Source organism: Poecilia mexicana, unplaced genomic scaffold, assembly GCF_051168715.1.
Source record: "Poecilia mexicana isolate PSO_F unplaced genomic scaffold, ASM5116871v1 scaffold_21, whole genome shotgun sequence".
Classification (NCBI taxonomy): domain Eukaryota; kingdom Metazoa; phylum Chordata; class Actinopteri; order Cyprinodontiformes; family Poeciliidae; genus Poecilia; species Poecilia mexicana.
This window is the reverse complement of record NW_028263390.1, coordinates 12,245,633-12,306,786: the sequence shown is the minus strand read 5'-3', so window position 1 is coordinate 12,306,786 and position 61,154 is coordinate 12,245,633. Positions and strand designations below refer to the sequence as shown.

At 38.7% G+C, this 61,154-nt stretch overlaps 4 protein-coding genes across 6 annotated transcripts in view; 2 read left to right on the top strand and 2 right to left on the bottom strand.

The window, feature by feature from the left end:
• The first annotated feature begins 12,483 nt into the window (after positions 1 to 12,483).
• ylpm1 (YLP motif containing 1) lies at positions 12,484 to 35,756 on the top strand. Of its 3 annotated transcripts, XM_088002009.1 has the most exons (23): positions 12,484 to 13,659; positions 14,987 to 15,211; positions 15,627 to 15,665; positions 16,411 to 16,599; positions 16,700 to 17,066; positions 17,148 to 17,259; positions 17,428 to 20,244; positions 20,738 to 20,864; positions 21,010 to 21,157; positions 21,261 to 21,350; positions 21,446 to 21,623; positions 21,848 to 22,008; positions 22,247 to 22,404; positions 22,486 to 22,548; positions 22,818 to 22,937; positions 23,055 to 23,231; positions 23,460 to 23,543; positions 23,648 to 23,731; positions 23,831 to 23,905; positions 30,474 to 30,525; positions 32,139 to 32,266; positions 32,379 to 32,559; positions 33,258 to 35,756. In XM_088002009.1, exons 1-22 carry the CDS (start codon positions 13,099 to 13,101, stop codon positions 32,523 to 32,525), a joined length of 6,102 nt encoding a protein of 2,033 aa, XP_087858135.1. In that variant the 5' UTR covers positions 12,484 to 13,098; the 3' UTR covers positions 32,526 to 32,559; positions 33,258 to 35,756. The 3 variants fall into 3 exon arrangements, with proteins under 3 accessions (XP_087858135.1, XP_014845697.2, XP_087858134.1); XM_014990211.2 differs by having other exon boundaries at positions 16,700 to 17,259; XM_088002008.1 differs by lacking the exon at positions 15,627 to 15,665 and having other exon boundaries at positions 12,485 to 13,659; positions 16,700 to 17,259.
• A 3,950-nt stretch (positions 35,757 to 39,706) lies between these two features.
• On the bottom strand, positions 39,707 to 45,522 carry LOC106920006 (prospero homeobox protein 1-like). The gene is made up of 4 exons (XM_088002011.1): positions 44,022 to 45,522; positions 43,751 to 43,852; positions 43,236 to 43,430; positions 39,707 to 39,874 (listed from the first exon to the last, which is right to left on the bottom strand). The coding sequence occupies exons 1-4, from the start codon at positions 45,282 to 45,284 to the stop codon at positions 39,707 to 39,709; spliced, it is 1,728 nt and encodes a 575-aa protein (XP_087858137.1). The 5' UTR covers positions 45,285 to 45,522.
• A 5-nt stretch (positions 45,523 to 45,527) lies between these two features.
• Positions 45,528 to 54,540, top strand: LOC106920007 (dihydrolipoyllysine-residue succinyltransferase component of 2-oxoglutarate dehydrogenase complex, mitochondrial-like). The gene is made up of 15 exons (XM_014990754.2): positions 45,528 to 46,778; positions 48,809 to 48,842; positions 48,952 to 48,994; positions 49,212 to 49,276; positions 49,380 to 49,454; positions 49,551 to 49,606; positions 49,697 to 49,805; positions 50,693 to 50,788; positions 50,899 to 50,966; positions 51,093 to 51,190; positions 51,268 to 51,398; positions 51,893 to 51,966; positions 52,085 to 52,168; positions 52,253 to 52,420; positions 52,782 to 54,540. The coding sequence occupies exons 1-15, from the start codon at positions 46,716 to 46,718 to the stop codon at positions 52,914 to 52,916; spliced, it is 1,299 nt and encodes a 432-aa protein (XP_014846240.2). The 5' UTR covers positions 45,528 to 46,715; the 3' UTR covers positions 52,917 to 54,540.
• Positions 54,541 to 58,171: 3,631 nt separating this feature from the next.
• LOC106920009 (jun dimerization protein 2-like) overlaps positions 58,172 to 61,154 on the bottom strand; it is a 10,721-nt gene continuing 7,738 nt past the window's right edge. Inside the window, exons 3-5 of the mRNA XM_014990755.2 lie at positions 60,012 to 60,229; positions 59,803 to 59,907; positions 58,172 to 59,181 (exon numbers count right to left, since the gene is read on the bottom strand). Coding sequence (XP_014846241.1) covers positions 58,990 to 59,181; positions 59,803 to 59,907; positions 60,012 to 60,206 — 492 coding nt within the window. The 5' untranslated portion in view covers positions 60,207 to 60,229 and the 3' untranslated portion in view covers positions 58,172 to 58,989. The remainder of the gene's footprint in view (positions 59,182 to 59,802; positions 59,908 to 60,011; positions 60,230 to 61,154) is intronic.

Sequence of the window (61,154 nt, the reverse complement as noted above, 5' to 3'; positions counted from 1 at the left end):
GCAAATCTTTAGACTCATCTGTTAAAAGAATGATATTCCAGAAGTCATGGTCTTTGTCTACGCTGTCTCTATTAGTCTTCCGTCTGGCTTCAATGTTTTTCTTACAGAGCAATGATTTCTTTTTTGCACATCTCCCACTGAATGAAAATTGTCCTTTCATATCAATTGTAGCAAAAAACTAATTTAGGTCTGTGATATGTTAGCTTTTATGTGCTTTTTTTTTTTTTTACATTTTGTGCTATGGTGTTCATTTTGACACTCTGAGTTCTTACCATAGCTTTTCACTTCAACACTCAGAACCACACCAACTGAATTTCTGAGATTTAAGTATTTCAAACTTTCCCAGAAATGCTGATTGATGTCACCATGTGCTCAATTGTTGCGCAATCTGGGAGGATCCTAATTTATTCTTTTCCATAAGTTATAAATTGTAATGTGTCCGAACATGTTAGAAGTGAACATGATCTGTCGCAGGTGAGTGTTTTCTGCTGCGTACACAGGTCTTTTAAATCCTGTTGGGACCATAACAATTAAGTGAAAAGAGTGTAGTTTTACAATAAACATTTTAAATAAACCGCAGCAGGTGTAATAAATTACAGTAAGACGCGCACCTCTGTGAAAGCAGCTTTCGTATGAGGAAAATGGCTCTTAATAATGCAGTCAGTGGATTTTAAAGAAAGTACCCACCAGTGTGAACAAATTTGTTGTTTTCACACTTTGTTGTCATCTCAAACAATCTGAAAGGTGACCAATTATTTTCACATGTATGAACAGGCATCTGTGTTCGCCTGCGCGGTTGGCAAGATGGTGCCTCAGGGTGCAACGGCATCCTCCTGCCCCAGACCGACGGTTGGGTGGCTGTCTACTCCGTGTCCCGATTGACCTTCCGTTGGCTACAACGCTGGCTGAATGCACATCTGACACACTCCCGTCCTTTGTGGTGCAATCCTGTGGAAGTCATTTCATTTACTGGCCTTTCAACTCCAGCCAATATAAGGGGTGAGCAGGGGGGGCTGGGTGCAGCAAGTCTGTGTTTAATCAGCCTGCCACAAAGCATTCCCCTAAACAAAATCAGTCACGATGTCTGGATTGAAAAAAAGAAAAAAAAACACTCAACAGAAAATTGACATAAACAAAAACTTTGCCAATTTTTTTTTTTTTTTATCTTTTAGAGACAATCGTGGTAGAATGGGACTCCATATTGATAATGCCAATTGTGATGATTGCTGCCATAGCAAATAAAATTAAAGAATAAAGTGCTCCACTAAAACTGCCGATGTCGTTTTATGTGCATTGCCTTAATTGCCTTAAATAAGACTTTTTTGTTTTTTTTAAATATGACAGGTCAGGACTCCTTTTTCAAGCCAAACTATTTCTGAGCAATCTCCAATGGAAGATTCCGTCTTTGCGATGTCACAGGATCTTGAAACTGAACTAAAATCATTAGTTGTCAAAGTGCAGTAGATAGCATGATTTCATCCTCCCTACCCTTCAAAAAAAAATAAAAAGATAAACATCTGGCACAAAAAGCCCAAAACTACTAAATCAAAGCACTTGATAAAAAAGTCTCTTTAACTTGTGTAACGATGATTTTGCTCTTTTCTTCTGTCACACAGGAGAGGAATTAGGGCATGGCCCACTGTCCTCCTACTGACTTTCCATCTCATAAAACCCTGTTTCATTCTCTTTAAAATGCAGCTTACTGTCAGGCCCGTTGGCAAGCTCTGGTCTGTTAATCACCCATTCCTGATCCCACACACAGTAAATCTATTATCGCACTCCTAAATGCAACCTTGTGCCGGGCCAGCCGGCTTCAGACACTCTTTCCGTATACTCACATTTCATCCTTTGGCTCACACGAGGATTATTCATCGGCCGAAGTGTGAGTCCCCCGAGAATAGGCCTTAAAGTGTCAGTCATGGTTATTCGGAGTGGTGTTGTCTTAGACGATATAACCAGGTGAAAGTGACTGAAGGAGATAGGAAACCATCAATATGCTCACTGTGTAAATTGAAGAAGGTCATGATTTATGGCTCCTGGCTGCAGGGTGCATTCATGCTGAATCTACTCTTTTTATTTATTTATTTATTTTCTCCTGCTCTAGTCCGGCTCAAGGACAGGTAAGCGTTCCCTTTTTCCACAGCTCATCCCTAACACCACCGCTGCGCAGCCTGTGGCACTTGCTGATGAACGTCCCTGCGAACAGCTGCTGCTTTTTCTTAAAGGAGTTGAGCACCATCTATAGGCGGCAATAATAACTGAGGGGGAAGCATAGATGATCAGATAGCAGTGTGTTCAACCATTTTTTTATATATATATTTTTCCTCACCTCATCAGTCATTCTCTTTTGTCACTGGGGTCTCAGACATTGAGGGGGCAGCTGTGGGTATCTAAGACCCTTGAACAGCTGCAAACCCCCCAAAGGCATCGCATCTGTTCAAATCACACAGCCTGTATCTCTGCTACAGCAAGTTACAGTACTTAACAGGGTTCTGAATGGTCTATTGACTGTTGAGCAGATGGTGAGTTATGGTACGATGTTACAGGCAGGACTGAAAAGAACGGACTTTCCTCCTTACAGGGTTTGTATGCAGACTGTAATCGCATACAGTTATATGGAATATGAATTCACTTTTTTCTCACGTTGAACATGTGCAGAAAAAGAAAATTGTGGGGGAAAATGTTTGAATTTGCATTTCATATTTTTATTTTTTTTTCTTCATTATGTCTTACTTCCATTCCATCATTTTGGCCTTCTTTTCTTCCTTGTGATTTAATTCCTTCTTAATTTCTTCCATTCTTTGTGTCTTCATTCTGTCTGTCTTCATTTTTGTCTTTCCTCACAGCCTTTCCTCCCTTTTTGCCTTATTTTTTTCCTACTTTTCTGTCTTTCATTCTTTTGTTTTATGTGTTATTCCTTACTTTCTGACTTTACTTCGTTGTCATTCCTTCCTGTCATTACTTTATTTCATCTTTCTTTCCTTGTGTCCTTCCATTCTTACTTTGCTTTGGTTCAGGTTCTTCTTTTTTTTTTTTGCTTTGTTTTCAGATTCCATTTTCATTTATTTATCTGCTTATTCATTTCATTATAATAATTGTGAAACTTGTGCGTTGCCTCGTTATTTAAAACTATCCTAGAAGATTGAGATTTCAAAAGTTAAAATCTGCAACTTTTACATGCAAAATATGTAAATGGGTTGAAAATGGGACATTTTAATAAGGCCACAAGAGGAGAAATCAGCACTTAGCCATGAATTCATTTCAGAAGGCCAATAAGCACAACAAAGTCTTCCCTTAAACTTAAAATATATTATTTATTTGTATGATTTATTGCATCTGGGCACCTCCGATAGTCTTCCTCTGCCTTCGGAGCGAGCACACGCCGCAAAAGGAGCGCTCATTAGCATTTGACCTCCACATTATGCTTTGTTTACCTGCCTCTACTCACCTCCATATCTCCACAGACAAAATCAGGGCTTTTTCACTGAAGCATCTCGACTGTGACACAGTTTTGTTATTGCGCGCCAAAGCTAAACACCACATTTGCATTGCAAGATTTTTTTTTTTTTTTTTACTTTAGTGAACAGAAGCAAGCCAAGGCCATAGGAGCTCAGTCATGTAGCGGGACTTATCTCCTTCTGGATACTGTCATCTGCACTCTGCAGTCCCTTCAGCTACTCAAAAAAAATCCCCTGGGATGATAAAGAGAAAAATGAACAAAAGTTATTCATCTTATTATGCAAAAGGAAGAAATTGTGGGTTTACTAATTGCACACTTGAGCAAACTGAAATGAAAGCACTTCCACATACTCGGACGTGATACAAAATAATTATATTGTAAATAATTTGTTGTGCTGGTTGTGAAGCAGAAGCAAGCTAGGGGGAAATCATTTCAACTGCAATTATGTGCTCTACGAAAAAATATTTTCACATTTTATGGGTGAGCAGATTATGCATACGGCGTGAGCAAATACAATCAACAAGTAAGGGCAAATATCCACGGAAAATATATCCTAAAACATGACACACACACACACACACACACACGCACACACACACAAACACTCCGTTAGCAGATTGGCGGGCGTGGCAGGTAGCTGTGGTTAATTGCACAGCGAGAAACTGTTCTCTAATTTATTTCTCGCCTGTACAAGAGTGATCATGAAGCTGCTTTCATTTCACAGAACACAATTTTCATATTTAATGAGCATGACTCCAATACAATTACAGTAATTAGTCAAATCTCACTCACGGCCAATGGAGCTCGCCACCATTATTAGTGGATCTTATTAATGATGTTGCACATGCGGTGCTCGTAGGGTAATTGAGGGCATGTGTGGGTATATGGGAGCGGGAATACTGGAGATTGGAAAACAGTGGTGGTCTGTTTTCTCTCTTTGCTTATGCTAAGTGGAGGTTGATTTAATGTTAATATCGTTAAACCTGAAAAAAGGCTGCTGGGTTTTCCAAAATATGAATTATTTTGATTTTCTTCACAATACACATTTAATGCAGGAACTGTAAAAGACATGATTCTAGTTTGTTTGGGCCTAAAATGAATTTGGTTTAGATCTTTGGTTTTTGTGTGTGACTACATTTTTTTTTTCTGTTGCCAGAATGCTTACATACACTTACAGTGCCTTGAAGAAATATCTGTATAACAGTGAAGTTTTACTATTCACACAATATCAAACTTCAGTGAATTTTATTAGAATTTTCTTTTGAAACATACTGACACAAAATAATAACTTAATGTGAAGTGGGATGAAAAGGATATGTGCTTTTGAAATTTCTTCACAGACAAAAATAGAAAATTGTGGCACGTATGTGTAAAGTTTAAAGCAATCCCAAACACTGAACATCTCACAGAGCTCTGTTCCTCCCATCGTCTGAAGCATAGACTAAAAAATTCAAATTCAAGAAAGTACAGCAGATTTCAGTTTTAATTGGTTTTGTATTGATTTGTATTGATTCAAGTGTTGCACCTCTCTGCTTCTTTGCATCTGAACAACAAAGATGGTATCAGACTCTCTTTTCCGATTAAGTCTCTCACCCCAGGACCGCTGGAGATGGGTCCAATTCTTTTTTGCTAGTCTCTAAAATGGGAATCGTAAGAGAGCATACCATTCGAACGACACCAATTGGACAATTGGTCCTTATTATGGTCTTGCACAGATCTTCAGGTACTGGCTTCTTGAAGTTGCTGTTGAGACGTCTTGTTTATGGAAGAAAGTACTGTTGTGAAAATTTACCATTGAGAAAGGTGCACTATGGATTGTGCGAAGAAAAAAAAAACAATGTTAATACTCTTTTCCACTAGTCTTTACATAAACAAGTGAAGTAATCTCAGAAGTTTGTCTCAATGGCCCCTTACCCAATTAAGGGCAGTGTCACCGCTAAGTCTAATGAGTGTGACGCTGCAACAGTAAAACCTCCATTAGCGCCACATAATTAGCGTAACACGGAGGAATTAGAGAGCCTCAATGGCAGCGCTTTGGTGTTTTTATAATTAAACAGTGGAAAAGACAACAATTAAGCCCAATCTTAAAGCCCCCCTCAATCTCATTTAAGCCAGAAAGGACATGTTTTGTTTTCCGAAAGCTCTAGAGATGCTGCTGCTGCTGCTGCTTCCGTGGGAAGTTTGAATTACAGCTCAAAGACAAGAGAGTGAGGGGAGGTTATGGGAACAATGTATGAAACACAGAGCAACAGGAAGAGTTGTGTGTAGCTCATGTGGTATAACTCTTACTCGTTTATTCAAGTAAGACGTATTAAAAATTCCTGGATTTGATTTGCTAATTTTGCGTCAATTGCTTTTACTTTTTTTTTTCTTTCATTTGACACCTATTTAAGTATTTATTTAAGAAACACTGCTAGATGGTTTACTGGTTCGGCTGAAGTACTTACACAGTATGTGGAGATTGAAATAGCTACAGCAACAGGCTACTAAAACAAAACATGGAAGTTTGACTTGTTAGATGTGAAATGTAACATAAAATAAATATATGAATCCTAAGAAAAATAATAATGACTTCTTCAAAGTTCAAGGAAGAAGAGTGTTTTTTTTTGTTTTAAATCTCAAATATGAGCTTTCATGCAGATGTAAAACTGATGAATCTGAGGGAAATGCTGAGTAAGAAAAACATGACTCTAAGCTGCTTCCTCTTCCTCTGGGTTTAGTTTCTCTGCCCTTTCTCTCCAATTTGCAAAACCTCAATCCCTGTCCCCCGCATTGATGCCAAACCTGCGTGACCTGGGTCAAGATCAATAACGCAGTTTAAAAAGGATGGACTGTGTAAATAGAGACGATGGATCCTGCAGATGAGGATGGCTTGACCACAGCCAGCCTCCAGCTGCAGCTGCAGCAACAGCATTTGATCAAGTCTAAAATCAAGTGGCTACTCAGGAGGACATAAATATGGGGCAACAAAACTGTGACAAATACTCAACATTTTCTTTGCAGTGTTAACGAAGGTGGCGTCTTTGGGCCTCCATATTTGGAGGCAAAAACTGTTCAATAATTGCACAAATACACCATATAAAAAAGAATTGTATATTTCTGTTGATAATGTTAAAATTACCATTTAATCTAAATAATTATTTCACTGTATTTTTAGTTTGAAACTTCTTTAATATAGTGATGTTTTTGTAAACATTTGTAAACACTGTTAAAAGACACACAAAACTCTTTATGGAAAGCCAAAAGGGGGGCAAAGTCACAGATTCAGATCAGATTTATTTAAAATCTGTTTAAAATATTTTTAATTCACCCATTTAACAAAAGCAAAAGTTTTTTTGTTGTTTTTTTTTTTTTTACTTTTATTGCTAAGGGCATCTGCCTGCATGTAAAATAAAGAAATAACAGAAGTTCAGAAAGGATCCTTGAGGAACTCCAGATCTAATTTAAGCTACAGCCAAATAATATTTATTTTGTCTCTTATCTCTTGTGTAAAAAAGACTTAAAACATTGTAAAACATGTCCTTTCATCATATTACTCAAGAATACAATGGTTTACAGTTCAGAATGAGCTATATTTAGTTTCCCAACTCTTCCCTTGACGGTTATTCAAATTGTTACAGGTCTATATTATTTTGAACCAGATTTAGATTTGGTTAGAGCTTTCATTCCAATTTGAAACTGGAATGTTTTAAATCCTCAGGTAGAAAACATAAATTAAAAATAACCTTAGACAATAAACACAATTATCAAGATGCACTACTTAAAAAAATGTAATGGACTTCATCTGAGGGATGAAGTTGTTTCAATACATCTGTGAATTAAAAAAGAGACCCACGCTTCACGAAAGGACTGGGGAGATTTTACTGATGACAGAAAAACTGAAAAACTTACCAGGTTTCATCTTGGAACAGAAGCATCCAAAAGGTTTAAGAAGGAATAAGGGACGTAAGGCATCTGATAGGATACAGTATGTAAGATATCTTGACCCTTTTTTAAAGTGTAACATTTGTAAATATTCATGGAGTTTGTTCTTTTCCCACTAAATTAAGTATTTCCCCAACTGAATCGCAACAATTTAAATAATTAATCAGTCATCTTGAAGTTTTTTTTCTATACCGAACATTTTTTAACATATACAGCAAGAATCCCCAAGATAGACTATTCACAGTAGAATCTATGGTGTTGCCTTTTTATGAGTGTGTTTCACTTGCAACAATTCCCAGAAGGAATAAACTCAGCTACATAAAAATGCTGACCCAATACATCGACTGAATAGGTGAAGTCTTGGTGTAATTCATTCCTGCAGCATCAATATGAGCAAGATTTATATGTTTTTTTAAATGTGGAAACCCACCGTTTTTAGCACTTTCCTATAGGGCGTGTTACCAGATAGCATCTTGTCGTCTAGGTAAATTTATAGAGAAAACAAAAGCATTATTCACCCACATTTACACAGCGTGCATATCAAATATAACACTTTGTGAATGCAGAACGTGCTAGTCATAATTCTACTTATCTTACTTGTGTGACAGAGGACATTTGAGAGCATAAACCAACCTATTACCACACCTGTAAGCTATAGGGAGCAAACCAATCTACTGGACCCCGAGCCAAGCAGCTGCTCATATTAATCTTACAGCCCACTTCCTTTTATGACACAAAGCAAATAGTCATAAACGCTCTTATCGGCCTTTCTAATAGTGGGGACGTTCCAATCAGATTCACGGTGGCATAAACTATAGCATTTCATCTTTATCGTATCAAACAATCACTCCTTTTTCATGGGGATCGTTAATAATAAACAGACAGCTTGTTGCATAATGAAATTCAAAGCTCTATCGTTAAGAAGGATCTCACATTCCGTTTACCTGTATTTACATATATTTATGTGGGCCTTTGTTGTTTTGTTGCAGTAACAGGCATGATGAATGTGTGGTTGAGGTTCTGCTGGGACATGCTACTCTACACAGAGCTGATCTGTGATCAGGACTTCTTCACTGGAAACTTTGGTGAGTCTCAGTATTGCAACGCAATCAACAGTCCTTTTAATGTCTTTGTCTTCTGCAGTGTTCACTAACTGTCATCACTGCTGTTTTTGTTATGCACTGCAATATACAAAGTGCAAGATTATATTTTCTTGAGATTATGGTCATATTTTTCCAGCAAAAGACTTGTCTTTCATATAAAGCAAATAAAAAATTTTGGCAGTGTATTCTTCATAATCAAGTTTTCCGACTTCTAATTTGTATACTCTGCATAATTTGAAGAATTTTGATTAATCAATTAATAGTCCGTCCTCAAGGTCTTTTTTATAAACCTATCATTAATAAAGGAAGACATTCAATTAGCAGCGAAATCTTGATTGCTGATTTTGTCACAACAGACTCCTTTTTTTTTATTCATTTTTAAAAAATGTGAGTATGGCATGAGACGAAGAATTAACTAATTTCATTAATCTAATTGTCATCGCTCTCAACCGTCCCACTAACAAGTCCAAATTAATATGATTAATCAATTTGACGACATACAAACCCATTCAATTACAGTTTTCAAAGGCAAGTGGGTGTGTTGGGGTGATAGGGAGGCGCAGCAAATGAAGGGAGGATGGCTTCTGAGCAGCTTTCTCTGTGAGGAGACCGGCCCACAATGTGGAAATCAAGAGAGGGCAATTAGTCATTTTGAATGGTAAACAAACGTTGATGAAATGTGGAGGGCGAAAGCTGCACCATTACTCTGACTTGTTTGGGAAATAAAATGTTGTATTGCAATTATGAAGAAAAAAATAATGGAATATCAACATTTTTAGCCATAGAAAACCAAATGTCAGTTGTTGTTTTTTTGCAACGGAAATAATCAGGTGTAATTCAAGAAATTAAATAAGTGCTCCGCTTGATTAACAGTCTCAAAATCCAATATCCCTGCATTGTATTTAAAACAGTAAAATAAGTTTATTAGCACTTCTGAATAAGTGTTCAATGCATTAAAAATTGAATGCAACCTACTTTTGTAACCATTTTGGATCAGTGTTTGAAAGCATTGACCCAAAGTAAAGAAACACATTATCAGTAGTTTATTTTATTAAATAGCTTTTCCCTCTGGTCCATTGATCTGGTATTTTTTATGTCAATTCAGAATCAGTCTTTTGTGTTAACTCAAACAACTGGCCTTCTTAAATTTACATTTCTAGATGGTTTATTCAGAGAGAAAAATGGTAGCAATGTGGTGTTATGATGGCAATAACGCCATTAAAATAACAGCAATAAGAAAATAAGCTTTCTGTCACTACAGTTCAAAGAAACCAAAATTGTTAATTGTGTGTTGTTGTTTTTTTACTTTATGCCTTCTAATAGCAGAGAAAACTAATCTCCAACCTCATCCACATTTTCGCACTTTAATTGTTGAGTCATGCTACTTATTGTGTGGCTCAAAGTAAAATTTGACACGGGAGTTTAAAAAAATGCACTATAAAAAAAGATTCATTTGAAACCTTTGATTTACTCGTCTATTCTGGTTGGATGCACTGCTTTGACATTGTGGTATCAAGTCAGAGTCAGAGTCCAGGAGCTAATGTATACTCAGCCAGCTGTTATTAAGCACTGACTTGAGTGGAATTTTTTTTCTCTTTACGTTCTCACCAGCTTTAGTGATGTAAACAAGCCTCCTAACACTGATTCACATTTGAGCCACAATGGATGCCTGTTGACTGCCTTTATCTGATTTGTATATTCCACATCGAAAGTGAAGAGAGTGCTGGCGCAGCAGTTTGGGTGATGTCCTTTTATGCACCCTGCCTTATCAGCCCTGCATCGCCCCTCTGCTAACCCATTTCTGATTGAGCACAGTGATTGCATTAGCTTTTATACAAGGAATAGTTCAGAGGAACCATCTCTAATTTAAGAATTGAGGTATTACATAGGAGACAATTAGACCGTGGTTCGATTGCCACGCTGAGGCTTAGATGCTGACAGCCAAGAGAGGGCTTTGAAATGTCATACCAATTAATCTATCCAGCCATCAAACAATTTTCTGGAAACAAAGTCGAGGGGGGTGCGATCAATCCGCATCACTTTTCTCCTCACCGGGTTATGGGAAAATTGATTTGCCAAACAAAGCATTTTAGAAGCAGTGCATGGACTTGTTGGGGGATCTATTAGCCTCCATTGAGCATTTTGTTTAACATAGGATTTTCATCACAGAGGAAACGCCGTGTCCTCAATATTGTGAGCCGCAACTTTACGATTGCTGATTTCTTTGCTCTTGCTCAGAAACCTTTAGAAAGTGCTGATTGTGATCAAAAGGACCCAACTTCCATTGCATTTAAAGTACAATAATCAGCCTGACTTTTGTTTTATAATTGTTGCTACAACAGATTACAGGAGAGTAAATGAAAACTGTCGAAGCAAGGAAGCATGAATCCCTGGTCTAAGTATTTTTGTGTACTGTGAACTTATCCTGCCATCCTATACAGTGTAGCTGCCTTAAGCTGTATCATGAATCCCTTGAGCAGTGTATTGTTCTAACTGTATCACATTGTGCCCGTCATGCTGTTTTAGAGAGGAGAAAGCTTCCTCTATGGGATTTCTCCTTCCCCCTTCCCCTGATAATCTATCTCTCCCTAAAGGCTAGGCCTCCCTGACCTTGTCTTATTCACTGAGGGCGCCTTAAGTGAAAGAACTGAGGCCTGAATGGACCATTTCTCCTCTTTTAACACCCCTTGAATGTCATTGGTGAAATATGAAGTCATTAGGCAATATTAAAACACTGCTGACAAACTAATTAACGGGAGACATTAAACAGGACCGGCTTGATTAATCCGCTTTAACGGTTCTTTTAAAGTGGTTCTGGTCAAAATTAAAACAGATTTACTGGTGATGTTAAGGAAAATTATTTTATGTGTATCAGGCCTCAAGGGCAACCAAAAGTCAGTGGTCTTTTACCTCCCACCACTCTGACTCTTTTGATAAACAAAGCGACTTTGTAGGCTCTTTTAAGCCGATCTTTAGGTATTTGACTAAACTTTACCCCAGACAATATGGCAATTTGAAATTGGTATTCCTTATTGCCTTTTTTTCATGTACTTTAACTGTAGTTTTTGTTTTGTTTTGTTTTGTTTTTTTTATTGGGTCAAGAGGAATTAGTACACCACAGTGCACAACAATTTTTACATTTGCATTGACTACCCCAGTTGTATGTTTTAGGTTATTCATATGTGATTAAGTTCTACAGTTTTGCTGAGCAATTGCATGTTATTTCACATCAGTACGGATCCCAAACTTTTAAGCTTCAACCCACACGACAACCATAAATTACGACCCTTAATGTTACCGGCTGAGCTACCCAAAACATTGGTAATTAGGCGGTCAAAGAAATTTGTATTGACAACACACAACCTTTAAAACAGCACTGTTTGTATATTATTTCTTGCACCAATTATGAGAATGAAATACTTTTAGCAAGTATTTAAAAATTGAGGGAAATCATCTCAGTTACCAGCAATTAGATATTTGGGTTTAAATTACTTGGATAACACACATATATATTTTTTAATAGGTTGGTGACTTAGTGTTTAATTCGTCGGCAGTAATTATGATTATCCTGTGTCATACTGGTGTGAACGTTATCAAAATAGAGTTTTGAATATCCATGGAAATGTCTCCATCTAGTGGGAGAATTGTATAATGCATTTAGTCTAGTGACAGCAGGTAGGACACCTACAGTTTATGTAATCGTTTGACTTGTTGATACACCTTTTTCTTGTTCTGTTACTTTTTATCTGCTGGGACTGTTCAGCCATTTGTAGGTAAACTGAATATGCAGTTAACATTGCATATTATCACTGGAAGTAATTTACACTGTTCTAACATACATTATCTAATACTAGTATTGGTTACCATCCTTTATGTTGTGAAAATATACCTTTCTAAATAACATTAGTTACTAAATAACATCACTGCAAAATACTCATATTTCGTCTTTTTTAAAATTCTTTAATAGAATGGTTATATAATGTTCAAAAATAAATCAAATGTTATAATCAGTCAGTACCCGTAGCCTCTTTAAGAAGGTGTTATTGATATTTTATAATAATCCATGATACTAGTTTTTTGTGATGTTCCCTTTTGCACCTCATGCACGCATGCTTCACGAAACAGCCATGATCCACCGTAAAAAAGAACAAATCAAACAAAGCTTTTCATTGTTTTACGTGACGGTATAAGTAAGATAAAGGCCAATATACACGAGTAAGAGCTTTTATATAAAAGGTTAGCAAGGGATGACAATTTTAAAAAATATATTTTCTAAGTCCTATTATAGGAAACGACACGTAATGAGTGACGTATTTCCGGTTTCAGCTGCGTGCTCCTGTAATAGTCGGCCATTCAACGACACAAAGCGTCTAAACGAATCAAATATTTTTTGTGTGAAATTTCTAAACTGTTTAACTGGTCTTGCAAGCGATAACAATTCATTTTGTTTTTGTAACCTAATTAACTGTATCGCTGGTCATAAAATGAATTGACAATGTAGCTATTTTCAACTGAAGAGCGGAGGTCGACGCTAACTGCTAGCTTTGTTAGCCACTCCAGGGCCTTCAGTGCATGTAATCACGTTGGCCTTCTGTGGCTTTGTTTTATAAAATGTTTCCTTCTTGGGGGAATTACGGGGCTCCTCCGCCGCAAAGCTTCGGAGGACCTGGCCCTCGAAAGCCTCCAATCGGAACAGGTCAGGCTCCTGGTGGTTTCGGCGGCTACGAGGCCTCCTCTAGCGGCTCGTTGTTCTCCAGCCTTCAGGAGCAGCACCGACAGCAGATGCAGCAGCTCCAAATGTTGCACCAGAAACAGCTACAATCCGTGTTACACCACGGTAACAGCGGCACTGGGTTTGGAGGTGGACTGTCGGGTGGGTTTAACGCGGCCCCGCCGTGGCATTCAGAAGGACCGGGCCAGGTAGAGGGCGCTGAAAGTAGTCAGCAGTACATTATGCAGGAAAAGACTCCGGTTCAGACACCGAGGGGACCCCTACCACCTAATCAGGGCCAGCAGCCGCAACCTCCACCGCAGCCGCAACCAGCGGAGTCCAAGCCGATTCCTCCACCTCCGATTCCTCAGCCACCCAAGTCGCAGGAAAACATTGGCGCTCCAGTGGCCAGCAACACAAACCCGTCCAGCACGAATGATAACAAATCCGTACCTTTACAGGTAATGACTTAAAATTGGTGATATTGTTTTGGTTTGAAACAAGACTGCATTATTTTCAAATTTGACAAATAAGTTAAAATCCTGAAAGTTAGCTTTAAATTATTTTACATTTTTGATCCAAAACAGAGGCAAATGAAGCTTGGGTATCAGATGACAAGATTTAAGTCTATAGTTGCTTCAAAATATGTGGTTCCTGTTGGCGTCAGACAACAAAAAAAGTTATAATGGGTAATGCTCTAACCAACACTGGGGATGTTATCTGCAGAACTGAAAGAGATATACTAAGAAACTAGCAACTCTGCTCAAGTGGGGTCTATTTCAACAACTCTCTCAAGTTCATACTTGTTCCTCTGAAGTTAAAATTGCCTGTTTTCTCAATATTTTTAACAACACTGTTTTGTTGAATATATGAGCAATTGCACAAAAATCAGCTTGGTAAATATTTCAGTGTTGCTCCAAAGAAAAGTAAGTGACAAAGATAATTAAAAAAAAATGTTTAATGTGCCTATATTTGCAATTATAAGGCTTGATGTGTACAGAAATAAGTCATCAAAGATAATTAACCCTTTTATAAATAAAAAGGTAAGTAAAGAATTCTATTGAAGAGTTGGCTAAAGTTTTCTAAAACTCATAACCAAGTTAAATTTAAATGGCAATGGTTTTAAGAGTCTTAATTACATAGCATAATAGCATATTACATTGCTAAAGCAGAAGCCTGTTTTGGTAGTGGTTTGTTTAATGAATGCTTCGTCTTGTCTTTTATTTGTTTCTTACCAGTTAAAGTAAAAAAAAAAAGAGAAACTACAACGTTGGTGCAGTCTTTTCTGTCTGCTTACATGTTTGAAATCTAAAGTAATCAATAAAATTTAAATTTTATTTAAGATAATTTTGGTAAACAAATTGCTAAAAATGTGGCTGTTGGTTGTCCTTATTTTTATTTCTTACTTTTATTGGTTGTTTTTGAAAATCAGGAATGTGTTTCAATCATAGCAAAGTAAATATGGTTGACCTGTAGCTACTGTCAGTGTTGTTGTACACATGCTCCCTGGTGGATAGGCTTAACAGTGAAGCATCTTGTAATAAATACAATTATTTTTGTTCAAGTTAAATTCAAGGGTTTAGAGTGTGAAAGCAAAAGCAGCTTTACCCATAATTGATTTCATTATTTATTGTGTTGAAAATGTCCAAAAGCAACTGCCAAAAAATGTGAGACATACTTTCTTATAAGTAAGACATCTAAATTCTGTAAGCAATAACACATCTATAAGAATGAAGAAACGGCATAATCCTCACCTACTTTATTTTGTGATGCTGTTGTTTCTATCAGGATCAACAGAATGTGTGGTACAAACAGCATCTTCAGAATTTACAGAAACTGAGGCAGGAGAAAGCCCAGCAAAATCAGACGGCAGGCAATGCCTTTCTAACGCCGCAACCACCCAGTCAGGCAATGCCTCCTCCCCCTCCCTCAGAACCACCAAAAGGCACACCCCCGCCACCGCCACCAAGAGAAGAACCACCTGTGCCACCCCCACCTCCTGTAGAAGTAGCGGTAAGTTTTCCTACACTTGTATTGTTATTCATAAATTATCTCTATCGGGTTTACAAAATGATTTTTTGTTAAGTTCTTGTTTGAGAAGTTGTGTAAGGCCCTTTTAGTGATGCAGTTAATACTGATCATTTGTTCTACAGTTTTTCTTGTTTCTCTTTTAGTGTAATGTAGTATAATGTCATGTAAATGCAATGAAATTCTCCAATGTACTATTTAAGTTTAATTGATTTTACCTCTGCACCAATTCAGAGGACCCTTATTCATGCATTTATTATTAAACAGCTAATATGCTGATGAGTAATTTTGAAATAGTTTTTCCCACATTTGCCTTTAAGAACATATTAAGATATGTTTTTTCAGGAGAATGTAAATGCCTCACAGTCTAAATTTATATATTGTTTGCATAATTTTACAGAGTGCAAATGTAGGAAACTCACCTAATTTTACAGACACAGTAAGTCTTACTGCCCATTTTCCCCATCATTTTTATGCCATGCATATTTTGCCTCAGTTCTCATAATGCTTGCCATATTCTGAGTAGGGTTGGGTTGCAAAATTTTCACATAAATTGACATTACCAGAGACATGTTTTTTTTACACAATTTTTCTAAGTTGAACCCCTATCTGTTGAGGTGAAAATTTACCAGTGCTTCTTTGACCAGTTTGAAAGATGGGAAGCATTTTTGTGTTAGCAATGACTAGGCATTATAAAATCTTTATATAGGATATTTTAAGCTTTTCAAGTGTGCAGTGTTGCCTTGCTCCAAAATATGACATGCCCAAGTATCTTTAATGGTGACTTTGATGCCACTAATGTCAAATATCTAAACACAGTGTAAAATACAAGACACTGATGTGCACATTTAGGTTTTGCAACCAACTGCACTGTAAACATACCCAGCCCTACTTTTTAACACAATCCAAACCTTTTCATTTGTCTTCCAACTTATGTTTGTGATATTGTAGGTCTCCACCCATAAGCAATGTATTTTCCAGTCTAGTTGTTTATAAGCTTTAACAATGTTTAAGTTGTGTTTTGTTAGCTGCTTTTAGTGGGTGATCTCAATGGTGCTTTGACTTAACTTTGAAATATTTATTTTCATTGGAAATTGCACTCTGTGGTTCTACAAATATATCAAACATGTGTTAGATATAAAACAATATGCTTACCCCTAATCTTTGCTTGATTTTGTTTGAAGCCTGATGCTCCAAAAGACCCAGAGGAAGCTGCTCGTCTTCAGCAATTGCAGGCTGCAGCAGCACAATGGCAGCAGGTGCAACAGCAGAGAGTTAGCTTGCAATACCAAGCTCTCATGCAGCAACATGAAAAACTTCAGCAGATTCTTGAACAGTATCAACGACTGATTCAGCAACCTCCAAACCTGCAGGTTGGTAAAAGCCCAACAGAACGTCAGCTTACATTTTCTGCTGTTGTTTCTTTGTTTATTTGTAAATAGTGCTTAAAATCAATTTTTGTTTCTATTGCAGACGATGTCTGCGGAACTGCAGCTGAGGCACTATGAAATGCAACACCAGCAGTTCATACCTTTATTCCAAAACTGGAATAGTTCTTTTGCTTTGTGGCATGAACAGTTTCAATCTTATCCTCACAAAGACCAGTTGCAGGACTATGAGCTCCAATGGAAGCAGTGGCAAGAGCAGATGAATGCTACCAATGCTCATCTTCAAGAGAGGGTGGCCACTATTACTGCTATGGTGCCATTTGCCTCAGGCCAGTATGGTGCTATGATGGGACAGCTTGGCCAATACCCTGGACAAGATATGCCATTGCAGCAGCAAGTAGTGAACCCTGGTGTCCAACCCACTGTGGTTGGTGCTATTGCCACTGCTCCAGGTCCTGCTGGTGCCCCAGCTGCAAGTACTACAGGTGCTACAGCTCCAGACCAACAACCTCCTATCTTTGTGGCACATTCAGAATCATCTGACGGACCCCTTGTACAAGGAAGTGTTCCTGGTGGGGTTGGAGTCATACCCCCTGGTCCTTTGACTATGCAAACATCAAGTTTCAATAGCATAAGAGAACCAAGGTCAGTTGTATTTGTTTTGTTTTTTACTGGTATTTATATATTGACGTGAAACTGACATTTAACAACAATTTGCAAATATTGTTTTTCTACATTTTATTAGCTGTTTATAAATATGAATATTTGTTGTTAAGCAACATTAATTTAGTTTTATTTTCTTAATGATGGCAGGCCCAGCAGATTTGACCAACCACCACAAGGTTTTGATGGGCCCCCTACGTTCGACCAATCTCAGCAGCGTTTTGATGGTCCTCCAAGGTTCAACCCACCACGTCAACGATTTGAAGGCCCAACATTTGATCAACCACGGCAGCATTTTGATGGTCCGACAAGGTTTGACCAACCACGTCAGCGCTTTGACGGCCCATCAAGGTTTGAACAACCACGGCACCGTTTTGATGGCCCCCCAAGGTTCGACCAGCAACGTCCGCGCTTTGATGGTCCCCAAAGGTTTGACCAACCACGGCAACGCTTTGATGGTCCCCAAAGGTATGACCAACCACGGCAACGCTTTGATGGTCCCCAAAGGTTTGACCAACCGCGGCAGCGCTTTGATGGTCCTCCGAGGTTCGACCAGCCACGGCACCGCTTCGATAATCCACCCAGACATGACCAGCCTAATTTTGGACAGCAATCTAGATTGGATTCCTCAAGACCCCCTTGCCCTCCACCACGTTTTGAATCTCCTTCAGCCCCTCAGTTAAAACAGCAGCAGGGTCCTGAACCTAAATTGGAGACCGACATTCAAAATCCTGCAAGTTCAGATTCAACAACCTTGCCAAAAGCACCTGCTCAACCACTGTCTAACAAAGATGAAAGTATACTAAATAAGTCAACAGCTGATGACTTGACAGATGATAATTTGCTTGGATCAGATGGCTTTTTTATTCAAAATGACCCTATTCCCCAGACATTAAAAAGTAAGAAAGAGTCTGAGGAAGCAAAAAATAAAACTGATGATAGCAATAAAGACAAACCTAGTATATCAACGAAAGACTCTGGTTCAGTATCAAAACCTCCACCACCTCCACAAAATTCCCAAAAGGACGATGGACCAATGATGGACAACAAAAAATCAATTAAAACGACTGCTGAAATCCAACCAGAACTACAAAGTTCAGACCAGTTGGCACCAAAACCAGAACCTCCAAATCTACTTCCTGGCAGGGGACGTGGCCAGCCTCCACTGCGTGGACTTGGGCGTGGACAATTGGGCCCTGGCCAGTTCAGAGAACATAATACTGCACAAACTGAGGAGGGGGTGGACGAAATGCCTTATGACTACATTCCACCAGAGGAAGATGTAGAAATACCTGAAGAGCAACAAGACTACTGGCAAGATCCTTCATATCAGGGGTTTGGCGAGGATGAATCAGAGGTGCGTCCTGAAGACACATGGGTCCCAGAAGAACATTACTTTGAAGAGGAAGAGTATTATGAGGAGCCAGTGGGACCATTTATGGGGCGAGGTAGACCCCCATTGAGAGGAGGGCCCCCAATGGGACGAGGAAGACCACCCATGGGCAGAGGATTTCCTCCCATGGGGAGAGGTGTACCACCCATGGGTAGAGGATTTCCTCCCATGGGCAGAGGAGTACCACCCATGGGCAGAGGGGGTCCGCCCATGGGCAGAGGGGGTCCGCCCATGGGCCGAGGGGGTCCGCCCATGGGCCGAGGGGGTCCGCCCATGGGCCGAGGGGGTCCACCCATGGGCCGAGGAGGTCCACCCATGGGCCGAGGAGGTCCACCCATGGGTAGAGGAGGCCCACCAATGGTGAGAGGTGGACCACCCTTTAGTAGAGGAGGCCCACCAGTAGGTAGAGGAGGGGCACACATGGGAATAGGGGGTCCAGCAGTTGCTAGAGGAGACGTAGATGATATGCACTGGGCAGAGGCTGAGTCAGCAGAGTGTTCTGAGGAAGGAGAACAACCCTACTGGGAAGAATGGCGGCCTCAAATGAGAGGCATGAGACCCCCATTTCCACCTGGTCGTGGTCGTCCTCCACGTGGGCACCCTGGTTTTATGCCTCGAGGCCGAGGAGGTCCACTTCACCCTATTCACGGTGAAATGGGTCATGAGCCTGTAGGTCATGAAATGGAGTTGGATGATGCCAACATGGATCAGTCAATGCACCCAATGTACCACGAGCACGACCCATATGGCCATCCAGGGCATCCTGATGTAGGAAGAGGCAGGCGACGCATTCCACCTCCGCCCCATGAAATGATGGATCGCTTAGAGGAGCCTTTGTATGAAGGAGCTGAAGAAGATTCTGAATGGTACCCTCCACGAGGCCCTCCAATGACTCCACACGAAATAATTGACAGGGGAGGAATGAGAAGACGACCTATGGGTCGAGGAATTGCAAGGGGAATGTGGCGCCCAGGTCCACATCATGAGGGATATGAAGAGGCATATAAGGAGGACCAAGCTTTGGATTATGATCGAGGTGAGGGTGAGTACCGCCGGCCTCCAGCTCCAGAGTTTCCACCTGAAGACTATCGCCATGAAGCCAAGTTCCGTGAGGGGGAGTGGGACAGAGATCGTCCTCTTCCTGAAAGAGAGTATCCTCCCCGCATGCCGCCCCCACCGCACCTCAGAGAAGAACGCTGGGATCCAGAAACAGAGAGACGTCGCTCGTATCCATATGATGAAAACGATAGGGCAAGGGGAGAGCTACAAATTCTTGACTATAGGGATGAGCCCCCATACAGACTGGATGAACCTCCACACCTGCGGGCTTCAGACTGGGATAGACCTTCTAGGCGTTCTCCACTACCAGTGAGGACATATTCCGATTATGGTGACCTTAGACCTCAGTATGAGGAGCGCAAGGAAGAGCCACCACCTGCTGGATCTGCAACAGACTTGCCTGGAAGCTCAGTTGAAGCAGCAACCCAAGGAACAAGCGGGGCAAATGTGCTTGCCCTTTCTCAAAGGCAGCATGAGATTATCCTGAAAGCTGCTCAAGAACTTAAGCAAATAAGGTAATTTATTGTCTTTAATTTTATTTGTTTGAGAATGTGGTGATGATGAGTGTCTGACTGGCCCAGAATAAAAATCCAGCCTAAAAAATGTAATTTGTTTTAGGAGCTGTGATCACTCCAAAAAAGTTAACTGGTTTGGCTAAAAACCTAGCTCTCAGTTTGGTTGACATAAACTCTTGTTTGAATACATATTTGAATGCCAAGTGGCCCAGAGACCTCTCCAAAAAGCAGGAAGTGGACTGTAGCGCTTCAGACATTTTGTGTTGTTTCCCTTAGTGGTTATTGGTGAAGCACCACCACAGAACAGGGGGGTGAGGTTTTTCAAACAGTATGGTTCATTTGGCACAGAGCAGAGTGAAAGCAGACCAAAAATATAACAAATGTTGGAATTTTGGTCCTGAATTGACTTGAAGATGACAGCATTACAGAAACGCACTGCAATCCCTCATGCTGAGGTGGCAACTATTAACTTGGTTTGTTTTTTTTTTTAAAGGGAGTTGCAAGAGGGGAAGACCCCCAGTACTGAAAAACCACAACCTGCATCCAGTGACCTTCTGCCAGAGCTACCTGCAGGTCTCCTTGGCTTGGAGATCCCACCAGATGTTAGGAATGTTTTAAAGGTAATTGAGAGCTACCTTGTTATTCAGAATCACTTCTGGTTGTATGAGAAATTCAATAAAGGAAAGAAACTTAATTCCCTTTCGTTTTTTTTACCTTACCGTTTGATGTAAGAGCTTTGAAAGTAATGACATCTTTTCTCACCAGGGTATGAGTGCTGCTGTTCAGCCAGCTGCTCCTGAATCAGCGTCTTGGGAAAGCAAACCTGCTGCTGCTGTAGATTACCAGTCGTCACTGTCTGCTTCAGCCAAACCGCCAGTAATTCCTAAAACAGTCGATTATGGACATGGGCATGGTATGTCCATAAAAACAAATACCTTAATTGACACTTTAGAGACATATTGGGTGTTAAATCGGTGATGCTGGTGTAATGAAATGTGCTGATTGTCATTTTTCAGAGCTCGGGGCAACTGTAGAGCGGATTGCATATGGTGAGAGAATAGTATTAAGACCTGACCCAATCCCATCAGACCGCCTCTATGATAAAGGTAGGGTTCACGTTGCAATAATTTTCTCATCATTTTTATTAAGTGTTGATTTTTTAAACTCTTTAACTGGTGTTTTCTTTAAACTAACTTCCTAGAACCACTCAGTCTCAGAGATTCCTACAGCCGAGATCCGTATTATGACCGGCGACCAGACCCCTATTTGGATCGCCGGGAGTACAGCAGAGAGAGGGAGTTGTACCGAGATGCGCCTTCTGAATATGAAAGAGACAGATATGAGAGGGAGCGCTATCATTCACGGGAAAGAGATGAGAGGTATGTCCTTTGTTGCTGAATATTCAACCTTATTTTCTGTTTTAAAAAATTCCAGCTTCTCTACTTAAGTGGTATTATTTTTCTGCTTTTTATTCAAGCACACATACCTTGATTGAAGAAAGGTACCATCAAATCATGTCAGATGTCTTGATTTGTCTTGACTCTGATGGTTTGAAGTAAGAAGGATATAATAAAGAAATTAAAAATGGTCATTTTATGTGCAGGTCTCCACTACCTCCTCGAGCGGCATACAGGGAAAGAGACAAGGAGCGAAGTGGCAGTCGTGACCCAGACGACTATTATGGAAGGCCTGGCTATGACAGACCTCTGTATGACCGCTCTGGACCAGACCGCATCGGGCCTGAGCGTTACAGCTCGCCTTACTGTACGTTGAACGCACATATGTTAATTAGCATTTCTTATTCAGAGTTTTCATGCATTATTAAAGCATGTGTTTATTTACAATTTTAGTTTGAACAATTTTTGGGGAGTAATAAATGTAACTCTGAAGGTTAAAGGATTTCTTTAAAATGTTACAAATACTTGGGCCTAATGCAGCCAAGTAAACTTTCAGGTATTAATGAAATTTTTGAATTTGTTGAAATGGAAATATTGCCATTCAGTGGAAAGAAGAGGTTATCCAGAGGACCGAGGACCACACCCTGCCGCCCCACTGCCTCCTCCACCAGCACCGCCGCCTCCTCGAGTCGAGAAGAAGCCTGAAATTAAAAATATTGATGACATCCTCAAAGCACCTGGCAGATTATCTCGACCTGAGAGGGTATTAATTAATTACTGCAATATTCATTCATGTAACATTAACATATATGAGCAAGGACTTAAGAAAACTGTATTTAAACAGATTGTTATTATAATGAGGGGCCTCCCAGGAAGTGGAAAAAGCCACGTTGCAAAGCTTATACGGGTATGTAATTCTGTTTTTTAATACATTTTTTAAAAAAAATGTTTATCTCAGTAAATTAGAAATATGAGTTTATTTCAGTAAGTCAGTTCTAAAGTGAAAGTTGCATGTTTTATAGATTGAATACACATATTTCAAGTGTTTATTCCTTTTATTTTTGATCATCAATATTTTTTCATTAATTGACTTGTATTTAGAGGAAACAAAAGATTACATAAATGGCTTTATTTTGGTTACAAACTAATTTTGAAAATCATTCTAAATTTATTTAGGACAAGGAAGTTGAATCTGGTGGCGCACCTCCAAGAGTTCTTGTTCTGGATGATTACTTCATGACGGAGGTGGAGAAAGTTGAGAAAGACCCAGACACCGGGAAGAGAGTCAAAAATAAGGTTGGTCTGGTGCACATGAGATCATTCAAACTGTTTAATCTGATGGATTGTGATGAGTTTAATCAGAATTGTTTTGGTTTAGTGTAAATGATGAGGTGCTCAACAACTGTCTTTCAGGTTCTTGAATATGAATATGAACCCGAGATGGAGGATACCTACAGGAGCAGCATGCTGAAAACATTTAAGAAAACTCTTGATGACGGTTTCTTCCCTTTTATTATTCTGGACACCATTAATGACCGAGTGAAACATTTTGAGCAATTCTGGAGCGCAGCCAAAACAAAAGGCTTTGAGGTGAGTTGTTTCAATTAGTACATCTTCTAAATGGAGACACATGCTACAAATTAGCTTTCTCTATGAGCAAGATGCAAGAATTGGACAGCTGTTTTATTCAATTTGTCTATGTTAATGTGTGTCTCTGCCTATCAAATAAATCTAATAAATTAGATTAAAAAAATTAATCAAAAGGTGTTCAGTTTGGTTCCTGCTGAAAAAACAAACAAACTTCTCTTCCATTTCTAGGTGTATGTAGCTGAAATCACGGCTGACACACAAACGTGTGCGAAGAGGAATGTCCATGGGCGCAAGCTTAAGGATATAACAAAGGTTAAAAGGATCGCTTCTTTGATCTCAAATACTAAGATAGTTAAGGCAACGTTCTCATATCTTTGGCTGAAACAATTATTTTTAATGGACTTTTTTATATGCAGATGTCCAACAACTGGGAGTCATCTCCTCGTCATATGGTGCGCCTGGATGTGCGATCCTTGCTTCAAGATGCTGCCATTGAGGAGGTAATTCTTTTTGTTTTAGTAGATTTTTTACTGCTGGAAGTTGAAACCCTTTTTGTCAGTGACTATCTGAGCTAAACTTTGATTTGCTTGACTTTTTAGGTTGAAATGGAGGACTTTAACCCCGAAGACGTTCCCCAAGAAACCAAGAGGGAGGAGGAAGAAGAGGGCGATCTGGTAGGACAAAAAAGCTCCACCTCTTAGCCACATATTTTCATGTCTGCTTCTATTGAACAAAACATACGCAGGATTAATTGTTTTCCAGATTGATCTGTAGTGTTAGATCAAACAAAAACGGATGAAATCCCTAAGACTAAGAAAGCACTGTAGTTTTAGTTTGGTAGTCTTTTTATTACTATTTTAATGTTTCTAACTTTATAATGATATTTAAACACAATTTGCATCAAATAGATTTCCCCCTTAATGTAAGATTCCAGTACATCACAGTGAAACAAAAAACTAAACCAATGAAAATTGATGCTATCAAACCAAGAGTTGAAAAACATACTACTAAAATGTCTTAGTATTATCTCTTTACAATATAAGATATAGTGCAATCTACGCATAAATACTGTTTTTGTATGTGTATAGATCACAATCATTTAAACCATTAATGAAATGTGGTGATCAGCTTTGCACTGTTGTAGCTTAAATGCTTCATTGTTTAATTGCTTCATTTCTCTGCAGAGATCTCTAAGTGAAGTAACTTTAGACTTTGAAGGTTTTGTAGACTGAAACGCTTAAAACACATTTAATTTCAAATAATATAGATCAGGGGTGGCAATCTTTGTGATGAAGAATAATTTTGGCCTCAGTCCATCTAAATAAAACTTATTTAGAGCTGCAAATATGGCATTAGTTGTAAAATATGACATTGTAGATAATTAGTAGGTATTTAGATATTTTCACAAATATATAGTGAAGGAAATTTCATTTTTGAAGAACCACTATTTTATTTCTATTAGGTTTTGAAATAAAGAAAAACACAAACTTTGCAAAAATAGAGTGGATAAAAAAAATCTAAAACAATTTTCCTAATACTTTTTTGTGTCATTCAAAGCAATTATTCAATTAAAAATCTTAGAAACTGCTTAAACCTGGATTTGAAAATACACGATTTTGTAAAGTTTATTTTTTTTAATCATTTTTAGCCAGTGTTATTCAGAACTATTCTGGAAGGTTCAAAGATCTCTGTAATATTGTGAATTGTTTAATTCCTAGCATAATGCTATAACTTCACCTGGGCAGCCTGAATACAGAAATTTCACAGCCAGTACTCAAAACAAACTGCAAACTAGACTCGAAGGAAAACAGACTTACCTTTTTTTAGATATATTTACCGTATTTTCCGGACTGTAGAGCACCTTACTATAAGCAGCATCTACAAAGTTAAAAAAAAAAAAAAAAAAAAAACTGGAAACGTACGTATATAAGCAGCACTGGGCTATAAGCCGCTGGTATCTCCACCGCTCTCGGTTTTTCACAAGGATGCAGCAGAGGGCTGCATCCTTAATAAACCTGCTGGATTTATTAAGGACGCAGCCCTGTGTCTTAAACGCCAAACCATGGATTAGTTCACGCCAAGCTTACATGCAGCAGCTCTATTTCCCTCCTGTACTACCAGATCCTGCTACAGAGCCCCCGGGTGGTTGAAGAAAAATCCACAGAAAAGCTGCACAGGGCTATAAGCTGCATGGTTCAAAGAGTGGGAAAAAAGTAGCGGGTTATAGTCCGAAAAATACGGTATTATTTTCCTACATAGAGATGTCTTCTTCAGTGGAAAAAACATTCTCACATTTGAGCTATTTTCACTGCAAATACAGACCTGTATGGTCAGATTTCTTTGGGATTAAATAAACAACGCAGAAAATACAAAGTCAGAAATTGGCTTTCCTGATCATTTTTGGGAAACAAAGACTTCCTGTGGATTTTGAACACATGTATGACTAAAACTGTGGACAGTTAAAATAGTCATTTAAAACTGTCCTTAACCTTATGTAGTAAATCTTGTAAGAGAATGTGTAATCTCTTCTCCCTTTTCTTAGTTTTATAAAATACTAACTATACATTTTAAAAATTGCTTATTAAAACATTGAAATATTAGTACCTGTTTTTCCTTCAGTTGTGCAAAATGGAAGAATTTATTATGCACTGGTTGAAATGTTTCACTCTTTTTTTCCTAAATCTTTACATGTCACATTCAATGACTTTTATGACCTTTATTGTGATCTTTTTTTTTTTTTAAACACAGTACCGTTGTTGGACACAAAGATGTATAAGAACTTCTGAACATTATGCTAGATCTGTAGCTTTTGGACAATAGAAACATGTTGGTGTATTCTTTCTGAGGGGAAAATTAACTTGGTAGAGTATAATGCTCTATTGCTCAGCCTCTATAGTTTGTTGCACTTATATTTTCAAACCTTACAGATCATTGGTTGTTCAGGAATTATGCTTCCTATAACAACTCATCCCTGCCTTTCTACCACTGGTTGAAGAATATAAAATATTACATGGCCACGTTTTCTTTTTTATATATAGTACTATTCATCGAGGAGATAAAAGTTTAGTACGTTCTGCTTTCTAAGAATGTGTAATAAGGAAACACCCAATGATTTTTTGGGGTTTCCTTTTGCTCTCAAATCTTAAAAATGGTCGTAGTAAATTTAAAAATTAGAACTGTGATGGGCTAAAGCTGTAAAATTAAAACACGAAACATTGTGTGTTCACTGATGAACCTGGCAATGTGATGCTTTGCGTGCTATTAGAGGCACCTGACCAGAATCGTCATGCACATAATCATTTACTTCCCAGTGGTCATGTCTTTCAGTGTCTTTAACCAATAACAGAATCGGCTTTATTGATTAAGATTGTGTACTCAAACAAGGAATTTAACTTTGTTTTTTAAGCGCTCACTGCATAGACATAAAGTATAAATGCATACAATTTTGATTAAGTAAAATACAGGATTAAAGGAACAGTAGGTGCATGTACAGCCATGTCTTTTTTTAAGAAAAAACAAAGACAAATGTGCTTAATTTGTTGCATGGTAGAGTAGCTGACTGATTATTCTGTAAGGTGTTCATTGTGGTTTTCAGAGAGGCAACCTAAGGAGAAAAACTTTCTGTTGCAGTTTGTTTTTGCAAAAAGTGCTCTGTAGCAGCAACTTGAAGGTAAAGTTTAAACAGTTGTGTCCAGGATATGTGGGATCTGCAGAAATTTTAGTAGATCTGACAGTAGATCTGAAGAAGTTGTGGTTGGAGAGGATGTCCGCTCTGGTGATCCTCTCTGCAGATTGAATTGTTTGCCGTTGTAGCCTTAGTTTGTGTTGGCAAATTTCTTACAAATATTAATTGGCACTATTTTTGCAGTTTAACTTGGGAGAATATATCTGTTAAGATGGAGCTTTTTAATTTTATTTGCTAAAAAGTCTTTTGACCTCTTAACCTATTTTCTTGCAGGTTGAATCTAGCATTTTGTGCATCTTATTTTAGTCTGCAGTTAATGACCTTTAACCAAAAGAACCAGAGACATATCTTTTTTTTTTTTTTTTTTTTACACTTGTAAGACACATTTTTCTCTACAGGTGGTATAAATCCCTCAATGCAATTATGTAGTTCATACATAATTTACCTTTTAACACTTTTTGTTTCCAATGGGGTTGACTGTAGGAACTACCGTCTCATACCTTTTCTAAATTAATGTAATCTTTATTAGTTTACACATTTTGTCTTGTGTACTAAAAGAATAAGATGTTTCTCAGTTTTGTGGATACATATGTAACAAAGGAATCTCCACATGAAAATGTAAATTCTTCATCTTAGGGTGTTTTACACCCACAATTCATTTTCTGTGGTCTGGATCAATGTTAAAGTTGTAACTCTTTCCAGTGGTTTGGCTTCTTTTCACACACAAAACTGAAAGCAAACCAAAACTGACCACTATAAACTGCTCTAGAAGATTGGGATGGAAGTACCAAATATTATACGGGATGAAGGGCCTGCGTTTCAAATTAGTCAATACCATGTAATCCTCATATTATTTATTTATTTATTTATTTATTTATTTTGTTCCAGTTTACGCAAATTTACTAAAGGTTTACCAAATGATTTTGAGAAGCTGTCTGGATGAATCTTTCTGAAAAAGACATTCAGCATTTATTACTTTGTTTAGTCTGAATCACCTTTCTAAGCAATGCACATTTGGCTACACCTTGCTGAAATATCATTTCACATCACATTCGCACAAAAAGTACATTACAGGGGTTGAATCGAAGTAGCGTTGGTTTTACACATGCAAAACTCCTTAAGTGTGGAAACTCCCCAAATTTGCTAAGATTGCAAGGAGGAAATCTGATTTTTTGTAAGAATTTACTTACCACTGTTACTTGACAATTGTTCTATTTTTCATCTACACTCTATTAAGAAATAATTAATCTAAAGACAAACATGTTTAACTCTCAAATGTCAAGAGAGATGATTCTGATTAATCTTTAGCTGTACAAACAATTCTTGATTTAAAATGGGTTTTAAATCTATTCAACGACCAGTTTCAATGAATAAAAACCATTAGAGAATAAGTGGGCTCTGTGTATTAGAGTCTGCCAACATTCATTTGTAAACCTGCTGAGGTCAAGGAGGAAGTGGCTGCTGAGCCACATTATGCCTTGTTTCCACTAAGCAGTACGGCTCGGGTCGGTGTGGTTCAGTACACTATTTTATGCGTCGGCGTATTTAGGAAACCGTTTCCACTGTCAGTTAGACTCCTACTGGGGAGGTGGAGTTGAACACAAACGCCTAACGTGTTAACGACACATTGAATCTCTATTATGTTTTCTGCTAGTAGTGATGCTTTTTCTGTTCTCCATTCAATAGACTTTGTGGTGTTACGCCAATAGCTCCACCCTAACCATACAGCACCATTGTTGTATGGATCTACAACCAAAGGGGGATGAGGAATGGTGCTGTACGAGTCGGTTGTATTGGTTGCATTTACAATGGAAAAAGACGAAATGGCATACCACACCGACCCTGGCATTACCGCTCAGTGGAAATCAGACATAAGTTGCTCATAGAGCCAGTTTGATCCCTACATATTTGAAGTTACTTTATGACAATCTCTTTGACTTATAGACACAGGAGACAACATTGTTTCACTTTAAAATGAGATAGTTCTGGTGGTCTCGTCTGCTCTGGGTTTAAATCTCTGGAGGTTTTGTCACTTTACGATCTTTATAATTATTAATGCACAAATGGCAAACTTGAAAAGTTACTTAATAAATTCTAAAACGGTGAATGGAAAATATAAAAAAGTGTCTTACAGACCTTATTCAAAAATAAATAACTTGGGCATATATTTATTTGTATGTACCAGTATTTAACACTCAAACACTCCTAAAATATTTCTGCTTGTTTGGTTCGGAGGACCTGTCCTCCACTGGACCTTGCCTTTTCACCTGGAACACATCAACTAAAGCCAATCAAAGCATCAGAAGTGGACTTTTGGGCAACTTGGAGGGAAGAGAATATAACAGGAAAAGTGTTAAAGAAAGCCTAGTATTTGCCAACAACCAGGAGGTCTTCCTTTCTGATGTTGGAGAGTTTCACTGATGTGAATCCTGCTGACTTTTTATCTGAACTAAAAATGTCCGCTAAGCATCATCTGTGATATTTCATGCATAGCCATTCAACTGAATAGCTTCTTTAATAGTCAAAATTATGTCTTATTAGTGACCTAATCCTGTTTCATGTTTTTTTTTTGTTTTAAAAAAGCAACAAAGGGTTATCAAAAAAGCTGTTTATTTGTTTTTGTTTCTTCTTGTGATAGATGAGAAAGATTAGTTTTTATGCAGATTTCTTTCCTGCTTAGAGATAGCAGATGTTGGTTGAGTCCATATTGATCTAAAAGGTAAACTCTTATTTATTCACTGTTCAGAATAGTTCCTTTGTTTCTCCAACTGTAAAACAGTTGGAGATGAAAAACATATAATAATCCAACATAATTTGGCAAAAATAAGCAACAATTTAGAAATTCAAGAAGCTTAGTTCAACTTTTAGTTGCAACAGTTTGTCAAATGAAATGATTTTTTTTCATGCCACATATTTTATGAAACATTTGAATATTAATAGCCATAATTCATCTTCTGACTTGTCATCCTGTAATATGTATATTTTAATGAAATCCCTTAGATAAAAAACTTTAGACAAACACATGTTCAAATCATAAAACACTGATACATCAGTAATAGCTAGATGCAAATATTTTATTATTTGGCTCATTGTAGCTTGATTGGATACTTGTGCAGTCAGATGTTTATTGATGAGCATGTAGCTTGAGTGCAAATCTTTGTAGGACTTTTTTACAGCAGGAAGACTGCATCCTCAGCATAAGACACAGCCATGGGATTATTTGTAAAAATAGACCATCTTTGTACACTAAACCAAACTTCTACTTAAACTATGTTTGTTCTTTGTAGAGAACTTTAATTTGTCAAATTCATCATCAGTTAGCTGATGATCAGTTTGTCACTTATGAGTTACTATATATTTGTCTGCATGCCAGTAGCATGTATGTAGCACTCATTGTATTGTATCTTCCAATGCAGTGTTATGCAGGTTTTGCTTGTTTGTACTTTAACCTTTTATAAACCACTTTCCTCTCTTTTCAGCCAGCCCCCTCTCCTACTCTCTCCTTCCTCCCCTACATCACCCAGACATTTAACGATTGCAGTGTTTCTTTAATCTAGGGATATCTTCCAAAAAGCAAATGGGAGATGGACACATCTGAGGCCAAACTTGGTAGGTATTCAATATTTCAGATCTCTGTTGTATCATGTAGTATAGAGATTTCCATTTCCATCTCATAAGTAATTTGTATGTGCGTTTTTTTACTTGGACTGGACCACTAGAATTGGGTTTATTGTTTTTGGTATTAAAAAAACAGCATTGTCTCCTTAAGAAATTGCTGCAAACCATCAAAGTGTTTTGTAGGCCATTATGAACATGTCCATCATCCTACAGATTTTAGTTTACAAGGATTTAAGATCATTACTGTTCTTGCCAGGACTGAAAATATAAAATTGACCCGAGAGCTTCATCTGACTAGGTGTGCCAGAACATGTATTGAGCGACTGTGTGAGAGATTTAAAAACACGTTTCTTCATGTTGTATGTTCGCTTACATCAGACTCACTGCACGATCAGGTTGGGGACACAAATGTAGCGTCAAAGTGAAATTTATGAGCAAATCAGCAGCAAAAGTATGGGTTTTTAACTATCTGCCACACATGGTTCACATTACCTGGAAGGTGGAAGGCTCATTGTCAGAGCATTGGTAACAATTTTTGCATGGCTCAATTTTTAACTGTCTATTGAGACATACAATAATATGTGGACATGGCCAATCAGAAAGGGATCCTGCCATTCACCGTCTCTGATTGGTTTAGCCCAGTGGTTTCCAATCCTGATCATCCAGACTCTCTATTCTACATATGTTCCATCACACCTGATTCAAATGATTGCATGGCCTCCTCTGCAGGCATCTAGAGCTGCTGTGGCCTGTTAATCACCCAGGTATTTCAGTCAGGTGTGTGGCAGTAATGAGACACCTAAAACTAAACAGGACCAGGGGGCTTGAAGGTCAGGGATAAGAAGCACTGCTTTGGATGATGATGTGGGCCGAATATTTGTTGATGAACGACAGGGAGACTTTCCGTGTGTTGAGACCCTTTTTTGTCTTGGTGACTTGATCCATCAGTACAGCCTCATTTCTTTAGGTGCGCTACTGCGAAATCAGGTCACATTCTAGATCCCTGCAGTAAATCTTAAGCAAGGTGATAGAGGGATGATGGTTTGGGCCCAGTGCAGTGTTTGAGTACACCAAGAACTCCTTTGTATACCAAAGCATTCTAGAGTCAAATTTGACTCAACCCCGCTGATAGATGTAGACAGAAAACCCAAATATGAAATCAGATGTACAATTGCATGGCTAAAATGGAAAGTAATCAATGTGGTAAAAGGAACTTTCTTCTGACTAGACTTTGCTTCTGCTTCAGTGGAATCTGAAGAAAGTTGTGCATAAACAAATACATAAACCTCAATGAATGGAAGCAATGCTGCAGAAAAGACCACAATTACTTGAGAAACTAAAGCAGAAAGTATGTTCTGCCACATATTATTGCAGAAGGTGGTTCAACAATCAGTTACCCTTATGACCATATTGCAAATCCCTGACAATTACTTTTCTGTTTTAATTAATGCAAGTAAACAAACACAACTTACAGGATGCCCTGAGTAGATCCAAGCTCTGTATTGAATACTTTACCTAAAAATAATTGCAGAAGTAGAATTAGGTAATTTTTTTTTACTGGGTGGGCAAGAGTGACCTTGGCGCTAATTTTCCTCTTAATAAAGACAAGTTGGATGGCCTGGTGAGCGGTGGGAAGAGGAAGCGTGACAGTGAACACTTGTCCGGCATAGAGGACTACCTTCAGTTGCCAGACGACTATGCCACACGCACGTCTGCACCAGGAAAGAAAAGGGTAACATTTTTTTGCTGTTATATGAGACTTTCTTTTAGGAAAATGCTATTTGAATTGATCAGTATCTATTTCATGCTCATAATGGGTTTGGTTGGTTGTCTTCTTTCTTAAGGTCCGATGGGCTGATCTTGAAGAGCAGAAGGATGCAGATCGAAAGCGTGCTATTGGTTTTGTAGTTGGGCAAACGGACTGGGAAAAAATAACAGATGAGAGCGGCCAGTTCGCACAAAGAGCTCTCAATCGTACAAAATATTTCTAGGATAGTCTGATTCATTATTTTGGTTTACAGTAAGGTACGTATGTTTTACAGTTTCTTACTTTAATTACTACCTTAGGCATTTCAGGTTTTATTTGAAGGATGTTAGATGATGATTTATAAATCCTAAAAAAAATGTAAAGACTATCTTTTATCATAAGAATGTTTTTTATGGACTTTATTTGAAGTCGATATGGTACTTTCCTACCATAGGTGTATTTTATCCTGTGGGTTGCAGCAAATCCTCAATTTAAAGACAGTTGAGTTGTCTTCAAAGCTTGCTTTGGATGAAACTGCACAGTCAGCTTAGTTTTACTGAAAAAGTGTAATATTTGTGGCCCTTAATGGTGTATCCACATACAGACTAGCCACAGTTTTCAATAAAACCCTAAGCTTTTGGTGCATCATAGCTAAGTAGAAACGCTTGTTTACAATGTTTGTCACTGCTTTTAAAAAAATTCTCACATATTTGAAGGCAGTTAACACAAGAGTGGAATATTTTACCTTGTTCTATTTTAACAAACATTTACTTGTACAAATTGCCTTTCCTTTCCACTGAGTTGTTTGGTTGATGGGGAGCAATTGTAATGTTAGATGTTAGCTGAGAAAGTATTGTGCATTGAATCAAACATCTTTAAATTTACTGGTATGACAGATTTTGTTGCTTAAGATTTTAACCTTTACTGTTTATTGCAAACAAGTTTATCATTAAATAACATTATTTGCTTTCCACAGGTGCCCAGAATGTGAAGATGCTTCAGCTCCTTGACAGTGAAACATTCGTCAGTACAATATTCCCAACAGTTATCAGTAGTTTTTGTCACTTCACTAATAATTATAAAGAACACATTTTTCCCTCTGGGATGAGTTGTAGTTAATAATCTGTGCTTATTTTGTTTAAGTATTCAGGCATCTTTTACCCTTTTCTCTGTTTTATACTTCATGTACTGTATACCTGTAACACTGTTTTAGTCAATGTGTTGTAGAGGAAAAATAAAAGGTTCACAACATTATAAACTAATGAGATTTGTCAGTGGGGTTTCATAATGATGTTTGGAGAATTACCTGTGTTGCTTTATGTTTGGCAAGACTTTTTGTTCAGTTTATTGCTAATCTACAATGAAAGTCTCGTCTCTGTACATTCATGTTTTGGCATTGAAGTCACAATCTCCAGACTAAGATGACGATCAACTGTACTCATCTCTTGTTCATCTAGGTTCTCTGTTATGCGAATGAATACTTTTGTAAATTGAACTTGTATATATTTTTATATAAACCGATCCAACATGGAAGTAGGTGTATTAATAAAGATGTTTAAGTCCCATCTCCTGTAACTGCCACCCTTAGAGTTCATTGGCAGTGCATGTTACAAGGTGGTGACGGAAATATTACAGTAAAAAGGAGCCAATTCCTTTCAATAAACAGTGGACTTCTTATTTTTCATCCAGTGCTGTGAAAAAGTAACCCTCCCCATTACATATTACTTCTGTTTTTGCTTTTTTGAATGTTTCAGATCACCCAATCAAGTTTAATCAGACAATAACTTGAGTAAATGGTGTTTTTGAGTATGAATTGACCTAAACTTACACCATTTCTAATCAGTTATAAGTCTGACTTTGAGTAAAACATTCCAAAATATTAGTGTTTTTTTGTTGTTGTTTTTTTAAGGTATTTAAACTGGATGGTGTTCTTTGGATCATTACTCTGCTGCATTATCAGAGTGTGCTTGAGCTTAAGGTCATAAACATTTGAAAAACATTCTCTCCACTTTTTCATGTTTTCTATATTTGTTGGTGATTGACTTAACTCTATAGTCGTAGAAAAGGCTCTGCAACCTGTTCCTGACTAATGGAGGCCAATAACTTTGGCTAAGTGTTCTTGAATTTTTATTTAAATCAGGACATGTTACATTGCCTTTTCAGACCATTTTGCCCACTTTAAAATACTTGTAATTTAAGTAATTTGTTTATTCCATTATAAGGAAATGGACTCTTATAATGGATTGTTGGTGATTGAACAAGGGGCCAATAACTGTCCCACAAAGGCCCAGGTTGTTTGGAAAAAAAATTTTCCCATAATAAATGAAATTGTAATTGAAAAAAATAATTAAAATTTCATTTATTGAGGGGAAAAATATTGTTGGGTTATGATAATCCAATATTAAAACTTCAGAATATAGGTGTCAAGAAGGGAAAAACAAGAAATGCATAAGGGGTCAATCATCTTTGGAATTATCTTTGGCGGTGTTTAAAATGGACCTTTTTAATAACTCAAGAGCAATAGTAACTCAGATTATTGCATTATGCTTCATTACTGTTTTGTTTTAACATTCTATTTTTGGGAAAAACAAAAGCGCATCATTTTTATCTTAAATTTTTGTATGAAAAGTTTTATTACTTAATGTGATAATCGTAGTCACCAAGAATTTTATTCCAATTAAACTTAGATTTTTACTGACAACAGAAAGATGAACAATTATGCACTATGTAGACATGTGCTTTTCAATACATATTTGCCTTCAACCTCTGGAAAATTCTTTGTACATTTAGTGCCCACTGCTGAACAATAGTTTCCACTATACCACCTTGAACTGCTACTACTCACTGTGTCCTATGGTAGTTGTTTCAACTGAGCTGGTTTACCTTTTTTACAGCGAAAGAGTCATAAGAAATATCAGAGGTAGTGTTTGAACGCTAGTAACATATTGTATTTTTGCACGTTAGTGATCATGATGTGAACCATGATCTACACAGATTGGTGTTTTCCTTTTTTTCTGTCTTGTTATAGTCTTAATAGGTCATGAATGCTAACACCCAAATAGCAGATATCCAAACAATACTGCAAACAGAATGTTTCAAAACATTATCTTATAATCTTCATATTGAAAAATTAATTTACTTGTAGTAATTCAATCCATTAATCATATTTATACTTTTATTTATTATTTTTAAAAATTCTACACTGCCTGGCCAAAAAAAAAAAAAAAAAATGTTGCCAAACCAAGTAATTACATTTGAGCCTCCTGTTGGATAATTAGTGCATGGTCACTTATCTCTTATGGTAACATGTTATTTAACCTCTAAAGATGCAATGAGTAGCTTCTCATTTCTTAAACAACCATGTCGAAAGACGCATCCCGTGGTTGTGGAACAGATGTTGGTCTGTTTAAGAAAGGGGAAATCACTGGCACCAAGCAGAGAAAACATCTAGTGAGATTGGAGAAACTACTAAAAATGGGTTAAAAACTGTTAAATGCCAGTAAAAATATTTCTATGTGCACAATGGAAAGGGAATCCATTCGATTGGGACTCAACAGCTGTGTAGCCATAAGAAAACCATTAATCATTGAAGCTAACTGGAGAAAAAGGTTTAAATATGCAAGGAGCAAAATAAGACGACTCTGGACCAAAGGAAGAAGATCATGTAGTCTGAAGGGCCCAGATTTACCCTATTCCAGAGTGATGGGCACATCGGGGTAAGAAGAGAGGCAGATGAAGTGATGCACTCAACATGCCTAGTGTCTACTGTACAGGCCCCTGGGGGCAGCCCTGCCCTGTGATCCAGGATTGGTCAGATTTAGGTTCAAAACATTATGAGGTCAGCTGACTACCTGAAGATGCTGAATAATCAGGTAATTTTGTCAATGAAGTTTTTCCTCCCTGATGTCATCTTGAAATATACCTTTGCCAATGATTCATTAGACCAATTGTGAAAGTTGTCCAGGGAACATGGGACATCATTTTCACAAATGGATCGGCCACCATGCAGTTGAGACCTTAATCCCATTGAGAATCCTGGGGATATGCTGGCTTTGAGAGGTGGTCGGACTCTCCCATCATCAAAACAAGATCTTGGTGAAAAGATGATACAAAATAATTTGTGATACAGCATCAGCTTTTCAAAACAATGCCGCAGGAAATGTGTTTCGTAATCAGAACTAAAGGTGGTCCAACAAAATATCAGACTTTTTTTTTTTTGGCCAGGCAGTGTTTGTTTCAGTATAGTTTGCCAATTTCAGTATTCTTAGCATACAAATAAGGAAAACTAAAATTCAGTTTAGTGTGAACAGATGTGAATTCCTTTTGGGAGGTGAAATCACCATCTTCATAAGGCTTTTCGAAAGAAGCGGGCTTGAAGTGCCCAAAAATGTCCTGACAGGTGGTCACTCTGATTTTGGACCAACACCAGCAGATGACACCCAAAGTCATCGCAGACTGGAAATGTAACATTGGATCTGAAGCAATTTCAATTACAGGTGCTGGTCATAAAATTAGAATATTGTGATAAAGTTCATTATTTTCCATAATGTCATGATAAAAATTAAATTGTCATATATTTTAGATTCATTGCACACCAACTGAAATATTTCAGGTCTTTTATTGTTTTAATTTTGATGATTTTGGCAAACAGCTCATGAAAACCCAAAATCCCTGTCTCAAAAAATTAGAATATTATGAAAAGGTTCTCTGAACGAGCAATAAAAATAATCATCTGAATCAACAAAGTAACTCTAAACACCTGAAAAAGATTCCTGAGGCCTTTAAAAACTCCCAGCCTGGTTCGTTACTCAAAACCGCAATCATGGGTCAGACTGCTGACCTGACTGCTGTCCAGAAGGCCATCACTGACATCCTCAAGCAAGAGGGTGAGAAACAGAAAGAAATTTCTGAACGAATCAGCTGTTTGCAGAGTGTTATATCAAGGCACCTCAGTGGGAAGTCAGTAGGAAGGAAAAAGTGTGGCAGAAAACGCTGCACAACAAGAAGAGGTGACCGGACCCTGAGGAAGATTGTGGAGAAGGGCCGATTCCAGACCAAATTAAATTTTCATCTCCATAAAACTTTTCAGCAGATGGAAGCATGAAGTGCTCCAAAATCTTCTGATAGCTGCTGCATTGATCCTGCCCTTGATAAAACCCAGTGGACCAACACCAGCAGCTGACATGGCACCCAGACCATCACTGACTGTGGGTACTTGACACTGGACTTCTGGCATTTTGGCATTTCCTTCTCCCCAGTCTTCCTCCAGAGTCTGGCACTTTGATTTCCGAATGACATGCAAAGTTTGCTTTCATCCGAAAGCAAACTTTCGGATGAACAACAGTGGTCCAAAGTGCTGCTTCTCTGTAGCCCAGGTCAGGCGCTTCTGCCGCTGTTTCTGGTTCAAAAGTGGCTTGACCTTTGACCTGGGGAATGCGGCACCTGTAGCCCATTTCCTGCACACGCCTGTGCACAGTGGCTCTGGATGTTTCTACTCCAGACTCAGTCCACTGCTTCCCCCAAGGTCTGGAATCGGCCCTTCTCCACAATCTTCCTCAGGGTCCGGTCACCTCTTCTCGTTGTGTAGCGTTTTCTGCCACACTTTTTCCTTCCTACTGACTTCCCACTGAGGTGCCTTGATATAACACTCTGCAAACAGCCGATTCGTTCAGAAATTTCTTTCTGTTTCTCACCCTCTTGCTTGAGGATGTCAGTGATGGCCTTCTGGACAGCAGTCAGGTCAGCAGTCTGACCCATGATTGCGGTTTTGAGTAACGAACCAGGCTGGGAGTTTTTAAAGGCCTCAGGAATCTTTTTCAGGTGTTTAGAGTTACTTTGTTGATTCAGATGATTATTTTTATTGCTCGTTCAGAGAACCTTTTCATAATATTCTAATTTTTTGAGACAGGGATTTTGGGTTTTCATGAGCTGTTTGCCAAAATCATCAAAATTAAAACAATAAAAGACCTGAAATATTTCAGTTGGTGTGCAATGAATCTAAAATATATGACAATTTAATTTTTATCATGACATTATGGAAAATAATGAACTTTATCACAATATTCTAATTTTATGACCAGCACCTGTATATTCCTCTTCACTTTTCCTCCAGACTCTGGGACCTTGATTTCCAAATTAGCACATTTTAATTCAGTCACTGGACAACAGTCCTGCACTTTTTCTTCTTAGCCCAGGTAAGACTCTTCTGATGTCTGTGTTTCAGGAGTGGTTTAGCACAAAGACTGGAATAGTCATAGATCATTATTTTGAATATATATATTTGGTGGCTCTTTCAGAACCAACTCTGGACTCTCTCTACATCTTATGAATCTCCCCCAAACTCTTGAAAGATCCTTTGCTTCACAGTTCTCTAAAAACTAAAGTCACCCCTGTTGCTTCTGCGCTTTTTTTCCTACCACACTTTCATTCAGGTCAACTTTCCATTAATATGCCTAGAAACGGCTTTGTGAACAATCAACTTTTGTAGAACTGACCTTTTGACTAACACTGACTGTATGCTTGACGACTTGTCAAGTCTGCAGACTTAAAGAGGTCATAATGTTTGTCTTGCTGAAATCCTGAAAGTACAAACCTTTTTTGGTAATAGTGGAATTTGAGATTTGACTTTACCTGGGTTGGTCGCCAGAAAACTGAGGAGAGGTCAGGTCATTTAGTGCTTCTTAGTAAGGATGTAAGAAGGAGGCCCTGCTTTTTTTCAGCATGGGTAGCTACATTTATTGTATGTAATTTATTAACATGTAATAGAAAAAAGACACTGGTGTTATCAACATTTTTCTTTTCCATGTTTAAACTCTTCGAAGACTGAAGGAAACCCAGGGTTTGAATTTTCCCACTCTGGATTTTAATCTGGATTCGTCTGCCTGGATTCCCTGAAGCTACAAGAGCAAAGAGCATTTCTCGTCCTGAAGACATTTTGCCCGAGTACCAACAGAACAAATCAAACATGATGAACTTATGGTAAGTATGGGAAGTAAATGTGCTAGATTTAATCATGTGGAATAAGTTTTGAAATTGTATTCATCTAAATAAAATGTACTTTCTATGTTAAATATTAAATATTTTTTGCTCTTCGGTGTGGACCTTGTTTTGTGTGCATTTTGAAAAAGTCCTTCACAAATCTGGATTTTTTTTTTATTTTATTATTTTTTATGCAACCTAGACGTTCAAAACTAACATGTTAAAGATTTCCTTTTAATACAGAAAACATTTAAGACCACTCACTGAGTTAACTTTAGTAGCTTTTGTAAAGTAGTAAAAAGCTGAAGCTACATAATCAACCATTACGCTTCCTCTTTCTGACATCCATATTACTTACCGTCCATATATTTGCCTTTCTTTTCCCATTTAAAACAAAATTACTCAGCAAGTCCACGCTGTGGCACAAGATGCCTTTTTGGCTGGTGTTCATCCAAAGTGATGACTTTTAAATTCAGGTGGAACGTCACTGTCCAGTTTGCAGATCACTTTGTAGATTGTCTTCTTCCAGGATGGGTCGCGATCCTTTCCCATTGAAATTGCAATGTAAAACTCTCTCAGTGTAATCTCAGCCACTTCAAGGAATCGGTCAGGAACCTAACGAAGCATACGAGAAACATTGGAGTCAAACAATTTCCTCAGTTGTTGGCTGTAAAAAAAAACTTAAGTAAATTAACATAATGCTCTTAGGTATATTCTGGTCTTTTATATCAAGGTAAGTAAAGACTTAGTGAAGAAATGTAAACAAACCAGCTGGAGTTAAAACCCAATATCTACTGAACACAACAGCCCATTTAAGTAATTTCCATAATTTCTTGACCTCTAGCATGCAAATTGCAGCCAGTTTAAAATTTGTATACTTCAGGTCTACCAGCATTATAAAAGCATTGGTTATTTTCTATGCACCATTGTAAGATTATTTAACAGATCAGATAATTTTATCATAAACTCAACCAGAGGCAGGCAACCTTACCGTAAACCTACATTTGAAATTACTTATTTTTTTCAACTCGGTTGGAAAAAAAAAGTCTAAATGTGACTAGTTGTTGAAGGAAAATGTTTCAAATGTCATTTGTTTTATGAATGGCACGTTTATGCATAATGCATTTCTAATAAACCACATCAATTTCTAATTTGATACAAAGTCTGGTTTTTCACAATAAGTGCAGTGCAACTGCTCGGCTGGTCCTGTGTCCAAAATAATTTATTGCATTTCTTGTTCTAGATTATTTGGTACTTTACGTTTCAAAGTGAATTCCAAAAAAAAAAAAAAAAAGACTAGACTTAATGAAATATGATTCTGTGGTATAGTTTATTTTTTTGACATCCTAATTGATCTTGCAAACATGAAACCTCATCCAATTTCCACAGCTGAACATTGTTGAGCTGTGGAAGAGTTTGTCCCTTGTTTCATAACTAACAAAGCATTACATGTTTTATTCGTACGTCAAATACTTTCTGGAGTTTTCTTCCTCTCAACTCAAAAGCTGTTTGTGCATCAAAGTTGTGGATGAACAGCTTCTTAACAGTACAGGATATCTGTTACAGTGATGTATTTAGTAATAATGCTGTTTGAATCATTCCTTTCCTTTGTACCTGCCAGGTTTGCACTTAACCAAATGCTATTTATAATGAAACGCAACCTAAATTTTAATTTTGTATCTGTACAGTTTCTGCTGATGTATGAAAGCTGTGCTGTAACGCAGTGGTGCCCAAAGTGCGGCCTGAGGGCAGTGTCATATTGGAATCTTAAGATGAAAAATGTTAGGAACAACATTTGGCTAAATAACCAAAATATTACCATCTCTGTAATGAAGAATTAAAACAAAAACAACATTTAGACTTCATGGATTTTTAAACTATGCTGTTGAAGTCCAGGATCCATAGTTTACATATTTGTAAATTACCTTTAACAGTAAAGCATCTTTATTTTTTTTGGAGTTTGAGCAATTGAGGATTTTGACTCATGGCAAAATGTTTTGACACCACGCTTTAATATGTTTTACATAAGCCTATTAAGACTGTCTTCAAATTTTTAAGGGTAGTATTGTTAATATACTCACTACACTCACTGCTCTATATTTTTATAGTGTGTTTACAAAGGTTTTCTAGGTTTTTAGCAGAAATTTTCTGAGTTATTGTTTGTTTTTTGTTTTTTTAAATGCATTTTCAACTGCAAAATTTGTTTTCTATGTAAATTCATCTTAATTGGATGCACATTATTCTACAATTGTTTATTCCTTAGCCTTATCTCTGAAGCTTCAGAAGCCTTTTCAAGGCTGTAGTGTATTACTGGTAGATGTAAAGAAAACTGAAAGGTATTCTCATTAAACCCATGCACCAAAAAGGACAAAAAAAATTTTTTTTTTTTTCTGTCTTTTTCCAAATTGCATTTTAGCTGTTTTCTCTGTCTGCATGAGCAAGTTCTGGAGATAACAGTAAACATGTAAACCGCCTTCACAGCTGTTCCAGCTATCTGAATATTTGAGCATAAGACAAAGGATAGTTAAGACTCATTAAAATAATTCTGACCTGGAATAATCAATTCATAGCAGCTTGAAATTGTTTTTCAGCTGCAGGTTAGAGAAATGCCAAGACAAACAGAGTGGACACTTGCCTGTTTTAAACCAACTCCAATCAGACAATTTCTCTCCAGTCATGAACTGGGATTAAGAAACCACATATTTGATCCTCTCCCTTCTTCAGTATATAACCACAATGGCTTTTAAAGGTTGTAAAACCTCTGAGCAATAAACAATGGGCTCGGGTATCTTTCGGTTCAAGCAACTAACCCACATTAGCCGACACAGTGAGTGCTCATAAAATGAGCAAACGACCCATTTGGACAAACTTAAGTGGTGGTAATAAAGGCACAATGATCAGATTGCGCTCCTTTTGATGACATGAAATGTATGATTGCAAAATGACGTAACTTTTGATTTTCTTTAGCTCCACTATATGTGACCTTTTGTTTATTTTCATCTCTCTTCATGAAGAATTCGGTAACTCTTATATGCCATCTTGTGTAAGAAAATATGGTTGTAATCATGTGATTCTGGTTTGCAGATTTTCCTCTAAAGTAAAAAGCCAATTTTACAGTTTGTTTGTTTTTTTTGTTTGTTTTTTTTTAAAACCATGTGTCATCACCTAGAGTTAAATGTAAAAAAAATAAAAAATCACATGGAACATTCTTCACTGCAGATTTTTAAAAATGTGTTTTTATAGTTTAAGCAAATAAAACTGAGGCAAATTTAGTAGTTAATTTGATAGTTGACAGTTAAATTCTTATTTTGCAAGGTATAATTCATCAGGGCATCAGGTCTGTTGTAATGTATAGAGGAGGTGCTTGCCTAAGTCACAATGCCTAATTGAATTATCACCGTTTACAGGTCATAGCCTCTTAAACGACCGCTTCCCTTTACAGAAGGCATGCAGACTTTTGGGCATGTCACAAGCAACATACAAACTTCTTCTTGAATACCAATACAATATCTGATAAAAATCTGACATTGTAGTTGCAACTTGTTTTTACTAATTTAAAAGTCAGCTTATTTCTACTGTCCTTTCTTTTCTGTTGTAATTTGGTACTATTGCCTACATGTCACGAAAATGTAAGCTACACTACAACTTATTATTATACAATTACTAATTGTTGCACTTGTAGTTTTTAAATCTGTGCAATTAGGACTGTGATGAATCTGAGCAGAGGAAAACATACAAACCAATATAGAATTTATAAACTCAGTGTGAAAAATGTGTGCCTCTATAAATAAAATGAGACTTCTAAGAAACCCAGCTGAATATTAAGTAAAAAATATATTTAAATTCTAACAAATGAGGGGGAAAATGTAAAAAAAAAAAAAAAAATGGAATCTCTGCTCCTTAATCAGATTAAAAAAAATTTTAGCCTACTATTTCTAATTTCTCTGGGCTCCAAGAGTCATGAGATCATCCTCACCTGGAAGTCGTTGGCTTTGTTGTAGTGCATGTTTAGCGATCTGAAAAGTTCTGATTCTCTGCTTACAGTCAGATCCCTCACGTCGGCCGCCACGTCCAGGAGAGCGCTCCGGGCAAACTTCTCCATCTGGATGTAGTAAAACTCCCGGAAGTTGCTGAACCACTTGATGAGCTGGGAGGTGATGCAGCGTGTGAACTGTGGACGACACACGCACCGGGTAAGTAAAGTAATGAAACATGACCACGAGTTACTGGAAACTTGATTGTGAATATTTTAGATGTTAAAAAAAAAAAAACAAATAAAATGATGCAACTATTTTACCATGTTGTCTGCTGGGGTTTTTTTTATGTTATTCAGGATATTTTGCAAGTTATAAATCTCAAGGTTTATAATGTGGTTAGATTTGAAAAATGTGTGAAAACATGACACTTGAAGCAAAACGTCAAGTTTTTTTTTTTTTAGGGTTTGCAAGTTTTCTACAACTTTCTTTTTGGAGATGATAAGGTTTTACTCACCTGCACGTCATGGAAGCACATCCTCAGCACCACTGAGCTCGGATAGCGAGTGTAGAAGAACATGAGCTTTGCTTTCTTCAGGTGGTTTGTTGTCAGACACTCCTGAAAAACGCCATTGTTAAGGAAGAAATCCACAAATCTGAATCAAAATTCTCTTAAGTTGTCATGACTAAAGAGACGTGTGGTTTTCTTTAGACTAAAATAAGGAGCATTTAAAAATACAAGGTAACCATACCAGATCGAAATGACTCATGAGCGTCTGAAAGGATACGTTCAACATGTAGAGGTTATTTTTCTCGAAGCAATCTGGTTCTAACTTCACATGTGGGAGCTGCAGGCTTTCAAGAATCACCTGATCCACCGGCACGGTGTGTGTGTGAGGGCTTCTCACAGATCTGGAGGTGACCTTTGATTTCACTTTGACCAAATTCCAATACGTGTCCAATCTTGGCTCACCGCCTTCAGAGCATCCGCCTGGTAAACATTTAAAACTGTGCCGTCGATGGTGTGTGATGTTGTCTTGCTTCGATGCTTGTTCAGGCTCACTGCTGAAGAAGATGGGAGATTTGGGGGTAAGAGGAGCCGCTGATGTAGACTGGAGGATGAAGTTTCGCGGCCTTTCCAGCTCTGGCTTTTGGACCACCAGAGACAGAGCTTCTGTTTGGACGTCTGGGAGCAGAACCTCTGCCGTCCCACATCTTAATTTATCCTCCATGCACTCTGCCAAATGAGGAGGGAGAGTAGTTTCTGAATTCTCCATCTCAGTTGGGGTCTGTACGAGCGGCATGCTTTTGAAAATGGAGTCCACACTCCTGCTCACAGCTCGGGTCAACTCGTACTTTAAAATGTCTGCCATCAGCTTCGCCCGATCCGGTTTGGAGCCGAGGTGGCCTAGCGTCGCCTTCTTCCATTCCTGATGAATTTTACCTGAACTGCTTTCAGATTCGCTGCAGGACTTGGAAAGTACCTCGTCTGTAGATGCTTCAGACGAAACACTCCATCTGGGAAACTTCTCATCTTCGCAGATGGGACTGAACTTCGTCCTAACCTCTCTGAGGTACCGGTGGCTTTCGCTGAGGCTTTCAGTTCCACTCGTTTCCACGTGTCTCTGATGTAAAGCCGACACTTCGACCCTTTCTTCTCCCGCACACACGCAGCCGGTCTCCTCAAGCTGATTTGGCGCCACATCTGTGCAGGTTATACCTTTGATGATGTTCTCAACTCTGGCACGCTTGGCTTGACGGCCGCTGTTGAGACTCCAGTCGTAATGACTGGAAAAAACAGGAGACAAAGGTGTTCTTGTGCTCCCTGTGGACAGATTATACTCCACCGGGACGGAACACGATAAACCCGAAGCAGTGTTTTCAATCCTGTGAATCAGTCCCTTGATGTTCTTGCCGTCCTTGTGTGAGGTGTAAAAACCACCTAAATTTGATGGCGGCGGGTCAGGGTGACTGGGGGGCAGATGCTCTGCGGTGCAGCCGGCCAGGCAGACGTCGCTGGAAGAACACATACCTTTGCTCCAGAAACTCATGCTTCACAGCCTGAAAAGACTGGGAAAATGTGATAATTAACAATGTGATGCTTCGTTATGAATATAAGCATTTTTATTCGTCATACTCACCGAGCCAGAGTCGTAATAAAGAACTAATGGCGTGCCTGAGAGGTGCACTAAGAGACCACGGAGGGTTTTGAAGCTCGCAGGAGGATGGGACAATTATTTATCTGTAGTGAATCTGCTAAAAGCCCCTCAAAGAGCTGGAGGTGTGGTCTAACACACGCCTGACACACATAGACCCACCTCAAAAAAATTATTCTTGGATTCAATTATTACATTTTTATACTTTATTTGCATTTTGTTTGTTTTATATTAAAACCACAAACGGCAATATATACTTTTTTTTTTTTTGGTGTCTGAAAAGGACACCAAAGAAATCAGAGAAAATGATGCATGGTTATCTTATTTTGTTATGGTGTACATTTGTATTCAACCCCTTTTGCTCTGGCATTCATAATTGAAATCCATTTTTTAAAAAAGCTTTCAGAAGTCACAAGATTAGTAAAAAAAAAAAAAAGTCCATTTGTGTATAACATTGTATAAGTTTTGAAAAAAGTTTTTTCTGCAAACGTAGATGTTTGTAATCATCGAAGAAAGCAAGAAAGTTGCCCATGAAACCCCAGGAGGAAATGTGGCTTTCATGGACGAGTGACAAAAAGACAAGTATGTGGAAAACACTTCTCCAGCCAGAGACCAGATTTTTATTTTATGACCTACATGTACTGGATTTGTGCGTAACTCTACGTGCACAATCACAATGGTGAAACATAGCGATGGCAGCATCTTTCTGTGGGGAGACTTTATTCTATAAGGGAGAGAGAAGATGCTTATTGTTGATGCAAAGATGACTGGAGCTAAATAGTGATTGGTGAAGGTTGATGCATCAAATTGTTCGGATCTGTGAACTGTATTGAGTAGATATAGTTTTTAACTCAACCATCAGGTACAACAAGATATTTTACTCTGACAGAAGCAAGCAACTACGATCATTTTATTATAAATAGAATTGTGGTGTTCCACAAGGCCCAGTGCTTGGGCTGCTGTTGTTTCTAATTTCCAATATATGTATTCCTTCTACCAACAGATTTGCTGATTCTTAAACCAAATCTAAAATGCGCCATATTAACTGCTATGTTAAAAAAAATCATAACTGGGATAAAAACACAGGAGCAGGAAAGCCGATCTTGGTATAAAAAGATGGTTCCGTCTGAGGTGGGGTGCGATTGATATCTACTCCCGCACCGCCCGCTGTGTGCTGCGGTCCCTCCACTCCCGGGCGAGCTGCGGTGGTTCCTCCCAGTGGGAGCGCCGCTGTGCTGCAGGGGCGTGAGGTATAGCTCGCTTCCTTCTCCCTGTTTCCTTCAGCTTCCACAAACAGGGCAATAAAGGTGGTCTCCTGCAACCGAGATGCTGTCACGGTCCCCGTGTGTTTACCGCACGCTGAGTCGGTCCCTGTCAGCGGCGAGCCAGGTAAGCAGACAGGAAGCAACAAGACGAGCTAAACCGGGTAAACTGCAGGCTGACGAGCAACAGAAAACAGAGTAAACTTTGCAAAAAGAGGGGATAATAACTTCATAGTGATCATGTTTGACTGATAGTTTTTTTTCTTAGCCAGCAATGCAAGTGCTTGTTTGTACTGAGTAATATAGAGAGTCCAAGGAAGTCAGTGAAGATCCCAGAGAGAAATAGGGAGGGGGGGGATCAAAATTAGCACTCGTGTCAAAAAACAAACAAAAGAGCATGCAAAATATCACCACCAAAAAATCTAAGGAAATTTAAATATGAGATGTATACCGTAAAATGGTCCAAAATACTTTTAAAAAATGTAGTTATTTTAACACCAACAAAAATATATAAACAGCATAAAGATAAAAAAAAAAGTATTTGAACACTCAGAGAAGTAAATGGAAATAATGAAATATAAAAATGTTTTTTATGCATTAGATTTAAAACTTTAAAAATGTATAAACATAAAATAAGAGTAAATGTAGATAAAAACAACCGAGTTACTGAGATTTAATCACCAGGCTACAAATCTGATTTGAGCCTCTTACCAAAAATAAAGTGCAAAGCAGTGTTTCTGCTTTGACAATGAAGGTTTCTTGTAGTGCAAAAATGAAAATGCTCAAATGTGCATCAGCTTTGTGACATTTTCAGAAGAACTGTGGAATCCAGCTTGCCTGCAAAGTAAAGCAGATGAATAGATAAACAGAAGCATGTTTAATGAGCTACGGTGCAGATTTCAAATCTCACCGTAGAGATTTGAATGGTGGTAGGAGTATCTTCTTTTTTTTTTGTTGTCGTTTTTTTTTTGCTGCATGTGCTTTGCATAAAGTGGATGGGTTAATAAGGAAAGAGGACAGCCTTCACATTCTTAAAACTGCATCTCAAATCAGCAGCTAGATGGTTGAAACTGCCTCTGTGTCAGAAACCCAAACCAGTCAAATAAATATGTATAGCACATTTTCAGCAACAAGGCTATGTTTTACATCATAAAAACATCCAGCAGTCACCAATTACACCAGTTAAACCGACCACTTGACAAAGAAACACAGAATGTAAAGGATAGTGAACATATGTTAAAGTTATACCAAAAGGTTGTGCATTGCTACAGAAAACACTGCAGTCACAGAGCAACAAAACATCGGCACAGAGAGACGTTTGAGTCTTAACAGTGAACATGTATAAAAATAAAATAAAATAAAAAGGTTTGGATAACAAGTCCCAGATTCACTTTCTGTTGATGTAGCCACAATAAGCCATGGTAGAATACATGTTTGACTACAAAACATTTTGCTGGCATAATTAAGGCATAAAGGTAACTATATAACATCTCAGCTTTTTTGCAAAATTAAACTAAAAACTGGTGAAACTTGATAGCTGCATGTCCGTGCAGGAACTGGAAAAGAACGTTTGGTTCCACTTTGACTGACTCCACCCTCCTCAGGCATCTCGCATCAATTGCTTTTTACACAAGTGGCTCCACCAGACTTGGACCGATGTTACTTGTGGAGCCAAGCCTTGAGAACACACACACACACACACATGTATGAGTCATGTCCATTGTATGGCATTTAGCAGTGGTGGAGCTTACAGCGGTCCACTGGAAAATGAGGTGGTTTAGCTGGTTGTTAGCTCTAAAAGTGTGTGAGAAGAGGAGTACATGATTCTTTACCATTTTTATTTAAACATATATTTTTTTTAAGTCGTGTTAGTGGTTTGTTAATCGGTTTGGGAGCAATTAAGAAATGTGAGCAACCTAAAATAGTCTGCAGGTTAAATAAACATTAAACACATTAATTCCAAATTAACAATTTGACATGACATGAAAGATAAAAAGGTGGACATTGGACAACAATCCGTTCACGTGACAGTCGGCCCAAATATACACACCCGATGTCACAAAATAAAATCCTAGAAATAATTATGGAGGAAGCTAATAACTATGGAGTGTTTCATTGAAACAAAATGAATCTAACACTCTCGTTCTCCTTTTTAAGGTTTCTAATTTGGGTATTCAACAAAGTTTATCGGGTAAGATTATTTCTAACTAAACTATGAGAAAGTCAGTAATGCTGCTTCTTTTCATGGTTGAAAAATGTTGTATTTTATTGATTTTTGTCTTTTCCTCACTTACTGTAAGGTCACTCAATCTGCAGCCAATTCGTTTACAGGGAATCTCAGCTGTAAGTTCTCTGATCATCTCCTTTTTTTGATTTTCAGCATTTTTCTTACCATCAAACATTTAGTCAGAAACCTATGAAAACAAAATAGCTACTTTAGACATTTGTGGTGGCATTAAAAAATTTTGTTAGCGAGTCAGTTGCATTGTTAAAATGTTTTACATTCGGTTTTAAAAAGGTTTTACTGAATTTGAACCACAATCTTCTTTTTCACATGAAGGCGTAGATATCTGGCCCCATCAAATGCATTCCTCTGCAGGTATTTTAGGACGTCCGCTGTTTCCAGTATGTATCAGTCTTAGTATCTTGTTTAAAACTGACTCTGCTTGCTACTTTTTGTTACTCATGGTGGCTCTGAATTTATACTTTTATGGTCTTTCTTGTACAGACGACGAATTGGTCACGGTCAACACGCCTCCATTCGCCGAGTCAGTCACAGAGGGCGATGTAAGGTGGGAAAAAGGTTAGCATTTATCAGCTTAAATTATATATTCTGTTGTTTTCTGCGTGTGAAGTGCCACTCAGCTTCTTTTGGTTTTTTGTTGTATTTTTTTTAAAGCTGTGGGTGATTCGGTAGCAGACGACGAAGTGGTGTGTGAAGTCGAGACCGACAAGGTTTGATATGAAAAAATTAAACTCAAACCCAAACCTACATTAACATTATTGTTATAATGCAGTTAAAACATCTTTGCTCTGCTCTTCCAGACGTCAATACAAGTCCCAACTCCTGCAGCCGGTGTGATCGAGGAGCTGCTGATCCCTGATGGAGGGAGGGTGGAAGCAGGAACTCCCCTGTTCAGGCTACGGAAAGGAGGTTTGATAATGAACCAAGTAACTAATATTTTATATATATATATATATATATATATATATATATAACATAGTAACTGGTAAAGTGGTTGGGATCGTCTGATTTTCTTCTTTCTGGTTCTTGACATATTGTGGCTATTTTGTGTCAATCTGAAAAATCCCAGATGGTTGATCAATGTCAGTTTTGATCAACGTCTATATGATCCACTTAGCTCAGATGACGTAGTATTACAACATGCCTTATTTTAAAGTCACCGAAAGAGTCCCTAGATAATATAACCGATTGGGTCAGACATTTTCTTTTCCAGTAAGCTCATTTCAGATGAAACAGTCGTCATTGTTTTGGGTCCCAAGGATGAAAAATGAAGCGCAATCTTATTTTTAGTAGGTTAAATTATTGCAATGGTGTCTGTACTGGTCTCTCTAAAAACTCAGTCATGCAGCTACAGCTTATGCGAAATACTGTAACTCTACAAAAATCAACGGACATTACAAATAAATGATCATCCCCTTTTATATTTTGCTATTTGTAACATTTGTATTAATTGTTTTGCTTTCAAAAATGCCAACCGGTTTGAAATGTTCAAATAACACCTGTTCATTGCGTCTTTTACACAACGTGTTACCTGGTAAGTATGTGTGAAAGGATTTTTAATAAATTCATGTTTTATTTTGAGTGTCTGAATTCAATGTGAAAAAAAAATTCTAACGTTAATATTTGTTTATTTAAAATCACTTGTGCCAAGATTCCAATTAAATAAATGTAAATTAAGCTTTTTTTTTTTCGTCACTTTAACATTTTTAATAATGCCGTGGGTGGGGAGGAGGGTTGTATTTGTATTCATATACAAAAAAAAAACAACAACATAAAGCTTGCATCTAACTTCTTAGCTGCTCCAGCTGCCAAAGCTGCTCCCTCTGCAGCTACAGAGGACATCCCTCCTCAGCCGTCCATTTCTGCTCCACCGCCTGCTCCACCGCCGCCTGGTGACTACCGCACTATTCATTCCACCAGTTACCAATTTCATGGACACGTTTCTCTTTTTCATAGTCATTAATTTGTTGTTTTCTGCGACTTTTCCCCCTTCTTCACGCAGTTTCTGTTGTCAAGCCCAGTCCTGCACCACCCGCTCCTCCAGCAGCAGGAGTCAGAGGAGAAAACAGGGTAACACTCATGCCGATGCGACATCGGAGTACTTTTTTTTCTTTTTTTTTTCCACAAAAGCCAAACTTATCGTAATATTTAGAGGACTTGCAGCTCACCGCTCGCTGACTTGCTTCGTGTCTCCAGGTGAGGATGAGCCGAATGAGGCTGAGGATTGCTGAGAGACTGAAGGAAGCTCAGAACACCTGCGCCATGCTGACCACCTTCAACGAAATAGACATGAGGTGAGTCAAAGAAACTGCTCGAGACAAGTCCAGTCCCATCGAACGTGATCTGCGGTGACACCCACCGTTTCTTCTAGCAACATCAAGGAAATGAGGAAACTCTACAAGGAGGCGTTCCTAACCAAGCACAACGTCAAACTGGGTTTTATGTCTGCTTTTGCTAAGGCGGCTTCACATGCTCTGATGGATCAACCCGCCGTCAACGCTGGTGAGTTAATGCAAGCAAGTGGATCTGAGGAGACGCAGGCATTGTCTTAGAGAGGTATTCATTCCCTTAAAACTTTTCCATGTTTTTTTGGTATTAAAATCTCAAACTTAATAGCTTTTTTAAGTATCGCCGTAGCATGACGTTTCCATCACCATGTTTTGCTGCAGACGTCGTGTGTTTAGTGATCTCTAAATTTAGTTGCTTGCACCGGTCTTTGTTTTTGAAGACCATTGGAATAAGTTGAACTAAATGCAAATGTATATCACACTGGAAAAACAAAACAAAACAAAACACACACTTCACAATCGTGCACTGCTTTGTGTTGGTCTGTCACATACAGTTCCCAGAACATAAGCTGAAGTTTGTGGTTGTAACATGACAAAATGTGGGATAGTTCAAGGGATTTGAATCTTTTTCAGCGTGCTGTCGGTCCAAGCATCGGTGTTCCGGTCAAACTTGTTCATTTGTATACCAAATATGTTGTTTGCCTGCAGTTATAGATGAAACAACCAAAGAGATCATCTACAGGGACTATGTGGACATCAGCATCGCTGTGGCAACTCCAAAGGTTTGGCTTCTAGTATTTAAAAGTTTATCGTGATTACTGTGACTGCTAAATCCTGGATAACTTTCACTTCATCTAAATCTGTTGTGGTTCTTACCGCTTCGTGCTTTTTACCTCGTAGGGACTTGTAGTGCCGGTGCTACGAAACGTGGAGTCCATGAACTACGCTGAGATCGAGAAAACCATAAATGCTCTGGGAGAAAAGGTAGGCGTCTTAAACTGTAAGCATTGCTTTGAGTTTTTTCCCTACTACAGAGCTCTGAGAAGTTTTTGTCTTTTTCCTCCTCAGGCTCGTAAAAACGAGCTTGCGGTGGAAGATATGGATGGAGGAACGTTCACCATCAGCAACGGCGGCGTGTTTGGCTCCTTGTTCGGCACACCCATCATCAACCCCCCGCAGTCGGCCATTCTCGGCATGCACGGCGTCTTCGACAGACCTGTGGCCATCAATGGACAGGTGAGTCAACGTTCAGGGGGGAAAAGTCGTAATACGTAACAAGTAATATCTGCCGGACTTCTCGTTTCTCAGTGCTTCTAAAAAATATTCACCTCTTGGATGCTTTACCCTTTTTGTAGCTTTTTGTAAATTTAAACACTTTTTAAACAAACAAAAAAAACCTTTTAATGTCAAAGTGACAAGTGATTTCTAGAGTAATTGCATGAATATTCGTCTTCGCCTTCAAGTCGATGCGCTTTGATATTTTCATGGAGTTGCGTTTTGTTGATCACGATTGATTCGCGAAAGTGACGGAAGGGTAAAACCTCCGAGGTGGAAAGTAATTGTATGAAGACAGTAGAAACGTGATCTGTTCCGGCAGGTCGAGGTCCGACCCATGATGCACGTGGCGCTGACGTACGACCATCGGCTCATCGACGGCAGAGAAGCTGTCACTTTCTTACGCAAGATCAAAGCGGTGGTAGAAGATCCTCGGCTGCTGCTGCTGGACATGTGACGCTGCAAATGCCTTGTTACTCTTTAAAAATACTCGACTGCACCAGACGAACCCATCAAAACCAAGAGACACCCACATCAGCCCGCACAGCTGCTTCTATGTTAATATTAAAAGTCCTACAATTTTGACAAATGAGGCTGGAGAATGTCTCACATTTATCCTGCCATAACATACAAGCTGGCGGACGGTAAGGGAGATAATAGTAATAGAAAAAAATGTCCGGAGCTCATAGTAAAAATAAAAAAAAACTCCTGCAAAAGTTGCAACTTGTGTCTCCATAGCAACCATTTATTTTAATGGATTTGGAGAAATCTTTACTAGTTTTATTTTTATTACAAAAAAAAAGTCATAAAAATGTACATCTGTCTGCAAATCTAAATTTGCATACTTTTGGCTGCAAATTTTTATTCTGGTAATCTTTTTTTTAATTTTTTTTATAAAGACTTGGAAGCAATTATGGCGGCAAAAATAAAAACACGCGCTTCGGTTAGCAAGCGCCTCATTTGTCAATCTTTGCTGAAACATTTTATCTCGTGCCAAATCCTTCCCGCTCCTCCAGTTCTGATCAGGCGGATGAGCCGTGTGCCAAAACGGTGGATCTTCAAAGCCCCATCGAGCCGCACGCCGCTCCCCCCCCACATCCCCACCCCACACCTCACCTCCCCCCGACTCTTGAGATGCTTCGAATAATGGGATCATCTCTGACAAAGTCTTGAGGGTTGCTTGGCCTTTTCTCCCACTTTACAAACACAAGCTCAAGTGTGTGCAGCTGGGTATGATGCCTCTTCAGGGTTTCATGTTTACTTTAATAATCGCGAGAAGGGGGTGACAATAGCTCCTAATGTACGTCTTTGTTTCTCTGCCAGAACCTACACAAATGTCTGAACAACTCCGTTTGGAGGGAAAACACAGAATTCATTACGACACCCCCCCCCCCCTCGCTTTCTACCCCCACAGAAACATTCAATTACCATGAGAATACTGGAGGTTCTAATGGGTCCAAATACAGCAAACAATGACACAAGAGCCCCTTTAATTTAATTATTTACTTTTATGACGGCTCAAGATTCCATTAGCGCTTATGAAATCATGCTAATTGGCAGCGTGTGCCGGGGGTGCATAGATATCTGAGAGGGTTTGTTGGCAGGTTTTTTATGTTTGTCTTGGAAATTTGGCCAAATCTGTGAATTTACAATCAGACCGCTCAATAAGACGTGGGTTTCAAGTCTTTGTGTCCATTCAGATGAAAGATGGCCCATCAGAAATTGGCAGCTAGGTGTTTGTTTTCATTAAGCCACATCAGAGAGATAATTTACCTAAATTATTCTGTTTTGCTTCTCTTCTAAACAGGCTAATTATTTCAATTCCATTTTATAAGAACTCTGTATGATCAGTGTAATATAAATGTCTTTTTTTTTTTTTGTTTTTTTTTTTTTACTAAATGGCTGTTCCCAAATGTCTAAGAAAGTGTATTTTATTTTCTTTTTTTTTAAGTTTTAAACACTTTTTTTCATGTTTTGCATTAAAGCATACTACTAAAAAATCATTTTTGAATTCACTGGGGAGAAAATACTCTACATCTTCTTGGAAGCTGACAACAATAAAATGGAAAACGACCTGCTAATCTGTGTGTGGATGTAGTGAGACCTATGAGGACCATAAAATAAAAAAAAAAATACAAACTGGGTGATCCAACAGAACAGCAATCTAAAAAACAAATCACAACGGGTACCTTTAAGTTTCAGAAATGTCTTTTTTTTTTTTAAGTTGCAAACTATTTTCAAAAAGCTATCGGTCGCTAAATAAATTCCGCTAATTCTAAGGAATCTGGTCAACTATCCAGCCAAAATCATCGATGAATTCAGCAGAGTTTCCAGAAGCTAAGTTTAATCTTAGTCTCTTTTGTTTTTTAATTCAAATCCAGTTTGAAATTGAATTTGTTGTCAAGTTGGACCCAGAAAGTGCTTCAGAGTCGGACCATAAAAATGAAAACATCATCAAATTAACACATGGATTAAAAACAAAAATTAAATATTTAGAATATTTTAATGATCTTAGGGAAAAGGATGAAGAAAAATGTCTTCATGCCTAAACTGCATGGGCAGGTTTTGGTCATTGTCTGTATAAATTTGTACTCTGTGAATTACATGATGAATTCTAAAATCTAACATAAATTCAGAGTTATTTGCTTTTAAATATTATTTTAAAAAAATCTCTCCATCCTAGGGGGAAAAAAAAGTTTTAAAAAAATCATTTGGAGCTCCAAATTAGTGCCGCAGTGTTAGTAAAGTATTGAACTGTTGAACAATTTTAACAATTAAAGCCGTTTACACACGGCACACATTCTTCACACGTGACACACAGAACAGGTACATTCATGTCATTGTCTCCTTGTTGCCACTTGAGCCACCTGACAGAAACCAATTGGATATCACACCTTGAGACAATTCACCAAGCACACACCCTTCTATCTCGGCTCTGCAGCGCCTGCATAAGTAATGCTGAGCATCCCTATTCATGAGCCTGCTCTTTCCTTTACAAACTGCTTCATTCAGAGCGTTCATTCAGCAGCATCTGGCCCCATTCTTCGCCTCGCTCGCCTCTTTTGATGTGGACCCCTTGCTCCGTTTTTCTTCGCGCTCCTGTTCAGTTGTCGTACCTGAAGATTGTTTCGTATTCGGAGAACGAAGCGGCGGACCCAGGACCGATGGCGCTGACCGTGAGGGGCCACGCAGCCTGGTTGGTGTCGGAGGTTCACGTGTCCGCAACAGTCCTGGAGGAAAACCTGTTAAAGGTCTGCAACAGACTGGAAGCTGGAGCAGAAATATGCCTTCAACAAATGTTGACCGGCCTACAGGGAATACTCTACACAGAGTTAGCTCTTTGTCTGATTTGTCACATCTGGAAGGAAAAAGAGAGAAAAACCACAAGAAAAGGGAACAATAACTAAGAACGCAAGGATAAGGAAGTCAGTGGCATACAAAATAGATCTAAAACACAATTACATGGGGGTGCAAAACAAACTTAAAATGCTTATTAATTAGTCCAAAATGCCCAGATCAAGACAACATTGAAAAACGCTTCATATTACCAAACTGTTTGTTGTACGAAAACTGAAATGGTTCTCAACTAGAAAACAGAGAATTTCATCTTCGGGTTTGCAAGAGTAAGCCTGGAGGCTCAAGATGAGATGTTCAAGGAACTTTGGTTCCTCTAAGATTTCTGACGCAAGCAGGGATTTTGTGTCAGGGAAATCCCTCTGGAAGAGAAAACCAGGAGAGGCAACCCCCCGAAACGTGCTGGAGGCAATGTCTCTTTTGACGAAATCCTTAGTGACCAAATAAAATTCCTCCAAAACTGTTTTTGGAGAACATAAAACAATACCTGCTCAACCTTTTTCATTTAAATGTTAAAAAAAATAAATACAAATTTCAGAAAAAAAACAACCTGTCCTTATGAAATAGTTCAAAAGTCAAATAAGAAAAAAGACATTTAAAAGTCATCTGTTTCAAAATCAATCTTTTGTACAGTTGTTTCCTGTGTGAAGTTCCCAACAGTGTCCACTAGAGGGCGATGTTGCCCGTCATAATGCTCATCTTGACCGTCAGTTTGCGTGTTCTCCCCGCGCATGCGTGGGTTCTCTCCGGATACTCGCTTCCTCCCACAGTCCAAGAAATATGACTGTTAGGTTAACTGGCCTGCTTATTGTGAAATGAACACTGGAGAGGGACACTTTCTAAAATCTCTACATCCACATAAAATAAAAATTAAAAAAGTCCCCTCATCTCCTCTAACATGATATGTGATGGGATTCCAATACCATTGGTAATGGTTCCATTACCAAAAGTAGTTATGAAAGATACTTTTAACTAGACTTCAGGAGTGTTTGCACAACATACAGATAGAACAACCTGACTCAAATGCCATAACTTAGATTAAAAATTGAAATCTGAAGAGTCAGTGTGATTTGTCAGATGATGGAGCTGCAAAAGGTCATTGTGCCGTCTCTCTCTGTTGTCTATATCCAGGACCTGTTTCACATCTGCTACAGAAACATGGATCCAAAAACTAACAAAAACCCGTCACACTTTCTTCATACAGTTTTTTTTTTTAAACTGCTGCCATCAGACTAACAGTACCACATTAAAAGCAGAACCACCAGATGGCTACACAGCCTTCTGCCTCCAGCTGTTTAAACGCTGAACTGCTGATAAGTGGCTGCAGTTGAGACATATTAAATATGTGCAGTAGTTTGATCTGCTATTCAGTCCGTCTGCGTTTTATTTATTAAATGCAAATAATTTGCTTCGGTGTGATCCGAGCTGCAGGGAGTTTTTGCGTTGGGACCGTGTTTTGGGAACCGAGATGCAAATTGTTTTGAAAGCAGACTACCTTTCCCTTCCAGTGTAGCGTTTCTGCTTTTCAGTGGCCCCATCCCTCATCTGTTTGTGCGGGGTTTTTTTTACTCTGCACGCGACACCTGAAATGCGTCTCTCTTCGTACTCCGGGGCAGCGACTCGTGCATGCTGGCTGGGCGGCAAGCCATCACACCACATGTTTAGGCAGGAATGAAAGATGCAACAGAGGCTGCATTGTCTGGTAGCAGTATAGACTCACTGCAAAAACATATGATCATATTAATGCTCTAATTAAATCTAATTAAACTATTAGATTGGCCCCATGCAAGTCAGCTGCGATAACTTTCCTTTTCATACTGTGGCTTTCATTTGGATTTGTGGATGAAGCAGCAAGCTGACAGACCTTCAGAGGGTTTCTTGAGCTCATGTAATGATTTCTGCAGCTGAATTGTATCTGTTTTCCATAAAAGCGCAGTCGGAAATTCTGGACACCAGCCACTCTGTATAAGCTTTCAGCTAAGAGAATTTACTCAAAGTATCTTGGTGGAGGCAATCAGTGACTGGCAGCAAGTAGTAGAGTGATAGGTGATCCTAGTCAGTCAAACATCTGCCGTGTCTGCACATTTCACATTTTCTCTGCTGATCCAGGAATAAAAACGAAGCAATCAAAAGAGAAGGAAATGAAAGCGTGACTGTCCCTCTCAGAGTTGTGCAAAATCAAAGTAAAGACCCGATTCTGGCAATGCGCCTGCATGGAAGAAAAAGACGTGATTACCCAACGTTTGATATTTGATAGTGATGGTGTCATAATGGCAGATCTCTGCGGAAAACTCGAAACGGTTGCTTATCAGAAGTATAAAAAAAACAAAAAAAAAAAACAATGGCATGTACTTCCTCTTCGTTAGAAAATAAACTTTAATCTATTCAGGATATGCAGGTTCGTACATAGATACAGATGCAGACACTCAGCTGCTTCTTCTTGCAGCTGTTTGACAGATTAGGAAAGACGGGGGGAGAAAAAAGACAAAAATCACATCAAGTGATTAACAAAGCATTTTTGTATGTTTCATGTATACAAAGCCGTATAAAACAAGTACAATGATGAAAACACAAGTCTAAAAAATAAGTGTGTAAACAATTTGTGAATATGTGCTTCTCATGACGCCAGCGCCACCACGAATCGGATCAACCGGTACCTGCCGTCGTCGAGGCAGGGTATAAAATACAAAATAAAATAAAAAAATACTGTTCTCCCACTGGTGTGTTTTTTGTACTGGGTGCTGTAACCTAAAAGCTCTACACCTGTGTAATATGACTAGAATACGTAGGAAGACTGCAGAACTCCTAAGTCAATCTACGCAGGGCTTTGGTAACAGAGCACCATGTTGCTGTTAGTGTCAATCCTCTGGGCGTTCTCCAGCCGGATCGTCTACTGCCATTGGTCCCTTTAAGGAAAAGATGGATGAAGTAACAACATGACAGGCACAGTGGGTGTTTCCAGTCTCCCCAATGGACAGAGCCAGCTCCTCGTAGCAGTACTGAGGAAGCCCCACAACCTCAGATCTTTGGGCAAAAGTCTCCAGCCTGGAGCTCAAGTGCTCATTCAGAATCATTTTGCCAGGTATGTTTTTTTGTTTTTGTTTTTGTTCAGACGTCTGTCTCGGCAGTCAAAGTTCAGCTTGCAGGACTTTTGAGTCCGCTCTTCTCCCGGGGCCTCACTTGGTTTCGGCGGACAGCTGCTCCAGCAGCGGGTTGGCCTCGCTCTCGGGTGTTTTCACGCTGTCGGTCCGCACTATGCAGGTGGGCCTGTGGAGGTTGAGCATCACCATCAGCTGCTGCCTCTCCAGACGGAGCTCCTCGATCTGGGCCTTCAGCTCCGAGTTCACCGTTTCCAGGCGCTCCGATTCCTGAAGAGAGACGTGGAACCATTAGACGCAGTGAAAGTAGTAAACTTTAACACACTGATGTTTCTTACAGAGTGAAAAAGTACTGACTTTGGTAAAAAAAATATATATATGTATATTTATTTTATGTTTTTAATGGCTTCCTAATTCTAATTTTGCAAGTAATTTATCCTTTTCAATGTAGTGCATAGCCAGAAAAAAATGTCACTGCCAATTCCATCTTTAAAAATGGTGACAAGTAGTATAAAATCACACAAATTTATTTTGTTACTTTTTTGAAAAAGATGGTGTAGACTTTTTTTTTTTTGGCAACTCCCAAAAAGATGGTTGCCTGTTTTTGTAATATGAGTAGAAAACAGACTATAGAAGATATATTTTCTCTTCCTACTCTCTCTTTACTCATGGAGTTTTGTTACCTAATTGTCCCATGAGTTTGTATTCATGGAATGAACATTTGTATGCGAATCTTGAAATTAAACCAGTTAAATAAAACTTAACCAGACGCCGTAATGGTCATTTTAATGCATTAAGCTGTTTCTGAAACTTAGTGAAACAAAGTCAGTTTATTCTTGACCCCAACTTCTCTGCTGCTACTTGGTACAAATGGCTGAGTCATGAACCCACCCTTTGGAGGAAGTCGGTGCGTTCCTTCTTTTTGTTTCGGCACCTCGCTGCCGCTACTTTGTTTTTCTCTCGTCTTCGTTTCCTTCTTTCTTCGTCTTCGTCCATCTGCAAACAATCATGTGGGGACAGTCACTCCCTGTGTGTTATATATATGCTGACCTGAACGCCGCTTCGCCCATCCGTCCTGTTTGTGTCACACATTTCCTCACCTCTGTCTTGATGGCCAGCGGTCTCTTCCCCAGCCTCCCCAGGAAATGCAGCGGCGACAGCATGGTGCCCAGCTGGTGAAAGTCTGCCAGCTTCAGCTGGTCGGTGAGGGTGGTGGCCGAGATGCCCGCCAGCGGGCCGAGGCTGGGCAGGGAGCCTGCTGCCAGCGAAGGGTCAGGTATCTGTCCCGGCATCATGTCCAACCCGGCCAAAGCCGTCGCTGTGGTTTACAAGAGAAAAGAAAAAGGGAACGGGGGAAGGATTAGCGGAGACGTTCACAGTCGAACTGCAGCAATCCAGTATTTAGACGGTTGTAAAACTGCCAGTTAAGAGGTGCGACAGACTAAATGTACAGAAAAAGAAAGAGGAACGCTGTTGAAAATGATCAAATGCATCTTCTGAAAAGAAAAAAAAAAAAAATCTGTCTTTGTCATCAGAAGTTTTAAATATAGGTTGCCAGTTCCAAGAATGCAATCGAAAGTCAACAGCTTTCAAAGCTGTTATCTTTTTAGTCAGCTGCTGGTAAAAGAGAAAAAAAAACCAAACTCATCACCGTCAGCAGTTACACACTCATTGATGTAGTTTCGCATGCAAAGGGAAGCCTGGGCAGCCTTCGCTCTGATCGCGTAAACAAAGCGGCGATGGCTCCAATCACTTTATTGCTTTTGGACGTCTGTGTCCATTTTTTTTTTTTTTTAGGAGGGATTCACAGCAGATCAAAGAAAAGCTGGTGCATTCAATCACCGCCCTTCTTCCAATAATTTAGGGCAGTTCTACAGAGTCTGACCACAGCCATCGTTAAGGCAATCAGGGAGGAATTAGGGACACGGTGGGGCAGGAATAAAAAAGGAAGAGGCCGGGGAATTAAGACGTCGCTCTAATTGCTTTGAGGTCGAGTTGAGTTGGAAAACCTCTGATGGTTAAATAAAAACCAGATGAGAACAGACTCTACCCTGCCCAGCCCTGCAATCTGGGAAGGAGAAGGAGGAGAGGGGAAAGAAAACGGGCAGGAGCAAATCATTTTTCCACAAAAACACCTTCGCACCTGAAGCCCGATCAACCCGAAGCTCGAGTTGACAACAGACGGAGACTAGCGAGCAAACCCTGGGGCTACGCCGAGCGTCAAAAGGGGGGCACATGATAGC

Coding starts and splice junctions, on each gene's coding strand:
- LOC106920007 (XM_014990754.2), top strand. CDS start 46,716: ATGCTGTCACGGTCCCCGTGTGTTTACCGCACGCTGAGTCGGTCCCTG. Junction 49,277..49,379: donor TAGGACGTCCGCTGTTTCCA/GTATGTATCAGT, acceptor TTTCTTGTACAG/ACGACGAATTGGTCACGGTC. Junction 51,967..52,084: donor TCGCTGTGGCAACTCCAAAG/GTTTGGCTTCTA, acceptor TTTACCTCGTAG/GGACTTGTAGTGCCGGTGCT.
- LOC106920006 (XM_088002011.1), bottom strand. CDS start 45,284: ATGAGTTTCTGGAGCAAAGGTATGTGTTCTTCCAGCGACGTCTGCCTG. Junction 43,431..43,750: donor TGTGCTTCCATGACGTGCAG/GTGAGTAAAACC, acceptor TGTCGTCCACAG/TTCACACGCTGCATCACCTC. Junction 39,875..43,235: donor ACAAAGCCAACGACTTCCAG/GTGAGGATGATC, acceptor ATGCTTCGTTAG/GTTCCTGACCGATTCCTTGA.
- ylpm1 (XM_014990211.2), top strand. CDS start 13,099: ATGTTTCCTTCTTGGGGGAATTACGGGGCTCCTCCGCCGCAAAGCTTC. Junction 21,351..21,445: donor AGACCGCCTCTATGATAAAG/GTAGGGTTCACG, acceptor CTAACTTCCTAG/AACCACTCAGTCTCAGAGAT. Junction 32,267..32,378: donor CTGCACCAGGAAAGAAAAGG/GTAACATTTTTT, acceptor TTCTTTCTTAAG/GTCCGATGGGCTGATCTTGA.